Source organism: Mustela nigripes, chromosome 7 (genome assembly GCF_022355385.1).
Source record: "Mustela nigripes isolate SB6536 chromosome 7, MUSNIG.SB6536, whole genome shotgun sequence".
In the NCBI taxonomy this organism is placed as follows: Eukaryota; Metazoa; Chordata; class Mammalia; order Carnivora; family Mustelidae; genus Mustela; species Mustela nigripes.
Window position 1 is genome coordinate 68,137,315 of NC_081563.1, and position 72,089 is coordinate 68,209,403.

Consider the following 72,089-nt stretch of genomic DNA (forward strand, 5'->3'; position numbering starts at 1 on the left):
GATAGGGAACGTTTTTCTCTTTAAGTTGACTCTACATATGTCTACTTTGATCTGTTTTTTTAATTTATAGTTATAGCTTAGTTTTTAGGGAACGGTCTTATTTTTACCTACAATGGCTTGATTCTTGGATTTCATGAGTCAATTCATGAAGACATCTGTTTTCTTGGCTTTATGGATATGAGTCCCAAATTTCAGAAAAAGAAGAGAGAAAAGGATTATTGTCAATTATTATGCTCTGGTTAGAACAGTAGGGCTAAGAGTGAGAGGCAGAGGGATGCCTGGGTGGCTCAGTTGGTTGGATGACTGCCTTCGGCTCAGGTCATGATCCCGGAGTCTCGGGATCGAGTCCCGCATCAGGCTCCCAGCTTCATGGGGAGTCTGCTTCTCCCTCTGACCTTCTCCTCGCTCATGCTCTCTCTCACTGTCTCTCTCTCAAAAAAAAAAAAAAAAAAGAAAAAAAAGAGTGAGAGGCAGAAGTGATGCTCACCAATAAAAACAGATTGAAATGAACACAGGGAGGACTGCCCTCATGGGATTCCTGGCCAGTCTGTGCCCTTCACGCGTGCTTGTGTGCTTGTTGCATTCTCTAGACTGTGGTTCTCAAAGTATGGCAGTGTTCTGGGCTGAACTGTGTACTCTCCAAATTCCTATGTTGAAGTCCCAACTGCTGGTCCCTTGAAATGTAACTGTATTTGGAGACAGGGTCTTTAAAGAGGTAAGATGACACGAGATCATATGGGTAGACCTTAATCTATGTGACTACATTTGGAGAAAGGCCCTTCAAAGAGATGACTGAGTTAAACGTAGGCCCCTGGTGTGGCTCTAATACAATATGACTGGTGTCCTTATAAGAAGGGGGAGAGACACCAGGGATGCACACATAGAGAGGAAAGGCTTGTGAAGACATAGCAAGAAGGTGGGCATTTGCCTGCTGAAGATTGGCTCAGTAGAAGCCAAACCTGCCATCTTGATCTTGAACTTCCAGCCTCCAGAGCTATGAGAAAAAGAAATACCTGTGGTTTAAGCCACCCAGTCATGGGTGTTCTGATATGATAGTCCTAGCAGACCAATACAGCTTCCCTATGGCAGCAAAAGCAGCTCCTGGGAAGGTGTTAGAAACAAATTCTCAGGACCTGTCCGGTCAGAAACTCTGGGAGCAGGGGTCCACCTGTTTGAGTTTTATCAAGTCTTCCAGAGTATTCCGATTCTTCCCACAGTTTGAGAACTATTATCTTACCCTTTTATGTTTAAGTTACATGGAGAATGGACTGTAATATATTCTAACATGCTTCATATGTTCACAGCATAAACATGAATGTTATATTGTGTGTATAATCCCTTCTTGACCGTATATATGCACACATTTTACATTAGTAGTTGCTGTGAGAAGTAACTAGGACCTGTCCATGATGATCATGACCTTTTATCACACATAGGGAGAGCAGCTGGATTCAAGTCTGAACCATCTGTACTTGATTCACTTATGAGCTGTGTGATGTTAGGCAAGTTACTTAGTCTCTCTGTGCCAAATATCCTCAACTATAAAATGGAGATAATGAGAGTATCACTTAATAGGCTTGACAAGAGGAGTAACACACCTAAAACTCTGCTTCACACATAATAAGGACTATATAAGTGTCTATTAAATGAAAGAACTACATGAATCCATTAAGTCAAAGGAACAGGTTTTTGTTTGTTTGTTTGTTTTTTGTTAATGGTTTAGAGAGCAGCTGGGGAGTTTTGGTTCGGTTTTGGTGACTTTTCTTGGAGCCAGTTCATAACAGTATTTCCATGATTTCTACTTCACCATTTAAGGCTAGCTTGTTAGGGAACTACCAAAATGGAACTTGGTAGTTCCATTTAAAAAAAAATATATTCTATTTATTTATTTATTTTAGACGGAGACAGAGTGTGTGTGTGAGTGGGGGTGGGAGAGACGGAGGGAGAGGGAGAGAGAGAAGTTCAGGCAGACTCTGTGCTGAGCCTGGAGCCAAACTCAGGGCTCGATCCCATGATCCCGAGATTATGAACTGAGCTGAAATCAAGAGTCAGACGCTTTACCCAACTGGGCCACACAGGCACCCTGTGTACCTGGTAGTTACTGCCTGCCTAGGAAAGCCACTTTTCCAGTGTGTTCCTTAGAAGCACCTTTAGAGGTGACAGAACCCACCAACATCATTGATATAAAGTGTTACAGAGTGTTTCTATCAATTGTCGTTGGTTGCTGAGGGTTAAGAGTTGTAGACCTTCCTTCACAGAAGGAAGGTTTTTTTTTTTTCTTCTAGGGATACTTAAAAATGACCTCTTCTGGGGCGCCTGGGTGGCTCAGTGGGTTGGGCTTCTGCCTTGGGCTCAGGTCGTGATCTCAGGGTCCTGGGATCGAGCCCCACATTGGGCTCTCTGCTCAGCAGGGAGCCTGCTTCCCCCACCCCCCTCTGCCTGCCTCTCTGCCTACTTGTGATCTCTCTCTGTCAAATAAATAAATAAAATATTAAAAAAAAAAAAAAAAAAGACCTCTTCCAGGGAGAGGGCACTGACCAGTATATACACAACAGCTTCACTAATGCCTTCACAATCTACTTGGGCAAAAAGAAGGTAACATCTTATCAACTCTCACTTGGGGGAACTTTTAGAACCTGACTTTCAGGACATTCCAGTTTTGAAGTTCTTTCCTTTGCTATGCTTCCACTTATGTTTGTAACTGCATTTTTCATATCCAGGCAGATGGTGTATAAACACTCAGAAATTTTACACCCACAGTTTGCTTGGTGTGCTGGTAGAGCATCTCTTCAGAGTATAGATTTTCTTCTTTCTGCTTATGGTGTAACTGCAAGAGTTTCATCAACCAAATTGGAGGAATTTGAGGGTATGCTGCTGGGGTCTGCACTGTGAGTGGTAGTTCCCAGCACTATTTCTTACAAACTGATACGTATTTCTCTTCTTTTTTCAACCAAGTGTCGCAATTTTTTTCTATAGATGTTTTATTAAAGGGAAATAGATATTTAGGTTCTGAGTGTGTGAAGAATGAGCTTATGCCAAATTATACTCAAGGTCTTTGGGTGTTCATGTGTTCCGAATAATGAAATAGAGGTATTTTTATGATAAAGAATAATAAGATTGTGTGGTTTTAGGTAAGGTTTTTTGAATATAAGGATTTGACTCAGGACCCAGGTCCAAACTGCTCAAACTATTGATGAAACAGATTTGAATTTCTGCAGTTTAGTTTTTTTTTTTTTTTCACAAATGTGAACAGTTAACTTTGTACAATCCTTGCTCTTATGAATCCTCTTAAAGACAGACTTTATTAAATGTCATTATTTATGTAGCATTGTGTTTGCTTCTGTGAGGGATATAAGATGTGTAAAACGTGGATTTTATCCCGAAGAAGCTTAAAAATCCAGATAAAGGGACATAGCTAACATGTGTGCAGAAACTTGACACAACACTCTGTGCCTGAGGTGAAGAAATTTTTCTTGTCTCTGGCCTCTTCGAGGAGGAATTTTCCTGAACACACACCAGACTTTTGTCTCCCTTTTATTACCCCTATGGAGGGGAGGAGGGACCCATATGATTGGTGAAACATGCTTTAGGCAGTTCCATCCTTCTCCTCTTGGGGGCGAGCTTGTCCACATGGGTTCTCCTTGACGCTTCTCTTCCAAGTTGTATGTTGCTCCTGGACACTTAGCTATTGCTTGCCCTGGTCCAGGGCTGCCTAATATTGGGAGCAAGTCTGCCTAAATAAATCCAGGAGTGACCCTAACAAAACCACTTGGTAATAAAGTTGATATTTGATTCCCTTTATTTATTCTCTGTTTTAATTGTTTTTACAGAAACCAGGTTGAGGAGAGACCTGAACAATATATGATACTGCAGCTAACATTCAAGGAAAATCAGTGTGGACTGTGAAAAAGTGGTTGGGGAAGACTTGATTTTCATCATTTAGCCTCACTGGGGCTGGATCTTGAAGGATGATGAGGATTTAGAAAATAGAAAGTAGGGCATCTTTGTAGCTTCATTTACAATCTCTAATTTCTAGACTAACGTGATGGGGAGAAATAATGAGTTAACGTGTCTAAATGCAAAATGTTCTCTAAAGAGGTGGCATTTGCCCAAATCCACTAGTTAAACACCTCCGAGCGCTGGGAGCAATGGCTCAGCCAGCCAGAGGACGCTGATGCCTTGAGTGTCACTGGTTGAGAGCAGGAGGGGTTGGGGGCCACTTCCTAGAACCGCTCAGCATCTTCAGTGCTTCCCACTTCTTCAGGATCTTCAGGATGGACACTGGGAATGTCAACATGGAGCATGGCCTTCTCAAGGTATATTTGGAAGGGCCTGCTCTGTACCTTCATGTGACTGTGGGCAGTTCAAGCGAACGCTCTGGACCTTTCTCCTCCTGGATCAGATCCTGGGCTAAGTGTGGCCCTGGAGGCCACTGCCAGGTTCTGGACAGAGCTTTCCATTAGAAAATCTGTGGTCAACCAACAAATTTCTGGAGCTGTATAAAACCTTGGGGATTCGAACACAAACAAATAGAAAATGTCTATTATCTCCAAATTAGCCCTCCTGCTGTGTTTTCAAGTGGATCTGAAATGCCCATTTACATGCTGCAATGGTGAAAAGGCTCTCAAAGGTTATTTGAAATCTGAGCTGATTGCAAAAGGATTGATTTCCGGCAAATGTGGCAAATGACCAAGAGGGATTCAGGGCAGCATCTTACCTACCGTGATGCGCGATGGAAGGCCTTTGACTCGAGATGAAAATCAGGATTCCTTCGCAGCAGATCGCAAGCCATCTTGTGCCTCGCTGCTTCCTCCCCTTCCTCCCTGCCCCACTTCTCCCCTCTTTCTATGCCCAAACAAATTACCAAATGTTAGAAGAGGAACGTTGGAGTCCTGCTGTGTTTATTTTGCTTTATTTGTTCTGGATTTAGATTTAAAACCTTCCAGTGGATGAACTGTGTCGAGGGCTTTTCATCTCATATTGCGAAATGTGTTGTTATGCACAGTTCATTCTATTAAGAAACAAAACGTGTAAACCTAAATTAAAATGCATAGCGTGGATCCCTCAGAGGGGGCTTCTGAAACAAGCCGGGCATGAAATGTTGCATAGATTTCTTGTTAACCAGAAAATTATTTTAGCGAGCGACCCTTCCTGAGGCCTTGGGAAGGAGCTGGGGTGTCATAAGCCTCTGAAGCTGTGTGCGGGGCACTTGATATTACGCACATTTATCTCGGCTGCCAGGAACTCTACATTGCCATCTGTCTTAAGCTTCGCCAGAAGCTACCTGTGGTTTAAAAGGACGGAAAGGTCTGGACAACAAGGGGCTCAGGGAAATAATGTGGAAGTAAAATATTCGCGATTTTGTCATTCACTTTCCTCCTGACACACCACGTGAGGCATTTGCCCTTCTTTCTCAGGTTTCCCGCTGTGAGGATACTTCCGTGACGAATTTTTTAAAAAGGCATAAGTAACTTCCAATGGTGGCCACAGTAATAACACGTTGTCTAAAAATACGGCTCTGGGCCCTTCTGTCAGGGCTGTTTGCTAACAGGCCGGATGGAGCAGCCGGCTGCTGGGTGGAGAGTCCTCTGTGAGAGGAGACCCGAATGATTTGAGGGTCCTAGGTTCCTCTATAGCCAAAGGTGATAAGAGAACCAAGACAGCCATCAGGACTTAGAACAAATCCTCTTTCAGGCGGCATTTCCAGAAATTGTCTGGAGTGCAGTGGCATTAATGCTGACATCTGCCCCTTGTGCTTTCTGCAACTGCATTCTGCAGAAACAGCTTTGGGAATCAGATTTAACATTGCGACCAGGGGCCCCTGGGTAGCTTAGTCATTAAGCGTCTGCCTTAGACTCAGGTCATGATCTCAGGGTTGTGGGACCAGTCTGCTTCTCCCTCTCCAGCTACTCCTTGCTTGTGTTTCTTCTTTCCTCTCTTGCTATTTCTCTTTGTCAAATAAATAAATAAAATCTTTAAAACTGCAGCTCTCCGGTGAACTGTGGACCTCTGACTAAGGCTTTGCCTAGATTGAAGGGGGATCACAAATTGCCCAGATGAAGGAAAATGTCACAGGAAATATGTGGTGTGTTAATTTCAGCCTTATGCCCTATTTTCCAAATCCATGCAATATAATCCCCCAAAGGGCACCCGGGAGACTCAGTGGGTTAAGCCTTTGCCTTCAGCTCAGGTTGTAATCTCAGTGTCCTGGGATCGAGCCCCGCATTGGGCTCTCTGCTCAGTGGGGAGCCTGCTTCCCCCACTTTCTCTGCTTGCCTCTCTGCCTACTTGTGATCTCTCTCTCTGTCAAAGAAATAAATAAAATCTTTGAGAAAAATATAATCCCTGAAAATGAAGCAGTGAGTCTAAATGATAATTGGCCAGCCGTTCGAAAAGATCGAGCATGGTCCAACTACTTCATTACTTGCTCTGTGACCTTAGCCAGCTTAACTCCTGCTTCCTGATTTCTTTTTTTTTTTTTTTTAAAGATTTTATTTATTTATTTGACAGAGAGAAATTACAAGTACACTGAGAGGCAGGCAGAGAGAGAGAGAGAAGGAAGCAGGCTCCCCGCTGAGCAGAGAGCCCGATGCGGGACTCGATCCCAGGACCCTGAGATCATGACCTGAGCCGAAGGCAGCGGCTTAACCCACTGAGCCACCCAGGCGCCCTGCTTCCTGATTTCTAAAGCGAGGAATGATGAGGATCTCATGTCATACCTCATGGGACTCACCAAGCCCAGTGCCTGGCACATTGGAGGTTCAATGTTTCTACCTTTTCATTTCCATCCCTTTTCCCTATTTTATGTTGTTTTCAGTATGACAAGGTTAAACAGTTGAAGTAACAAAGTGACATCAGAAATCATGCTTTTCTGTTTACTTTTTTAAAAAGATTTTATTTTTTTGACTGAGAGAAAGAGTGTGTAAGTAGGGGGAACAGCAGAGGGAGAGAGAGAAAAGCAGGCCCTCACTGAGCAAGGAGCCCAATGCAGGGCTGGATCTCACAACCCTGAGGTCATGATCTGAGCCAAAGGCAGATGCTTAACTGACTGAGCCACCGAGGTGCCCCTCCTATCTACTTAAAAACAAAAACCACTTCTTTCCATAAGCAGCTGGAGGTGATAACTGAAAATGACTTTCTATTTACTTGACTCAGAGAACCTTACAAAGTCATGCCCATCAAGAGGTTCAGATCTTCATGTTCGCTTTAAGAGCACATGTGACCCTGTCCAGGCCCTATCAGTAGCAGATAAGAAAAGCCACCAAGTACCTGGAGTTTGTCACTCTGCAGAAGCCATGGGTGACATTCCATCACTACAATGGTGGAGCTGGTAGGTGTGCCCAGACCAAACCGTGGGCGGGCACACAGGATCCACCGCCCAAAAAGAGTGCTGGATTTTGACTGCACATGCTTCAGAATGCAGAGAGTGACGTTGAACTTAAAGGTTTAGAGGTAGATTCTCTGGTCATTGAGCTCATCCCTGTGAGAAAAGCTCCTGGGATGTGCTGTAGAACTTGTAGCTCATGGTTGGATTAACCCATACAGGATGTCTCCCTGCCACACTGAGATGATTCTTCCTGAAAAGGAGCAGATTATTCCTGTACTAGAAGAGGACGTTGCACAGAAAAAGAAAGAACATATCCCCGAAGAAACTGAAGAAACAAAAACTTAGGGTCTGAGAGTAAATTCTGCATAAAATAAATACAAATAAAAGTAAAAAACAGAAATGAAATCATAATATTAAAGACGTTTTCCTTGGTAATATGAAGTAAAGAAGCTGCCCAATTATGAAAGCTCATCACTATAAAAACAAAGATTTTGTTTGTTTTGTTTTGTTTGGACAGTTGCTTGATTTCAAGATGACCTGGTCTGACTCATGAAACCTTGCCTATCCTTCTGTACTTCCTCCATGATACTCCTTAGTCATCTCTTGCCTCCTTCATCAGTAAATGCTTGCAGAGCATCCAGTATGTTAGGGGTAAAGGTAGCTTTAGGATCTTTGGAAGAGCTGGGCCCTAGGAAATGGGGATACTGTGTCTTGGGTCTTGTCTCCCTCTGACTCCCTGTGATGTCTTGGGTAGCCTCAGGTGAGAAAATTAGATTTGTTAAGGCTGAGTTCTCTTCCTGCTCCTGTCTGCACCCTCCTTTCGGATGGAGACAACCTGAGCCCCTGTCCTTGAAGAGCTTCCAGTGTTCAATTTGGAGATAGCAGGAGAGTAATATTTCATGAGTTCTTTTTTTTTCTCCCCCTAAGACTTCCATTTATTTATTTATCTGAAGGAGAGAGAGAGAGAGGGTGAGAGTGAGAGAGAGCATGAACCCATGAGCAGAAGCGGGTGAGAGAATCTTAAATAGACTCCATACTGAGCACAGAGCCTGACCCTGGGCTTGACCCCACGACCCTGATGTCATGACCTGAGCCAAAAACCAAGAGTCGGATGTTCAACCTACTAAGCCACCCAGGGGCCTCTCATGAGTCCTTTTAATGAAAGTGCATAGTTCAGGAGTTCCCTGGGCCCATGGGGTTGGGGAAGTAAATGAATGAAGCTAGGAGTCAAAGAAGACTAGAAACGCGGGAGGAGACAGGTTGGTTGGAGAGCAGAGCCCGTGTAACTTTTTACGAAAATCTTCCCATCCTTATCTGAATGAGCACCTATAAAATGGCATCTGCAGCTGGGTTTGGCCTGTGGTTGCTGGTGGTTGAGATTCTAGTGTGGACAGTGGGTTGGAAGCTCAGGTGAACCTAAGAAAGGTGTTGACCAGCCTTTTCTAGGTGTTGTTCTTTTTGGAAGGGGTAGGCCCCAGTCTGACTTGCATTTATTTCCCCCCCCCCCCCCCTTTTTTTTTTTTTTTTAAGATTTTATTTATTTATTTGACAGACAGAGATCACAAGTAGGCAGAGAGGCAGGCAGAGAGAGAGAGGGAGAAGCAGGCTCCCCACTGAACAGAGAGCCCGATGCGGGGCTCGATCCTAGGACCCTGGGACCATGACCCGAGCCAAAGGCAGGGGCTTTAACCCACTGAGCCACCCAGGTGCCCCTCCTCCCACCCATTTCTAAAAGATTTGGCCTCATTAAAACCATTCATCCTGGAAAATCAGCAGGATTTTAACAGCCAAAATTTCCTTGAGTCAGCATGGAATGCTGATATGCTCTTAGTCACACCTTTGGTTTGTTTTGCAATTCAGAATTGGGTTTCCCTGCTGTGGCTAATGCAGTTGGCTTTGGTTATAGTGCAATATATTCAAATAAACATTTATGAGGGTAAGTAATCATATTTTATGCAAACAAATTATTCTTCCGTAAAAGTCACTTTTTAAAAATGCATGCTATTTCTTTTCTCAGTCAGCATATCAAGCTAATAAAAGTTATTGTACCATCAAAATTCCCTTCATGACTGTGTACTCTTCCATTTATGTCACGTTTGGAGGGTTGGTCTTTACTTTGTTTCTCCCCACCCATTAAAATTTTATACTTTCACCACTCATATAAGAAATCATAATTAGTTGATGTGTCACATAATTATGGCAAAACACTAGAGAAAGCTACTTCTGAGAGAGGAAAGTGTCCACTAAAAAATGTATGTAGGTTTCAAATCCAAGGAAACACATGAATTACTAGCTCATTAAAATTGGACTTCAATATTAAAACAAAGTGCTTTGTGACACCAAGTATCTTCTTGGCCAAATAATATGATACTTTTCTGGCCCGTTTTAGTTGACTCTTTTGCTCCCTTCTCAAGGAATGCCTGGTTGGTGCTGAGGAATCTGTGCAGGGTGGGATGGAAAACAGCCATCCTTAGCCACCTCCTCTCCTGGCCGAAGGAAGAACATACTGAGACTCGGGCGCGTCATCTTCATGCCCGTGTTTGAGCATGCGCGCTTGAATGCAGGAAAGTGCTTCTGTGCAAGACCCTGGGAGATGCTTTCAGTTCTAAGGGAGTCTGGAACAGAGATGAGGAAGAGGAAGTTATGGGAATGAAGGATTGGGGTAAGTGAGGTGAGTCACTGTAGACAATAACCATTCTGAAGTGTTCTGCTGGGGGAGACACTAGGCAGGTAATCAGTATTTGTGAAGTATCCCCAGGTGGGTGGCCCATTCCATGCTACATGAAATGGCCTCCAAGGAGCCAGCAGTCTTTTGCGGGGAAACATTCAAAGCCTCTGAAACCATGGACTGAACTGGGCCCCCCAGACATTGCTGTGGGGAAGGACGCTCCTGCTGAGGACGCTGTTCTTCGAAAAAGACACCCTCTGACACCCACATGAGTTTTGTTTCCATTCTTCCTGAGTCAGTAGAGAGTCTGGTTACTTCTTGGTGACAGATCCTAATTCTTTAGAGGAATTTTCTGATAGGTTCTGAAGATGATGGTGTTGGATCAGGCAAACCTCGAACCCAGAGGAAGCACCTGCATGTGAGCCCCCTAAAGACTGAGATGGAGGAAACAGGTAGGAATACAAAACAAAGACTCAAGCCAGGTGATACAGGTCTCCGTCTTCTTTGGCCACTTCCTAGCTGTGTGACCTTGGGTAGATAACTTGATCTTTCTGCACTTTTGTTTCCCCATCTACAAAATACTGTTAATGACACCTACTTCTTGGGGTTATTGTGGGTATTAAATAAGGGAATGGATATAAAACACCTCTCATAGTACTTGGAATAAAATAGATACTCAAAGAATAGTAGCTTATAACTTTTATGATGGTGATTTCCCAGGACTGTAACTCTAGCATAAAAGAGTTAAACTGATTTGCATGTACTACTTAGAGATGCAGTTCGCTCTGGTTATTTAAATCCATTTTTATTCTATATTCAGTTTGAAGTACAGCTCATGTCATGAATATTACTTTCAGTCTTTATACTAGACACATTCAGGAAATTATTGCCAGGAATGTATAATAATTATAATATTTTTGACTTCGTGTTTTAAAAAATAACCAGTCATACTTATAAAATATCTAAGTGTAATATTTCCTGTTCTACTGAAGGGAAAATATTTTTCATTTATTGCAGCTCTACCTCTGAAAATAAACACCACGGTATAAACATACCAGCAAGGCTGTCTTGAGCTTAAAAATCAGTGAAAATAAATTTAACTTCGGGGAACAATAATGAATGCACACCTCAAAAACCCCTGTTGGAGAAGATGTATGTCCTAGGAGTAAAGGTGCTGAAGAGTAACTAGCCAAAAATGGAATGCTGTCTCAAATCCAAATCAATTGCAACTCAAATGGAGCTGCATTCGTTTCCCCCAGGAGCACTTTGCCTGTGCAGTTTCCATCCCTTTTATCCCAGCCAGACTCTGTTCCTCGGGCCACGCTTCCCTCTGTGTTTGGCATCAACTACCCTTCTTCCTCTGTGTAGACCCTGACTCCCTAGGGTGTCCGATTTGTGATGGCGGTCTCATGATTCATTTGCCCAGCTGTATTCTCCCACCTTGCCTTTCTAGGTACCTCTTGAGCCACTGGCTTCTGGCTTCTGCCCCCAGAGGCCACTGCAGTCACATTCTGAGTTGCCTCTGATCTGGTCCTTGGCTTGCTTCCTCCACCTTTGGCTGAGCCTCAAGTCCCACCACCTGGCGGGAACTTCTTCACCCGAACTGGTCACCGTGGGAACTGATGCTCTATTTTGAGCCTCTCTATGGTCAAATGAGTTCATGCTGCACAGAAACCCAGAGTAAAGAAGAGTTGACTTTTTTTTATCTTTTCTGGCTCAGAAACCCATGCCATGGGCCAGATGATGTCTCAGCGGGCGTGTGTGTATATCGATGTAAGATGGATCTTTCTACCTGTGGTGGGAAGAACGTTTGGTCATTTTTAGATGTTGTGTATGTGAGTGTATGTGAGAGTGTATGTGAACTACAGTGAGATCCCTTAGTAGGTCATGAAATCAGTGTAACAGGTTGCAGCCAGGTATAAGCTTTTCTTTAAAAAATGAAGTGGAGGGGCACCTGGGTGGCTCAGTGGGTTAAGCCTCTGCCTTCGGCTCAGGTCATGATCTCAGGGTCATGGGATCAAGCCCCACATTGGGCTCTCTGCTCAGCAGGAAGCCTGCCCCCCCACCCCACTGCCTGCCTCTCTGCCTCCTTGTGATCTCTGTCTGTCAAATAAATAAATAAATAAAATCTTTTAAAAAAATAAAAATAAAAAATGAAGTGGCATTAAGAAAGGAAATAGCAACGAGTATTTTAGTGAGATGTCAGTATCTCTATAACTTTATCTACTCCTCACCTAGTATGTCTGTATGTACGGATATACTGGGTTACAGTGTAAATGTATTTCTCATTGAGATTCTCAACCAAGAAAATTTGTTGCTACACTTTAGTAGCATTAGAGCAGGATTTGGTGATTCTCCTGTTTGCCTCCGCCACCTCCAACTCTGCTGCTACGTGGTCTGCTCAGAACAGGATGTTCAAGAAAGAAAACTGACAAGTGTCACCACCGCTGCTTTCACCCTCCCACTTCTTTTCTGTAGTTGAGCCCAGGGCTGGGAGTCCCTGCAAACAGATGAGAGAGGAATTCGGGAGAGGTTGCTGGAGGGGGAGGTTTGGGGGATATAGAGGACAGAGGGACAGACGGATGGAAGGACAGAAAATATGGAACCAAAGGTGGCACCGTGGAGGTAAGGGAGCAAAGAGAACCCAGGCAGAAAGAAATTCCTTAGGAGGTGGGGGGCTGGAGGAGGGAGACTGTGGGAGGAAGTGTGAAGGGAGAACCTGAGAAACTTTTGCACACGGATGTTCATTAGTCAGTTTTCAGTTGCATGTTCTATGCTGCGCTCCATTACTTATAAATCCTCCCACAGATAACTTACTCTGCTCACAGTTTTGTGCTTAGAGTATTCTTTTCTTTCTTTCTTTTTTTTTTTTTTAAAGATTTTATTTATTTACTTGACACAGAGAGAGAAACAGAGAGAGAAGAAACACAAGCAGGGGGAGTGGGAGAGGGAGAAGCAGGCTGTCTGCTGAGCAGGCAATCTAATGCGGGGCTTGATCCCAGGGCACTGAGATCATGACCGGAACCGAAGGCAGATGCTTAACACCTGGGCCACCCAGGTGCCCCGTGTTTGTGGTATTCTTCAGAAAGAGGGTAAAAGATGGTGGTCTCAGAACTCCCATGATCGGCTAAGAGTGCTGGGTGGGGTCCAGAGAGCAACTGTGAAGCAGGATTGAGCCCTGTGGGATGCTAGATAAACCTCCTCCTCTAAATACATGGGAGGAGGGTGACCTTTGAAAAGGCAGGAAGGGTAAGTACTGCTATTTTGTGGGGTTGGCGTCTTCTAGCTAAAGACCACCAGGAACACATGCGTGGTTGAACAGGTTGAGGCTATTATGAGTTGGACCATGTGGCTTCGCAGTGAGAGGGTGTTTGGAAGCACAGGATTCAGGCTTGTGTCGGGGATTGTGGGGGAGGGCTTGACAGAGCGGGTCTTTTGCTCTGACGGATGCTGTCAGGAGATGGGGTGATTCTGTAGCTTAGCCATCTTCACTGTAGAGAGGGCAGGCTAGACGGAAGCCAAAGGTGTAACGGGCAAAGGAGAAATAGCTATCTGTATTACACTGCCAGAGTAGGGGGCGTTTGGGGGTTTTGTGTGTTGGGCAATGTTCATAGACACAGAGCAGTCTTGTTGCTCCATGATGACTGCAGAGTGGCCTTGCCTGATATTGTTGTTCCATAAAATTATTTAGGTTTGGCAGAACCCCCAGGCCTAGCTGGTGTGTGCCAGGCCAGCTCCTGGAAGTAGGGGCTGTGTTTCTTTCTCTCCAGTGTGGTTGTTTAAGTCATTTTACTTGAATATTAAGATAGACTGTTAAGATTGGGGACATGATGGTGACAAGCACAGATCTGTATGCTGACATATGTGATATAGTTCACATACACATAAAGGTTGCCTAGGTAGATGTTGACTGTTGACATGTATGTTAAGTACTAAGCTGCCTCCTCGAGAAGAAGGGAAATTCACATCCTCCTTGTTAACTGAAGGAAATTCCACAATCTCTTATGAATCCCATTCACCATCCTCAAACTTTCAGATTAATAAATTAGGAAATTGGCTCCCTGAATCAGAATTCTTTAGTATAATTTGAGTGACAAGGTCAGATGTCTTTAATGATGGATGGATTGATTACCTCCATCAATTATGGTGGGATCTTGTGGATGTGGAGTTGCAACATTCTTAGGTAAAATCCAGAAGCCCCATGCGTGGTCTGAAACAGGCAGCTTCGAGGCAGCTGGCTGGGCTGGGGAGTGATGCTGGAAACATAACATGTCTGTGCGGTGGAATTCAGCTGAGCTCCATTTGAGAGACAGCTGCCTGGGGTGCAAAGGAGAACTTAGAGCTATGATGAACCATTGCATACCAGAGTGGGTGAATACCATCCTATCACTGGGAGATTGTTCATACTGATGGCAAATTATATGGTGCAACAATATGCTGACTTTAATTCCTGTGCCATATGGCTTAAGGTTTTCTTTTCTGCCTTTGGGGGGTGGGATGTGATAGTTTAAGGCTTTTTGCATAGAGAAGATCATAAAAGCTTGATGTTATTTTATTAGGAGAATGGAAATTTCAGTAAAATATAGACTTAGGACAGAAAATGGAGATGGAGGAAGATATAACAAATGCAGAAGAACTTTTATTATTGTGTTGTCAATGAGAGCTGTGGGGGGGGAGGCGTAATTTTCATGCTTTTGGAGGCAGCGAGTGACTCCAGAATGCCCAGCCTCTGCTGTGAGGCTGTAGCGTTTAGTGCACACCTGTCTCAGGTACTTAGATTCAGGGTGGGCACAGAAACATATACGTCTGAGTTAAGAATTTTGCAAGGGCAATGGCCGGATTGAGTGGTGATCATTCTAGTAATAACTAAACAGTTTTAAGTACTTAAAATGTGTCAGGTTTTCATACATCATTTCAATTCATTCCACAACAAATCTGTAAAGTAGATAACACTCATGCTCCCATTTTAAAGGATGGGTGCGCCAAAACTTTGAAAAGTTTAATCAGGCATCCAGAGTCACACGGCTAATAAATACAAGCTTAAATTGATGTAGATAGAAGAGAAAAATGAAAATATGCAGTGTTCGGAATACCAAATGTTGTTTTAGGAGGAGGAACATCTGTTGAGATTTCTTAGTCCGAGTAAAGCAGCAAGTGTTCACTTAGCCTCTACCCTGCAGGGGGCTGGGACAGGCTCTGGATCCCCACTGTCCTGTGAACAAGTCACTTAGGAAAGGGGGAGTACGGAGGAGCCTCAGAGAGGAGCAGGGGATACCTGGGGGGTGGCAGGACAAGGGTCTGTGTCAGGAAAGTGATGGGCTCCAGTGAAGATCTCTGTCCAGCACATTCCATCCTTTTTGTATGTATCACCTGATTTAAAGTGCTGCCTACACATCCCTACAAAGAAGGTGATAGTCTCCCCATATTATAGAAGAGAACTTTGAGGTTGAGAGGCATCAACCAAGTGGTTTAAAGTACACAGGACTGGGGCGCTTGGCTGGCTCAATTGGTGGGGCATGGGATGCTTGATCTCAGGGTTGTGAGTTTGAGGTTATTTAAAAATAAAATTCTAAAAAAAAAAAAAAAAAAAAAGCGAAACAGTGACATGGGACTGAATGCTGTGCCTTCCAAATATTAAACTCATTTCAGATCACTACAGGTGCAGGTCAGCTGTCCCTGTGTTCACATAAACGACTTTACCAGTTGCCCTGGTCTGTATCCCTGTTCCCCATTCTAGCCAAACGCTCATTCCTGAATCACCTGTGAACCCTGCATCAGCCAGGTGCTGGGATCAGTGCCCTCAAAAGTTCTGTGATTGGCAGGATTCCTTGGTCAGCCGTACATCAGCTGGTGCCTGGCTGGTGACTCTGTCTCAATTCTTGGCCTGAGGTCCTACTTCTTCTTGTCTCCTTTCCTGAGCTCTGGACTGATTTACTCCAGTAACTCCTGCCTGCTGTTCTCCATCCCAGGTAATCTGCCTATCTATGACTTTTTATGTAGTCAGTGAGAGCCGATATTTTTCATGCTTCCTGAGGCAGCGGGTGGTTCCAGAATGCCCAGCCTCTGCTGTGGGGCTGTAGCGTTCAGTGCACACCTGTCTCAGGTACTTGGATTAGTGATCTAACCCAGGTTCTAGGACCTGTGCTTTGTTATCTTTTTTAGCCTTCTAGGCCTAAATCCTTCCATCATCATCATTGTTATCATCATTATTATTTGGTAGGGTTTTGTTTGATAGTTTTTATTTTTCAAATATAAAGTTATATTAAAATGTTGAATATGCTTTACAAATGCATCTATATTCCTGCCAGTAGATCCTGGGACATTGCTAATATGTCTCAGCTATGCCTTTCTGAGATTTTTATACTGAGTCATTACAATCCTCTAGCTTAGAGGTTCTGAAACCTGGTTGTCCACTAGAACACCCCAGGGAGCCTGAAAGAATGTCTGGGCCCCACTCCAGGGACTCTGATTTATTGCACTAAAGGGTAGGTTCGGGAAGCCACAGATAATTTTAATAAGTAGCCTGGATTGGGGACTATAGAGCTAGCACCACCAATATTTTTAGTTTTAGGTGAGGCATTAAGATCTGCCTGAAGAGGTAGGGTTGTCAGATTTAGCAAATAAACATACAGGACGCCACGCCAAGTTTGAATTTCAGATAAATGATGGACACATTTTTTGTGTAGGTATGTCCCATGTGATATCTGGGACACAGTTTTCCAAAAAGTCATTTGTTGTTTGTCCGAACTTCAAATTTAACTGGGCATCCTGCATTTTACTTGGCAACTCTGTTTTTAGGGGGAAGGCCCAAACTCTGGAGAATTTTTTTTCCCTTTTCTGATTTGAGTGACACTCAAACTAATACTATTTTTTGTACTCATGTCCTACTGAAAAGGCCCCGGACATCAAGCTTGCATATCTAAACTGTCCCAGGAATTTCTATAGGAGAAAGCCTTATATATGCAAAGAAGCAAATATTCAGCTAACAATGGATTTCTCACTGTCTAACCCCCTCTTACTTTTGAATGGTCTGGTTGGTGGCTTATCCTGGCAACTCGATTGTCATTTCTTGATGCTAGTTTCTTCACTGAAATAAACCAGTCTGTAAGTCAGTCTTCTTGGCTTGGGACAAGAGAAGATTCCAAAGAACTCATTTTTTAAGAACTAGGAGGGTCACGGTCACAGGGACAAAGCGTTGCTGCCGAAAGGGGAGGAACGTGTGGTGGGATGTGGAGAAAGCATGGGCAGCACTGGCTTTGTCAAATGAGAAGAAAGTGATTGTGAATCAAGATTCCATCAATAATGCATTATTATTTTGAAGACATTAGAGCTAACTAAGTGTTTACAAGCTTTATGATAGTTCTGACATTTTAATGGGCCCTTAAATGAAGTGAATTATTAAAAAGCATACTTTGGATGAGGTCATGGATTCTTTAAGTTTAGGAATCAATAGAAATAGCCTGTGTGTGCCAATATGGCTAAATCTATGCCAGTAATTTGTGTTGTCAGGTTATTCTATTATAATAGAATCTCCCCCCTCCGCCCCTTACTGCCCATTCCCCTCTAACACCCCTAAAAGCCAGATATAGAGTAAGCATTCAATTCTGAAAGCCTCATCTTTTTCCATTCTTGTATGGAAAATACACATGTATGTTGACCTTTCATTAAGTTCTTATACTCAAAATAACAAGAAGGGGCGCCTGGGTGGTTCAGTGGGTTAAAGCCTCTGCCTTCGGCTCAGGTCATGATCTTGGGGTCCTGGGATAGAGCCCCACATCGGGCTCTCTGCTCAGCAGGGATCCTCCTTCCTCCTCTCTCTCTCTCTCTCTGCGTGCCTCTCTGCCTTTTTGTGATCTCTGTCTGTCAAATAAATAAATAAAATCTTAAAAAAAAATAACAAGAAGAAAAAGAAAAATAACAAGAGGGTAGAGATGGTATCTTCTGTCTGTTTCTCCCATCATGGGTTGACTGCTTATTTTGCCTGACTGAAAACATCTGAAGGACTCCTAACATTAAGAGTGTTGACTAGTGATTTAAACTAAAAAGAAAAAGAAAAAAAAGGAAAAAAATTCTTTTCTTTAAATGGGATGTTCTGTACAAGACCAATATACATGTGATATAGACAGAAGCAACTTGCCAGTTGAAGAGAGGGCCAGAACTGAGCTCTATGCGCTCAAAGGCTCCTACCCTTTCCTGAGGGTTCACTTGGGTTCTACAGAGCTCTCTGTGAAAACCACTGGTGTAGACTAACCATCATTTTAACTTCAGGTTGTTTATTTGCAGTTGTTAATAGGTTGTTAATAGGGCCAACCCTTGTTTTTCTGTGGCAGGATCTGTAGAACCTGGCAGTTTGGGGCCCTTATTACCAAAATCTTGTCAGCAGAGTGCTCCTTTCATTGTTTTGTTAAAGATAAAAAGGTGGTGAAAATTTTGCATTTAATGACAAGGGAAAACAGCACTTGCCATTTGCTGCAACTCATCCTCTTGAAGGCTGTAAATACTTAGGGTTCTAGATTTGTAAATGAGAAAAGAACCCTGACCACAAAGGCATTTGGAACATGGGAGAGAAACTGTTTGCAAAGTCGTGGGGTAGAGAAGGTTCCAAGTGGCCTCTTCTAGACGTGCTGGCTTTTGACCTCACCCATGATTCAGGAATCCAGTTCATAAACCTGTAACATAATTTCTAAATGGTATGAGAAAAATAAATGTGCAAGGGGAAAAATATCAGAGGTCTTAAAATCTAGGATACCTTCAGCTGAGAATTAACAGAAAAGTCACCTGCAAGTGGCTTCAAATAGGAATATATATATATATATATATATATATATTCCTATGTGTTCTTAGGTAGGGCAATTCTAGAGTCCATTCATTCTGTGACTCGACAACATATCTAGGACCTGTGTCGTGCCATTTCGTCTGCTATCTCTAGCATTTATGCATTTATGTTCTCACTTGCAAGTTGCCTGCCAGGTTCCAGGCATTACAGGCCAGTGGCAACTTTGATGGCACAAGAGGGATCTCTCTTCTTGTGGACTTTCCTTCTTTTTGTTCAGTGGGAAAAACTATCCCCAGAGGCCCCCAGGGATTTCCCCTTCATACATCATTGGTCAACATGGTGAGATAAGCCTAAGCCTAAAATGACCAGAAAAAGGAAATACTTGGTTTGAGCTAATCAGGATGAGCATCTGGGGCTGGGGAGGAGCCCAGTACTTCAGAAGCGCTTGTTTCACTATCAGTAGGAACTAAAAAGGCAAGAAGTCTTGATCAGTGGTGTCTAGCTCTAGTCCCAGCTTTGTCACTCCTTACCATTTTGGTGGGACACTTCAGTGATCTCCAGTGAGCCCTTGCAATATTGTAAAAATTTTAAAGCCAACTGACTCTAAACTATTTTTAATAAAAAAATGAAAAAGCAGAAGAAGACTTTTATGAAATACTCTGCATTCTGGTGCACCTGGGTGGTTCAGTCGGTGAAGCACCTGTCTTAGGCTCAGGTCATGATCCCAAGGTCCTGTGATTGAGCTCCACGTTGGGCTACCCATGGCAGGCTCCTTGATCAGCAGGAAGTCTGCTTCTCCCTCACCCTCTCTCCCTTCCCACTGCTCCTGCGAACTTGAGCTCTCTCTCTCTCTCAAATAAATAAAATTTGTAAAAAAAATACTCTGCATTTTGTACTATACTCCAAACCACATAGATTTGACAATAAACAAAATACCTCTTCATTTATAAATTTTAGAGAAAATAGATGACAATAGTAGTTCATTTCAGGGGAAGAATGTGAGCTCTCGTAGCTCTGCAGCCATAGAAAGCCATAGAAGAAATCGCATAAACATATTGATATATTTATGGATTTTTGTATAATGAACAAGTAAACTAATAAAAATGGACAACTGGCTGGAAAAACGTTTTAATGAAAGGTTACAAAGTTTAATATTTCTAATATGCCGTTTTACATTCAAATTTATGAAAAAAGTACATTAAAAATAAATAAGCATAAAGTACAGGAAAAGATAATTCACAAGAGGGAAAAGAAATAGTAATTAAACATAATAAATACATTAGGATAGAGGAAATTCAAATAAAAGCAAACTTCAGATGCAATTTTTTATTTCTAGGGAAACTTTGAAAGATTATAATACAACCATGACAGTAGTATAACTAATACACTTACTCATTGCTGATAAATTGATATATTCTTTTGTAAAAGTCAATATGACAATATGTAATGAAAGCCACAAAGATGTTTGTACTTTATCAGTAAATCAAATATAGACTGTTTATTCTAACCAAATAAATCAACACAAGCAAGAAGCTATATATTCAAAAATATTCACTGCAGTAAAAGCTCTCTTGGAAGAAAAAAACTAGAAACCACCAAAGCATGCAATTTATGGAAATGGTTTAATAAATTATGGTAAAATACTATTTGAACACTTTAAATGTTAACTATGAAGACATTGCAACAACCAGGGAGGCGTTCATGATAAAACACAAGAAAATACAGAAATAAGAATTATATTTGCATTATGATAACAATTATATAAAGCATATCCATTTGGAAGTAATATCCAAAGATGGAAACCAATGTTAGGAGGATAAAGTATTGGTGATAGTTTAATTGAGCAAAGTATTTCTAGTATTTCTTTCTTTCTTTTTTCTTTTCTTTTCTTTTTTTTAAGATTTTATTTATTTATTTGAGAAGAGAGAGAGCATGAGAAGAGGGAGGGTCACAGGGAGAAGCAGACTCCCTGCTGAGCAGGGAGCCTCATGCAGGACTCCATCCTGGGACTCCAGGGTTATGACCTGAGCTGATGCCAGTCGCTTAACCATCTGAGCCACCCAGGCGCCTGAGCAAAATATTTCTTTAATATAGCTGTATTAGTTATCTATTCCTTCACATTATGCTATTTCCCAAATTAGTGGGTTAAAACAACAAACATTTGTTGTCTCACAGTTTCTGTGATCAGAAATTTGGGAGCAGTTGGGTTGGATGGTTCCAGTTTGCGTCCATCATGAGGCTGCAGGGCTCTGAGCCCCAGTTGAGCCCCCTTTTTTCCTCTGAGCTCTAAGCTTCCATGGCTGTTGGTGGCAGGAGGCTCAGCTCTACCTTCTGTGGGTCTCTTCATAGGGTGTCTTGGGTGTCCTCGTGGACATTTCTTTCAGAGTGAGCCACGAGAGAGAGAGAACAGGAACAAGAAAGAGGAGGAGGAGGAAGAGATTAGAAATTGCAGTGTCTTTTATGACCTAGTCAGTCAGTTCTACACCATCATTGCCATTTTATTCAGTCAGAAGTCAGTCACTAGGTGTAGTCCACATTCAAAGAGAAGGGAATTGGGCTTCACTTTCTTTCTTTCTTTTTTTTTTTTTAGATTTATTTATTTATAAGCGGGGTGTGTGAGTGGAGGGAGGGCAGAGGGAGAGTGAGACAGAGAATCCCAAGCAGATTCTCCACTGAGCATGGAGCCTGACTGGGGCTTGATCCCATGACCCTGAGATCACGGCCTGAGCTGAAATCCGGAGTTGGCTGCTTAGCCAATGGAGCCACCCAGGTGCCCTGGGCTTCACCTTTTAAAAGGAGACATATGGCATATTTGTGTACATGTTTTAAATCACCACAGTATTTAATATTACTTTTCATGCTGAAATGGGGGGACCTGGGTGGCTCAGTGGGTTAAGCCCCTGCCTTTGGCTCAGGTCATGATCTCAGGGTTCTGGGATTGAGCCCTGCATCGGGCTCTCTGCTGGGTGGGGAGAGCTCTTTCTCTGCCTGCCTCTCTGCCTACTTGTGATCTCTCTCTCTGTCAAATAAATAAATAAAATCTTTAAAAAAAATATGCTGAAACAGAAATGTAGATGACCCATGTCGCATGTGTGAGGCATGGCTGGGGAGAGGAAGTATGAAAAAAAAGTGAGAGGAAGTGGTCTATCATGACCAAATTAAAATGCCAAAGAGAACTTACACTGTGTTCGCAGGTGAAGGTAATTATTTCTGTGACTGTGGTGGCCAGAGCAGTGGTACTGATGGTTTGTTTCTCACACAGATCCAGAGGGAGTAGGTGGAGGAATGGCATCTAGCTGACAGACGACAAGAAGTTTTTTTATTTCTAGCAATACTGCCCAGGTTAAGCATAACATTTTCCTCCACCATCTCTCAGGGACTTGAGTACTTGAAACCTCTGGTTGTTATCTAAAGAAACACAATACATTTTGAGCTCAACTGTCTTAAGAAAAATCATAGAATTTGAGCTATGGTCTGTAAATACTAAACACATATAGAAAAGTGAAAAGCAAACACCATTTAGTGCTGGAACCACAATGAGGTACCCAGAGCATACTGCTTATTCTGAAATATTTTCCTTAGTATATTTAGCTTTCAATTTTCATGGAGAATAGGGACTGGGCATCCTGTTCTGCTATTTTTTAGGCTGTCTTCCTCTTGCCAAGATTCTGGTGACTCTAGAAGTTTCTGGGTCCAAAATTAGAGAGCAAGGGAAAATTGTGATGAGGATGATGATGGTGACAGTAGAACTCTGAGATATCTCTGAGGGGAGGTTGGATGATTTTTTATGGATTTTTTAAAAATATTTTTTTACTCCCAGAAGTCAGTGCTATATAGAGAATGGAACATGGGCTTTGGAATTAGATCGATCTGAGTTTGATTCCTTGCTTTGTTGCTTTTTTCATTGAATAAAGGTTTATTGCACCAGACATTGTGATTGATGCCAGGGACATAGTGAAGATGTGGCTCTACCTTCAAAACTTCAGTCTAGTGGAGAAAACAAAGAAACAGTTAAGTCCCAGATGCTAAGAGAACAAGCAAGATGACTGTTACCTACTCTTGGGAGTGGTGGGTGTTGGGAGGTGTCCAGTTTAGGAAGATAAAGAAGAGGAAACTTTTACATTTAGCTGAAGGGAGAACAGGTACGTTAATAAGAATGAGCTTTGACACATTGTACCTTTGAAAGTAGCTCTGGAAGACTGAGCGGCAGACATTGCTGTTGACAGACCTGAGAACCATTCCTGTCTTCTTTTTTCCTTTCCACCTTCCATCATGGAGGCCCCCCTCTCTCTGTCTATTTCTCTCTTTCTCAAGTAAACTCTACACCCAATGTGGGGCTTGAACTCACCACCCTAAGATCAAGAGTGTTTATGCCCTACAAACTGAGCCTATCAGGTGCCCCACGGAGGCCTCTCTTGTGGATAATAACAGCCATGTGATACAGCTCTGGACACTGAAATATTAGCATGGTTTGCTGGAAAGATTCCGGGAAAGTTTTGTTTCTCATGATTAAGAAGGGAAATTTGGCTGGCACAGACTTTTTTGGCTTCCTCCTCCCCCGGCTTTGAGTGTTGATAGGATGCTTATGGAAACAGCTGCTATTTTGTGTCCATGAACAACATAGTGTACGAGAACAGTGTGGAGAGGAAAAATAGAAGGACCTTGGGTTCTCGCTGATGTCATGAAGCCATTGTAGTGGCCCTGCATTTCTCAACTACAGACTTCTTTGTAGGAAAACAGTAAATTCTGTTTAAGCTACTAACAGCACTTTTCTAACTGATAGAAGGTGCAGTGTTAGAATGGAGATGGAGCCAAGAAAAAAGATGAGGTTGGAGTTATAAACCATATTAGGAAATTTAAGTCCTATCCCAAGGGCAGTCGGAAACCTTTAGAAATAACTTCTCTAAGTTTCTGTTTCCTTATCTGTAAGGCAAGAATGACGTCTGTGGTGTGGCTTCTGATTAAGTGAGATTATAAAATGTCCAATAGTGTTTGCACTGAATAGGCAATATAATGTACAACTCTTTTTATGATGAGAACAATGATAAAAAAAAGTTTCCACTGTGTGTGCAACCCTGAATTGGTAGACATAGTATAAACCTTCTCTGTGTTCTGTAATTCCTTTATTCATTTGTCCATCCATCAATCTACCTACCCACCCACCCATCCATCCATCAGGCAAATACATATTAAGCAGCTATTGTGTGTCAGGCACTTTGTTAGGCCAGGACAGAAATGATCCTTCCTCTCATAGTATTTAACATTCCATTGGGAAGAGACAAAAACAAACCAACAAACGGGAAACAAGATCATTTTGGCTGTGACTGACCCGTTGTCTAGGTATGTATTAACTTGGTGACAGGAAGCCACAGAAGAATTCCTGATGAATCCTGATGCACACCAAGGGAAGTGCAGGTGGTAGAATGAATGTGCTTCCTTAGCAGTATTAGAAGGTACATGGTGTAGCCTGGGTAGAAGGGAGGCATAGAGAGGGAGAAAGAGCAGAGGTGTCCTGACCAGCCCTCTCATTAGACGATGTCTCCAGTGCTCAGTGAGTTTCCTTCTGTGTCCTACACACAGAGCACAGCCGAGGGGCGCTCTCTGGCCAGGGAGCCCAACTATACCTTAACCTTCAGGAAGCCTTAGATAAGCCTTAGATAAGCATTTAGTAGGAAAATAGGGCTAATTTTCCTGCGTGTGGTGCAGGCTCTGGAATTAGACTGTCTGGGTTCAAACTAGACCCCACCCCTTCACAACTAACTGTGTGATCTTAGGGAAGTCCCTTAACCTTGCTAAGTCTCCATTTTCTGAACTGTACACTGAGGAACAGTAATAGTAATCGCCACGCAATGTCATTTTGATGCTCGAGTGAACTGGTCCCTGTGAAGCGCTCGCTTGCTGTGCTCTCACGGTAATCACTCAATAAATATTAGCGCTCTTGTTGCCTGCCATCAGCTTTCCCAGTGACAGAATCTCACCTCTCATCTCGCCTATCGAGCTCACCCATCAATTCTGGAGCGTTCACAATCTTTCTCTCTTTTTAGGACTATGAATATGAATTATTTTTAAAAGAACATTTTCTTTTTAGTATGAAGGATTTTATCCTCTCAGATCTTATGAGGAGGCATCTGAAGATGACCGGCCGTGGTCTGGTGCTCTCAGAAGGCAGTTCTCTAAGAAAGCTGTAAGCAAGCCATTCAGCCCCAGAGACTTGGGTTTATAAAGCTGGTGGGCTTCGCTTCAGCCCTCCACTGGGGTGTTCATCAGAAACCGGCCATCCCCACCATGGTCTGTGTGAACGGTCATTTCCCTGTGCTCGTATGTTTCTTCAGTCTAAGCCTGAATATGGGCAGGATGGCTTGGCAGAAGCTAGGGGTCTTCTCTCCCTTCAAAGTCAGAAAGTGTTCATTCATGAAACAAGTATCTGCTGAGCACTTATCACACGCCAGCAGGGTTTTTCAGAGCACACAGTGCTTTGCTCTCCTGGTACCTCTCTTAGGGAGACCCCGAGTTTGTGTGGCTGCTTGATGGCTGTTAGTTGTCTATGGTTGATGAAAAACCATCTGTAACCAGGTGAACAACTTGTTTGCCTATAGATGATCACTGGGTCCTGGGCGTCTGAATATCTTTCCTGGAGCTGGTCCATTGTTGAACGATACCAGCCTCTCATTCAGTCAGGAAGCGTTTTCTTCCCTCTCTGAGAGAACACTCCTGCACAGATTCTCGTGGTGACACCATGATTTTAAGATCCAGCTTCTCCTTATGGGCAGCTCTTTGAATCTTTATTTTCACTGGGCTTCGTTTTTCCCTCTTGTACCTGAGCCTCCCAGCACAGCAGGGTGTTAGCTGGCTGTGAAAACCTTTTCTGTGTGCCCAGAGCAGACCTCAGACCTCGGCCCACGAACCGAGCCGATTTTCTTTGTCTTGACTAAGAGAGTTTTGAGCAGAGTGTGAAGCACTGTTGTCATCTCTGTGCGGGTTGGTCCTTCACCAGGACAGAGTTGGAGGTACTTGATGTACATATGAATGGTGAAGCTGAATGAATAATGGATGATAAAGGGAAATCCCAAATAAACACAAAGACATTTTAAGCACTAATGTTGTTCAAGAGAAACCTCCTCATTTTAAATCCTTCTACCAAAGCCATAGAAGGTAAACACATATTTGAATTAACACGGTCTTATTTCTACTGTGAACAACAGAAACCCCAACTACAGGCTTATTTTTCTCACGTAACAAGCTGGCGTTATTAGTTCAGTGGCTCAGCGATACGAGACCTGGTATAACTGAGTCCAAGCTCATTCTGGTGGCCACAGGACAGCCCAATAAGTTGAAGGTTACGGAAGGAGACTTTACTTGGAAAGCCCAGTTCTAAAGAAGCATTTCTCCCAGTGAGTACAGGACAGCTGGGGTAGGTAGAGAGGGATAGATCGGAGGCTGTGTGATCAGGCTCACAGAAATCCCCCACAGGCAGAAGTGTAAGGAAACCAGAGATAAGGGAGCAAACTAGACCACCATGCCTTCGGTGTTACAGGTGAGGTCTTGCTACAACTGTCCCTGTGACCAACAAAGAATTACCAGACTCAAAAACGAAGCCATTAAAGGTGTTAACGCTATCATCAGAAATGTTAAAAGAATTTCAATTCCCTGGTTAGCCTTCAATAAGGACCAACCATCAAAGCCCTCAGCGGCAATCCTGGCAGGACCCCTCTCACTCCAGAGACCTTTTTCTGTATCCTCACTTAATAAAACTCTGTATCACTTTTCTCACTCTCCTTTGTCCGCAAGATTCATTCCCTGCCTCTGTGAGGCAAAAACCTTGTTTTTCCACTTCACCAGCATTAAGAATTGACCCTTTATTTCATGTTAGGAAGAGGGGGAAGCAGGAAGGGGTTGGAGTCAAAAGGTGACTTGTCTGTAGACATCCGAGGAAGGTCGTATTAACTAACTTCTTTGTTCTTGGTCAGTTGATCTTTGAGTACAGGAATCTGGTCATGTTGTTCCTGTAAATCTTAAATGTGGCATAGTTATTTCTGTACATATTTCCTTATCTCCTTGGATGAGGCAAATTTCAGGTAGAAAGCAGTTTTTGCAAATCTTAGCTGTCACATGCCTATGTGTGGGGGTAAGCAGAAGTTTCTAAGCTATAGATCACAACAACAAGGGAAATAAAAGCAATATGGAGTCAGACATGCTATGTTTCTCCCGGTTGCACTGGCATCTCTGATTCTCTTGGCCTTCCCCCACACCCCCCTGCCCCCATGATAGCAAGATGTCCCAGTTCCTGACATCACATCTGTGTGTTCAAGGCAGGAAGAAAAGGAGAAGAAAAACATAGTGCCAAACAGATCTTTCACTTTTATTAGGAAACTAAAGCTTCCCTCCCAGGCTCCTGCCTGACATCTCTTGGCAGGTTACCACAAAGACTGGGTCACATGGCGTTAATGCACGAGTGTCTGGGTAAGTGGGCAGCGGGGTGGTCAGGATTGATTTATACTAATCAAAATTCGTTCCCTGAGATGGGATATATTTTCACCTCAGTCAAAATTAAAATCTTATTAACAAGAAGGAGGAATGGATACTGCTGAGGCAGCTAATCCAGTGTGCCCCCTAGACTGTTTTCCCCCTTTTTGCCATCAGGAGCCCCACGGAGCCAGCTGTTAGACAGCACTTACGAGGACCACGGTCTCAACATCATCCTCACTGTGACTCAGAGCACAGCAGGAACCATGGACGCCCACTTTGTAGGCGGGGGAATGTTCTCAAGTAGTCGTCGTTCGTGTCTTTTCGGGGGCACTACCTCCTCCGGTTCACTCCTACATGGAGACCAGTTGGCCTCCTTCATTCCCCAACCTCCCTCTAAGCTTGGTTCCAAAACCTTCTGATGGCTGCTGAGCCAACAGCAGAGTTTTTGTGCTCATCACACCCATGCACACCTTTTTGGGCTGATAATAGAGGGGGAAATGGGATGTCAGTAGTAGATGACTATTTCAGCCAACAGAGCCTCTTCGTATTTCAAATGAAAAGCAAAACAAATCTCCAAGCCCTGAACATTAGAGATCCAGAGATAATGTATGATGAAAGAATTTAAAGTTAGCATCACAGCTCTACCCAGCAGAGAGGAAACAGTTTCATCATTTGTGGCAGATAACTTGAGTGTCTACAGGTTGACTTGTTATTTCAGCCTTGTCTTACATCCTGTGTCTTGTCCTAGAATGTCCTGCACATCATACCAATAACCAGTTGGTCTGGAGAACTGTTTTGGGGAGTGGATCCTAGACATCATTGCAGGGAGGTGGGGTAAGATAGATAGGGAATACTGAAGGCAGTTTGTCCCCATGCCTTTCCAAGCAGCATCTCTTCACCAGGACCACACTTGCATTAGTGTAGACAAGAGCTGCGATCTAAGTAACTTGACTTAGTGTTTGTATTACCTTTCTAGAGCAGAGGTGGGCCACACATTCGGTATAAAGAAAAGCTTTCTCACCACCCATGTGGGATTGCTAATCTTGACGCCTCTCATAGGTAATTTCTCACTCCAGTTTATGGGTGCAGCCATAGTGAACTCAGCCAAAGAACTCAGCCAAGGACTTGTATGCAACGAGTCCTTTATTTTTCCAACTACTGGATAAAGAATTTTATTGGCTTCTGACTGAAGTTTGCAATTAGATTCCAAATGTCCAAGTGGTCCCATTATTGACATCCCGAGAGGGGGACGGACAGTTTGATCGTGCGGCTCTCTTTAGAGTCAGTTGTAAGGCTGTGAAGGAATAGCCGCGAACAGTATGTGAGGCTGGGGCTGCACTTCTCAGGACAGAAGCACATTCATCTAAATTGAAATCTAAGGTGAGTTGTCAGCCTTATATTCAGTGACAAAGACCCAGACTCTACAGTTAAATTAAAAATGTGGGAGGATTTGGGAGAATTCCCCAGGCAAGCCATCCGTTCCCAGGTTTAACATCATAGAGGAAGTTTTCCTTCAGCATTTATGCTTTACCGGATATGCCAATGAGTGGAAATGCGGACTCAGGATTTTTAGAAAGAAGTCTAGATTATTGTTATGTCTTTTATACTTTTAATGGAAAGCATTAAGAAACATGGAATTCATGCATTGCTTTGGCAGCAGGTAATTTTAAATGGAAAATGAAGTTGGTGCTGTTTCCTTCCTTCCCTCCTCCTATGCTTTCAGGTTTAAGAGTTTTTACCGCCTGGGTGGCTCTGTGGGTTTAGCCTCTGCCTTTGGCTCAGGTCATGGTCTCAGGTCCTGGTATCGAGCCCAGCATCGGCTCTCTGCTTAGCAGTGAGCGTGCATCCCCCCCCCCCCCTCTGCCTGCCTCTCTGTCTGCTTGCGATCTCTCTGTCAAAAAATAAATAAAAACTCTTTTTTTTTTTTTTAAAAGAGTATTTCATTTAATGTGAAGGAAATAATTGAAACAAAATGACTAAATGATAAAAAAAAACAACAATAAAAACAAAATCCCAAACAAACAAAAACCCCAGTTTCTTCTTGACTTTCCTGTCTCTCAGTTCCTTCAGTTAACTTTTCCTTTATCTGCCTGGCAGGTGAAAACCCTAAAATGACAAAAGGAAGAAATCTTTCTGTAATTCCAGAATAAAGAAGTGTTTCCATCTCCAAGATAACTGACTTCTTTGCCCCGGGGAACCTTTGTTTCTTCTGATTCAGCCTCCCTTCAGTTCCCAGCAGGGTGGGTTTACCAGCCCTGACCCGCCCGCTGAGCCCACTTGGGGAGGGCAGGCCTCTTCAGCTTTCACGGGAAGGTCTGCCCCGGGGGCTTTGCGGGAAAGGATGTTGTGGGTGGAAATTGTCAGTTTTAACCTTTCTAAACTCGATTATCTTGTTTCTATTGTATGTTATTTCCTGAAATGAGCTTTTGCAAGTGTGGTTTCCAGAATCATTTTAACTTGACCTTTTCGTGGATAATCACTTTCTCAGGAAGCTTCTATGGGGAAGTGTCTTCAGCTGCCTTGTGGTTTTGTTGTTACGGCATCCCAGTTCACAGATGAAGACACCGAGGCAGTTCTTTGGGGGAGAATTTCTCTACAATGGAAGGGCCGACACGCAGCAAATGTGAGGTGAGGAGATACGTGTGTCTTCTGCTTTAGCTTATTATTGCTCCGCCTGATGTGGCCGTGAATAATATACCATTTTCTCAGGGATCTTTTCTACGGAGCTGATTTGGGCGGAATTAAAAATTCTTTTCAAATTTCATCTTGCAAAGTAGGAACGTTGCAAGTGTTGGGGAAATGTAATTAAAAACCAAATTATCTCCCAACCCAGAATCCTCTCCACAAAACTAGTAGAGAAAGGGAAGAGTTTTATTAGCGAATAAGCATTGACTTGGAATGTGATACATATCATAGGTGGTTGTTAAGAGACTTCGGGGACAGAACGGAATCTCATTCCTGGATTGGGCCAAGCACATACAACCCAGCATATACATGTTTCAAGATGAACAACAACTGGTCCTCCAGTAGGAGGACTCGATGGTTCCATTTGTCGCTCTTAGTTTATCCTAACTTTACATGGTGGTTGGGGTGACCATCTGTGTTAGCTTTTTGGCTTCATTCAGAGGCAAAGGAACCTTGTGTCTTTATGACGGTAAATAGTTTTGCAAATTGGAGCAAGGCCTCCGGGGAAGTTAGGCTCCTACCTTCCCACAGAAACTGGGTGATGAGGTGCTATTCCCCTAGATTATTCTTTTCAAAGAAATGGTTCCCAAGTCCAGGAGGAAGACATTCCTGGTTCCCAAACCTATCTGGTTTTCAAAAGGATCTTGCACATTTAAAGGGGAGAGAAAATGCTTACAATTTTAAATTTTCTTTTTAAAAGAGATTTTATTTATTTATCAGTGGGAGAGAGAGCACAAGCAGGGGGAGCAGTAGGCAGAGGGAGAAGCAGGTTCTCTATTGAGCAAGAAGCCTGATTCCGGACTTGATCTCAAGACTTTGGGATCATGACCTGAGCCAAAGGCAGACGCTTAACTGACTGAGCCACCCAGGTGTCCCCCAATTTTAAGTTTTCTAAAGCAAATAAAGAAAAGGAGATGGGAGAAGTCACCTCTATTATTTCCACAGGGAGAATTAAGCTTCTTATTTTTAATTTTTAAAAATATTTTATTTATTTATTTGACAGAGACACAGTGGGAGAGGGAACACAAGCAGAGGGAGAGGAAGACGCAGGTTCCTGGATGAGCAGGGAGCCCTTGGGATCATGACCTGAGGTGAAGGTAGACGCCCAACAACTGCCCACTTATTTTTAATTTTTATTTGTCCTTATGATACCACTGACTCCAGTGAAAAAGGTGGGCAGGCACTAACCATGGGAAAGCTAACCACGCTAACCCTAGCTAGAGCCTTTAAGAAGAGAGACTGTGCCTTTCAGGCTTTAGCATGCATTACTGGAGGTCATCAGAGGACTGACCTCCAGTTGACCTGTGACTCAGACCTGGGCAATGGGAGGCTTCTCACCCCTCTCCTGTCCTTGGGTTGTTCGGTCCACCTATCATTGTCACAGCTGGAGCCATTTCAAGGACACAACCTTGAGGGAGTAAGGCGGTGTTGAAACCATCTGGATGACAGTACCTGTTGCTGAGGCCCATTATGGACTCCATATAAACTCTCATGATTCTAGTGGACAGTGCAGGGAGCTACTTGTCCTGCAGCCTCCAAGACAAGCCTTGTTGGTAGGTTCTCTTGCTCATTAACACCTGCCCGGCCTCACTCCCCACCCACCCTGCTTTGCCTTCTGTGGATAGGGGCTAGTTGCAGATTTCAACCAGGAAGTGCCTGAGGTTTCCAACTAACAGCCTGGGGAAGAATTACCCAAGCAACTTGTTTAAACTGCAAATTCCTGACCTCTAACCTTTAATCACAACCCCAGAGAGCTTAATTCAGTCCATCTGAAAAAGGACTCAGGAATCGGAACTTTCAGCAAGTGATTTTAATACAGATGGCTCTCAGATCACACTTGGAAAAATACTGAGCTCTGGAGTCAGAACAACCAATCCAGTTTTGGATCGTTACCAGCTGCACAGTCTCAGGAAAGTTACTTGTCTGATGGTCAATGTCTTTATGTACTAGGAACATTTACTTGTCAGGACTGGGTGTGGATGACAAGAATGAATGTAAATGCCCCAAAAAGAGCCTGCAGTGTAGCATGTGCTCAATAAATAGCATTTGCCATTCCTATTATTATTGTGTAGGCCATCAGTATGTATATTTATGTATAAATGTTTGGAACTGGGCCTCCAACATGAAGGCCGTGTAGCCTCTGAAGTGTCTATGATTGAACAGGTGAATCTGTCCTCATAAATGCATTAGACCGGACTTTTTCTTTTTTAATTTTGCAAGTGATAGAAATGAGCTTGAGCTAGCATAAACAAGACGAAAGAGAAGAAAACACATTTATTATGGGATACTGGGCATTGCCAGGAAAGTGTGGCTAGGAATTTAGCTGCTGAATATTTGGGAGATTCAGGAGGCTGAGAATCTGTGCTGGGGGGCTCCCCTTTGGTCTCTGCTCTTCTTCTTCTTCTTCTTCTTTTTTTTTTTAGAGGCTGCTTTATTCTCTCTTGTCTCTGTGGACGACTTCCATCTTGACTGAAAACCCGAGGCCTGAGGTAGGTGGTTGCCCTTGCTGGCAACCAGTAAGGTGTAGGCAGGAAGTTGAAAGTCAAGAAGCTTAGAAAACAGAAAGATCCAGTGTCCCTGGCAGCATCATGGAGCCCCTGTATCCACCCTGACCTGCCTACCCAGATTCCTTGTCAGGGGAGGCAAATAAATCCCTCTGTTTGAGCTTCCAAAAAATTGGCTTTTCTGCTGCTGATGTCCAAGCACTCTCCCTACTGAAGGGGGAGTCTGGAGAGTTAGAATCATGGAACAATCATTCCCAACTGGCATGGGAACAGTTGCATTTGTTCTCCTCTGGCCACTTGTTGTGGGGAAATTGTGCCAGATTCTGACTTGATTCGAGTGCAGTGTTTGACTGGAGTATCCCTTCCCTTGGGGGAATGCATGCAGTCTGGTCTCTTTTATGTATTTATTTATTTATTTAAAAGATTTTGTTTATTTATTTGACACAGAGAGAGACAGCGAGAAAGAGCACAAGCAGGGTTAGTGGGAGAGGGAGAAGCAGGCTTCCTGTGGAGCAGGGAGCCCGATGCAGGGCTTGATCCCAGAACCCTGGGATCATGACCTGAGCTGAAGGCAGAAGCTTAACCGACGGAACCACCCAGGTGCCCTCTTTTATTTTATTTTATAAAGATTTAACTTATTTATTTGAGAAAGAGAGAGTAGGAGCAGTGGGGAGGGGCAGAGAGAGAGAGAAAAGAGAAGCAGACTCCCAGCTGAGCAGGGAGCCGGAAGCTCCCTCACGACCTGAACTGAAAGCAGATGCTTAGCAGTTTAATCCACTGAGCCTCCAGGTGCCCCCCTCGCCTGATTTCTTTGAACTAAGTCTCTATATTGGGAAGCAGCCTGCTTCCAAAGGAGGGCCTGCCTCTCTTCCCAGACATGACAAGAAGTGGCAGAGAGTTTTGCCAAAAGCTCTGGGTGCCCATTGTCCTGAATCTATGCCCTTTCCTCTCTCCCCTTCCCATGGGCTTCCTGAGCCCTTTGCCAAATCTGGTTTCAGTAAGGAATGATACTCTCCCAGGCAGCCATTTTTGCTCTACCTGGTTAAGTTTTCCTGTATTATACTCTAGGGTGTGTCTAAGTGAGGTAACCCGTACACTGTGTAGGCGGTGTGCTGGGGAGATGGCACCAGCTTTCTTGCAGAACTTACTAGAGTGTCTTGTAACTTATCAGTTGCACGCCCATCTTCCCAGCTCATCCCTGAGTCTGTGTGTCTGCATTCCCAGTATTCACTTCAGGGTTGGGCCCTGGGTCAGTGCTCAGTAAGTATCATTTGAATAGATGAATCAGCAGATTGACTACGCACCCCGCGTGTGTTAGATTTAATTTTCTTGCAAGCTGTTTTCAGGTTTGCCGCAATAAAATATTTGTCTAACTGTGGCATTAGTTAGCACTGACGCTGGTGCCCATGTTGAGTGGTCTAAAACAGAACTAACCTTTGCTGACCTCTCAGAGTGATAACCACTCATTTCAAGGGATGACATCTGAAGGGGTATTCTTGCTCCTGAGCTGAAACATTAAAATTTAATGCAACAGCTTCATGCTTTGTTAAGGGTTATCTGATCAGGCAGGGATAAGAGAAGGAGGAGAGATGATAGATTGCTTTTCACCCACTCTTTTTCCAATGCTACGGCAGGATTGGTAGGGGAGTTAAAACAAGGAAGAATACCTATGCTGCATCTGTTGACAAAGTGGTAAAAAATAGTTGGGAAATTTCATTTGTATTTAAGTTTCCATTCCATTCCATTTGTATTTAAGTACATTTCCAACCCCTCCCTCTGGTCACCCAGGCCACTTGACATTTTTCTCCTCTGACCGCTTGGAGATAGGAATTTTGTAAATGTCTCTCTTAGAGTTAGTTTTAAAGAAAAGGAGTACATGCTAAGTGCAATGGCTAAATTAGAAACTTAATCAAACCTGTGATTTAAATAAGCCCCAAATAATAATAGGCTGAGAGCCTGTCAGGCTGTGTTGGATCTGGTTTGTTTTACGCGGAGATGACAAAGGAACCACAAAGCGTAGCCCTTTAAGTGCTTCTACCCATTAGCTTCATCAAGTAATTGCAGGCTTGTGGGCATCAATAACAATGAAGGTTGACACCTTGGGAAGGAGAAGTGAATCTTCCCCCTCACAGCCCTGGCAGGAAAGAAAAGTGCCCTGTGATGAATGGGCTGTGGGTGTGAGGATGCTTAGGTCCCCGGGGGAGGCAGGAAGGTGAGTGGGGGACAGAGGAGCTCTGCCTTGCTCTCAGGGCCACCTCAGTTCTTTCCAGCATGGTCCGCTTGGCTCATCGTGCATGCGGTAGGAGCTCAGAGGCCGACTGCCCGTCGGCTCAGCATGAATATTCCTCAGAAAATGCTGTTTCTGAAAAAAATATAAATTAAAAAAAAGAGCAAAACCTGATGTTGAGAGTGGGGAGGCAAATAGCAAGAAATCTCTCCCTTACTCCAGGTTAAGCGGGGAGAGAAACACAGAACAATGAGAAAGCACAGGAGAAAAAAGCTCTATCTGAGCCAAGAATTTTTTCCTCCAAATAATTTGTGAAAATTTCGTATTCTTGGTTGATATTCATCTTGAAAAGGTCACAGTTTTCTCCAGTTAGAAATATTTATTAGTATTCCTGGAATGAACAACATGAAAATCTTTGGCTCTAAGACAAGTTTCAGGTCACTAAAACAGTCAAATATATATCTAAATTAACTTTATATTAAAGAAATGTTGACTTTAGAGATTGAATTGCCAGATACTGTTTCTTTTGGGTAAAATAAATTATTGAGAGCTTTCTCACTGTTATTAAAACATGCATTTTTACTGTCAATTCAAAATCTACAGAGAGAACCACAAGTTTGAGTTACCTCTTGAAATTAGTTTGGGATTGTTTGGAGGGGACATATTTTGGAGGAAGGAAATCATACCTGAAGTCATTTCGAATATTTCTTCTTGTATTTAGCCACATATACCATTCCCTAAGGGTGTGAAGGGCCATTGACACTGGCTACATATGGGAATCACCTGAGGATGTCCAGGATTTCCCTAGATATTTGAATTTAATTTATTGTGGTGGAGAGAATGGGAGGGGCATTGATGTTTTCTTTCCTCTCCTTTTCTTCTTCTCCCCCTCTGCTTTCCTCCTCTCCCCTTCCCTTCCCCCTCCTTCTCCTCCCCCCACCTGCTGCTACTGCTTCTTCTTCTTCTTCTTCTTCTTCTTCAAAGGGGTGGAGGCGGAAAGGGGCAGAAGGGGAGAAAGAAAATCTTAAGCAGGCTCCATGTCCAGTGCAGAGCTCAGTGTGGGGCTTGAGCTTACAAACCTGAGATCATGGCCTGAGCTGAAATCAAGAGTCAGATACTTACCCAATTGAGCCACCCAGGTGCCCCCTTTTTTCTTTTTTAACCCCCACCCCATGATTCTCATGCATGTTCAGAGTTGAGACTCGCTGGAATCCTGAAGATGGGTTTGGCCCACTATTATGGGTTAAATTGTGTTCCCTAAAAAGATATGCTGAAGCCCTAATCCCTGGTGTTTGCGAATGTGGTCTTATTTGAAAATAGGGTCTTTGCAGATGCAATCAGTTAGAATGAAGTCCTGCTGGATCAGGATGGGCCCCAAATCCAGTATGACTGGTATCTTTATGAGGTAGGGAGAGACACAGAAAGATATAGACACACAAAGAAGACAGCCCTATGCAGACAGACACAGACACTGGAGTTACGCTTCTGTGTGCTGGGGATGTCAAGGATTGCTGGCCACCCCCAGAAGGTGGAAGAGACAAGGAAGAATAATACCCTAGAATCTTTGGAGGGAAAGTGACCCTACTCACACCGTAATTTCAAACTCTGGCCTCCAGAACTGTGAGAGAGTACATTTCTGCTTGTTTTAAGCCACCCAGTCTGTGGTCATTTGCTATGGCAGTCCTAGGAAGTGAATTTATTTACCTGTTGATCCCCATCCGTTAGAAGTATGGTGCAAACTCACAGGAAAGATACTAATAGGAGATTGCTCTTAATAAGATTTGTTAGAGCTGAAGAGAGGTTCCGGGAGATTCTGGACTCTTGGCTGTTAAGATGATTCGACAATGCCAGATGGATGCCTGTCAGATTAGACCATCAGGGAGTCCTAGACTAGAGTAGCTACACTGATGGGCTTCCCTAAATTTGGACAGAACTTAATTAAAAGCAAGTTAAATATAAATGGTTCTGAGCTACTCTTGGGTTTGGGGTTTTATTTCCAGGGTTGGACTTGTGCGTTTAAGGCCAGCATGCTTTTTTGAACTTTTGAAACAAGAAGATCATCAAGTAGCAATAGTATCAATCTCTTTCACTAAATGGACCTGTTAAAGGTGAACAATTCTTTTGTTTCCTGCCTAGAATGGAAATCAGAAATTGGATAAAGATTCAGAAGAAGTATGGTGACCAGTCTGGCCAGCTGAGCTCCTTTCAAAAGACACCAGGTCATCTCAGATGAGGCAGGATTTCTAGTCCATGAGAAGTGGTGAAAGTCAGGACCCAAGGTGAGTGAGAACGCTGCTTAGAGAATTGTGGAGATGAGCCATTTCCTTTTCCGTTTTTCCTTTTTGTTTATTTATTTATTTATTTGACAGAGGGAGAGAAAGCGAGAGAGATGGGGAGAGAGAGAGAGAGACATTGCACAAGCAGGGGAGCGGCAGACTCAGGGAGAGGGAGGAACAGGCTCCCCACCAAGCAGGGACCCTAAAGTGGGGCTCAATCCCAGAACCCTGGGATCATGACTTGAACCAAAGGCAGAGGCTTAACCAGCTGAGCTGAAGGCAGATGCTTTAACTGACTGAGCCACGTAGGTGCTCCAAGATGAGCCATTTCCTGGTAAGTATCACAGAAGAGCCACTCTTATGCCTTTTAGGTAAAACTGCTTTATGTTAGATTCATTATGTCTCAGGAGCCAGACCTTTGCCTGAGCTCTAAGATCCATTCTCCTCATGCTGAACTTAATTATAGGATGAGTTATGTTATACTTATGTTTTCTAGTGTCTATCATTCATGAGAGTACTTCTAAAAATGTGCTTGGTTGAAACTGTGGTTCTTGAAAGAAAACAAATATGACTGGGGTGTCTGGAAATTATTGGCCGTCCTTCTCTTTGGTGGGAAGTATAAACTTTAGCTAGAAAGTATTTTCTAATAACAAGGGGCCTATGCATCCTGGAAGAAATTCTAATTAAGTATCTAGTCCAAGTGTATTATTGCCAAGAGGTAAAATTTTGCTCCCTAGGACACTCACATTTCAAATACTGCATTAGGGAAAATAGTGATGTTGTGCTTCAACATACATTGTGGGGACCAGAAAAGACCAAAATCCATCTTATTTAAGAAAAAATTTAAACTTTTAATTAAAAAGTTTAATTAATTAAAAAATTGAAATATATCCAAAACACAATCTTATGTAAAGTGTACAACATGTTCATGGGATACGTATGTACATGGCGGTATGATTGCCAATGTAGAAATAATTAGCACTACTATCACGTCCCACGATTATCCTTTTTTAGAGTCTAGAATAATTAAGTTGTAGTCTCTTAGCAAGTTTGATAATTAGAATATTGTTGTCTATATTCGCTAGACTGTGCATAGATCTCTAGGTTTTATTTACCACTCATTACAAGTTTGTACTCTTCAGAGGCATCTGTCCTATCCCCTGGTGACCACCGTTTGACTCTCCATTTTTGCAAGTTTGGTTTGTTTAGGTTGCACATATAAGTGATCTTGTATTGTGCTTGTTGTTTCTCTGTCTCACTTATTTCACTCAGCATAAAGTGCTCGTCTATCCGTGTTGCCGCAAATGGCAGGTCATTCTTCTTTCTTAGGGCTCAGTAATATTTCATTATGTACATACCACATCTTCCTTATCCATTCATCTGTCAAGGGGCACTAAGGGTTGTTTCAGTATCTTGGCTGTTGTGCTTAATGCTGCAGGAAACATGAGAGTGTGTATTTCTTTTTGATAATCTGTTTTCACTTTCTTTGGGTTTAGATCAGGAAACAGAATTAGTGTGTCATATGGTAATTCTAGCTTAATTTTTTTGAGGGAGTTCCATATTGTTTTCCATAGTGGTTGGACCAGTTTACATTCACACCAACAGTATACAACTGTTCTCTTCTCTGTACATCCTCACCAATACTTATCTCTTGTCTTCTGGATGATTGCCATTCTAACAGGCATAAGGTGAAATCTCACTGTGGCTTTGATTTGCATTCTCTGATGATTAGTGATAATTGTGCATCTTTTCAGATACCTATTGGCCATTTGGATGTCTTCTTTGGAAAAATGTTTATTTAATTCTTTTGCCCATTTTGGAATCATATTGTTTTTGTTTTGTTTTGTTTTGTTTTATTGAGTTGTGTGTGTTCTTTATATATTTTGTAGCTTAACCTCTTATCCAATGTATGGTTTGCAAAAATTTTCTCCTGTTCTGTGGGCTGCCTTTTGATTTTGCTAATTGTTTCTCTTTCTTGCAAAAGCTTTTAAGTTTGTTATAGTCCCCTGTGTTGATTTTTTCTTTTGGTGTCATATCCAGAAAATTATTGCCAACATCAGTATCAAGGAGCTTCTTCCTTCCTTTTCTTCTAAAATTTTATGGTATCATGTATTTTCTAAAAAATTTTTATTTATTTATTTGACAGAGATCACAAGTAGGCAGAAAGGCAGGCAGAGAGAGAAGGGGAAGCAGGCTCCTCACTGAGCAGAGAGCCTGATGTGGGGCTTTATCCCTGGACCCTGGGATCATGACCTGAGCTGAAGGCAGACACTTTAACCCACTGAGCCACCTAGGCACCCTATATGGTATCATGTCTTATGTTTAAGTATTTAATCCATTTTGAGTTAATTTTTGTGAGTGGCATAAGATGGGGTCCAATTCTATTGTTCAGCATGTATTTGTCCAGTTTTGCCAGCACTATTTGTTGAAGAGACTATCCTTTGCCCATTGGGTGTTCTTGGTTCCCTTTTTAGATATTAGTTGACTGTATGTGCAGGGCTTTAATTCTAGGCTCTCAATTCTATTCCACCAGTTTTTATGCCTATTTTATGCTAGTACCATACTGTTTTTGTTTGTTTGTTTTTTGTTGTTGTTTTGGTAAAGATTTTATTTATTTGTCAGAGAGAGAGAGAGATAGAGCACGAGCGAGCGCATAAGCAGGGGGAGCAGAGGCAGAGGGAGAAGGAGGCTCCCCACCGAGCAAGGAGACTGATGAAGGACTCAATTCCAGGAGCCTGGGATGATGACCTGAGCCAAAGGCAGACACTTAACCAACTGAGCCTCCCAGGCGTCCCCCATACCATGCTGTTTTTAATGCTGTAGCTTTATAGTATAGTTTGAAATTGGGAAATGTTATGCTTCTATTTTTATTCTTTTGCCTCAGGATTTCTTTGCCTCTTTGGGGTCTTTTGTGGCTCTATACATGTTTGGGGAAAACTATTATTATTTTTAATATTCCATATTCCTTTTTTTTTTTGGTTCAGAATGAACACTCATTTAGTAATGTCATATTGAAGTGCTGTCATAAGGCATTTCAAAAACTCTGTAGAGACTCATATTTTTGATTGGAAGTAGTAAATTTCATTAGGATTGGGAGCAGGCATTCTTGAAGACCAATATTTGTTTTTATTCTCTGTGTGACTTTTTTGTACCTGATCATCTTCCTTTTCTCAAATAAAATAAAAATAATAAATTGTCTTAGCCTCTGAGGAATATCCTGAGAACTGACTAGTCGTTATAGGGCATTTTTCAATTTAAAAACCATAATTAATGCATTATTAATTATTAACTGGCAGCTTATAACTTCAAGATACCAAGCCATAGGTATTCCATTGAATGAATGAGACTGCTCTTGCATTTGAACTGGACTGGAACCTGTACTGATAGTCATAATTCTGTAACTTGTGATTCCAGATTTTGAATCTCTTCCTCCCATGACAAAGACATCTCTACCTTGAGTTTATTTTTCCCCACAGTGGTTTGGCTACAGTGGTAAATGGGACATACTGTCTACCAGCCTCATTAGGCAGCATTCAGGACTCTAGACACCTTCATCGATGTTCCACTGGCCTCTGTGTCTCAGAAGGAATAATTGGATGGTATGTCAAAAGGAAACAGAATGTTCTTCAAAGCTTTTCCTTTTTCTGGGCAAGGGATGGTGAGAGAGCAAGTGTTTGTGTCTTAGATTTTCTGATCTCTGTGTCATGGCCAAAGCAGTCAAAGTTACTGAGTTTTAGAGTCCATTTGAATTTGGCTTTGTGCAATGGAAAAAAAAAACCCAAAAAACTAAAAACAAATTCTCTATATTTAAAACCAGTGCCACAAAGTAATAGATAAGTCTGAGGCAGATAATCCTCCCATAGCACACAACCTAATAAATAAGCCATGCAACTCTCTGCATACTCATACTGATTTTTCCTGAGAAATCCATTCTATTCAGTCTTTTAATTTCCCCAGTGTTCACAACCATGCTGGCATTTTCAAGAGATAAGCCCACACACTTTTTCCTTAGGAAAAAAAAAAAGGTTTGACTAAAGCAAAATGTGTTCTGTGGTAAATCATTTTCAAGCAGTGCCTTTTGTTTCCTTGTTTTCCTATTATCAAAGGAATGACTCTTTATCCTGTGCAGAGCATGGCTGCTGAAGTTGGCCCAAGTGGAGCTGTCTTAATGGGAATAACTACTTTCCTCTCCCTAATGCCAGCTTCTGCCTGACTGGCCCCCAAGAGGATTTGGGGGGCTCCAAATCTCCAAAATAGAAACAAAGGGAAAGCCTTGTCGAAGATTGCCTTAGTAACAAGGCAATCTTGATTATAATATTAATTTGCATGACACCCTCCCTTTTAGAGGCAATTATAGCGCTAAAACCGAATGGTATTATGAAAATAAATGTTACCAGTGGCTTGAACACAGAGGCTACCCCAAGAATTGATGCCCTTGCAACATGGAGCAGATGTTATTGACAGAGCCTCTGAAAGGCCTGGTTTGGGCAGTTACCCCTTCTTTCAGGTACTTTTTAAAATTTTCAGTGGTTAAAATCAAACCGTTAAAATTGCTTCTACCAATGACAACCAGGGTTACCTGCCAGAGCAGAGAGAAACACAAGGAAAATAAAATCTTCAACTATCCAGTCATTTTCTTCTTTAGAATAAACCTGTGGTGGGAGGTTGGCATAGAGGCATCAGAGGAAGCAACTGGAGAAGGTAGAAGGGTTCATGTGAAAGAGAAAAAAGACTCAGCAATTTCTCATTGAATTAAGCCCTGTAACTGCCTTATGACTCAGCAAGTCTACTCCTAGGTATTTACGTATGAGAAATGAAGCATGTGTTCGCCAAAAGATGTGTATAAGAATGCACAGAGAAGCTTATTTATGATGGCCTCAAACTGGAAACAACCCAAAGGTTCCTTACCAGGAGGGTGGAAAAACAAACTGTGGCGTATTTACATAATAATATAGAGATCCACACAACAAGGATGAGCTTTGAAAACATTATGTTGACCAAAGGCATCAGATGCAAAATAGTAGTTAAGGTATGGTTCTGTTTCACTGAAACTCTCGAACAGACTAACGTGTGGTAATGGAAATTAGAACCGTGGTTAGTTACTTCTAGGCAGTGACTAGGAAGGACATGAAGGAACTTTCTCTGGTGATTGGAAATATTTTGCATATCTTGACCACTGTTAAGTTTATACAGGTAAATACATTTGTCAAAACTCACCAAATGTATAGCTAAAGCCTGTGCATTTGATTATATGTAGATTATCTCAAGTCTACAAGAGGAAAAATAAATAAATAAAACATAGTTCTGATTTTCTATTGTTCACGTTTCTGAGTGATTAATGTGGCAGCAGTCGGCTCATTAGAGGATTGTTGCAGCGTGGAAAATTTTTGTTCTCAATCTAATGGTTTGTTTAACTATGCTCACCAGGAACTCTTAATCCATCAAAAAGATTTTAAGACCCTAATAATTAGTTTTAGCACTGCAAGAGGACACACAGACACAATTCATCTTTCTGCTAGGATTGACGGATGCTGTTTCAGTGAAGCACGGGAACCACCAGTTCAAGTAACCAGCTGTTTGACCAAAGTAGGGTTTAGGTGAGTGCCATTTTCTTGTTGGGAGTTGACAGGCTGACAGTGGTTTACATTTTTTCCCTTTTACTCTTCATCTGCACTATTTCTATATTTAAAATTATGGAAGAGTTAGATGTACCTCTACTGTACGTTGCATTTAGCTTCTGAGAGTCATGTCTGAAAACTCTCCTACAGGTGCTCAGGCTGGTGGGAATGATCCACGGCGTCTGGCTTTACTTTGAGCAGTTGTGGTCAGCCAGTGTCCTCGTAAAGTCATGAGAGTTAGGGAATTCCAGGAATATAAAACCAGAGGTGCTTCAGCTGTGTTTGAATTCCAGGTTTGGGAATCCAGGAGTCCCAGGAACGCAAGAGGAGACCTGAAGATACATGCGTGTGCTGTGGGCATGACCTGGAACAAACACCAGGGCTTTCTCTTTAGCATTTAAAGAGGTTTCAATTCCTTAATTACTACTTGGCTACATTTGTCACTGAAATAAAGTTATGTACTTGGGGACTCTCTTGGGCTCTGGAAGATTTGCTAGGTTATTTTATTTCCTGTTTATTTCATAAAGCCTTTCATTAGTCTGCTCAGGAGTTTTATTTGGAATTGCAGGTGTGAGTTGAAAGCCAGACATAAACGGAATTACGGCATATGCAAAGCAGGCCCCTTACAAATGGAAAATGCATGTTTTCAGCTGACCTGCTCCTCGGGTAATAGTATGTGGGAGCAAAATATTTATTGTAGGCTAGGTCATTGCCATCTTATTACTGTTTTTTTAAAGCTCCCAAATTGTAATCAAACAGCATTGATGGGATGGAGTAGCAGAGAAAGAGGAAAGGAAAGGAAAAGTTGACCCAGAAAGCAGTTCATTGAGAAACAAGTGGGAGGCTCTCTGGAGCCGGGTTGAGCTCTCCTTGCTGGGTGGAAAGGGAGGGTGGGGAGAGAAGTGTAGATAAAGGCCATGACAGCAGCTTGAAGACACAGAGGTGCTGTTGGTGGGGTAGGCAGAGGCCAGGCTACAGCCTCAGGAAGACCAGCAGGGTCCTAATATTTATACAACTGGAATCCATTTTAGTGATTGGTTGCATGACCAGCCTGCAATTTCAGGCCATTCCCTATTTTTAAACAATAATAACCTCAGCAGTGTTTCTTGGAGACTAAGGGAATTACACTTAGGAAAGCGATTCTTTAAAACATTGCAACAAATAAATTCTAAAACTTAAAAATAATTGAAAATATCACACCTTTACAATTATTCACAATAGGGGTGCCTGGGTGGCTCAGTCACTTGAGTGTCTGACTCTTGGTTTCAGCCCAGGTTGTGATTTCGGGGTTGTGGGATTGAGCCCCACGACCGGCTTGTGCTCAGTGTGGAGTCTACTTGAGATCCTCCCCCTTGCTCTCTTCCTCTGTTCCTCCCCCTGCTTGAATGTGTGCTCTCTCTCTCTCTTTAAAATAAGTAAGTAGGGGTGCCTGGGTGGCTCAGTGGGTTAAGCTTCTGCCTTCAGCTCAGGTCATGATTCCAGGGGCCTGGGATAGAGCCCCGCATCGGGCTCTCTGCTCAGCAGGGAGCCTGCTTCCCCATCTCTCTGCCTCTCTGCCTACTTGGGATCTCTGTCTATCAAATAAATAAATAAAATCTTTAAAAAGAAAAAAAAAACCTTTAAAAAATAAAATAAGTAAGTATATTTAAAAAAATAATTTGCAGTAGAGTTAAAAGGGGTGTGATTTTCCTGAGGGGAGCTGGTCTGCCTTTGGTTATACACCAACACTTTTTATTTTTTAAAATTTTTCTTATTTTATTTTTTAAAATTTTATTTATTTGACATAGAGAGAGAGAGAGAGAGAGAGAGAGATCACAAGTAGGCAGAGAGACAGGCAGAGAGAAAGGGGAAGCAGGCTCCCTGCCGAGCAAAAAGCCTGATGCAGGGCTCGATCCCAGGACCCTGAGATCATGACCTGAGCCAAAGGCAGAGGCTTAATCTGCTGAGCCACCCAGGCGCGCCACTAACACTTTTTATTACATGACCTGGTAAGAAATAATGAAATACTTGTTAGGAATTTTAACACTTTGAAAACAAGGCAAATAACACAATTTAGTGAATTCAACAGACTTAACATCGCATAGCTTATCTTATCTAGGTACAAGTTTTCTGAGACTAACTTAGCGTTTAGCATGACAGCCAGTAGGTGGGTGGCAGAATGAGTTTGTGTGTATGTGTGTGTTTGTGTGTCTTAAACATTATTTTTAAAGCAAAATATTTAGTGGAAAGGATTCACCAAACCCTTAAAGAATAGATAGTCATCTTATTTACAAAGTTTCTTTAAGAATAAATATGAAAAGACGGGGCGCCTGGGTGGCTCAGTGGGTTAAGCCTCTACCTTCGGTTCAGGTCATGATCTCAGGGTCCTGGGATCAAGCCCCACATCAGGTTCTTTTCTCAGCAGGGATCCTGCTTCCCCCTTTCTCTCTGCCTGCCTCTCTGCCTACTTGTGATCTCTCTCTGTCAAATAAATAAATAAAATCTTAAAAAAAAAGAATAAATATGAAAAGAGAATTTATACACAGGAAAATGCACTAATGTGAAGTATATAGTTTGATGAAGGTTTTGCATGCATGACAATTTATATATTCATCGCCTCAGAAAGTCCCCTCCTCTCCCTGTATAATTAAAGCCACTTTATAGTCAAAAGTTACCACTATTCTGATTTCTGTCACGATAGATTAATTCTGTGTTTACTTGAACTTCTTAAAAATGGAATCACTCAGTTTGTACTGTTTTGAGACAGACTTGTTTTGTTCAATATGAGGCTTGCAAAATTCATCTCTTTTTTTGCAAGAACCAGTGGTTTCTTCTTCTTTATTGCTGTGTGTTATTTCATTCTTTTGAAACTTGGTTATCCATTCTCCTGTTGAAAAGTTGGCTTGTTTACAGTTGGGGCTATGCAGGATGCAGCGGCTATGAGTGTAGGGGATTGACCTTTTTGGGGACAGATCCACTTGTTTCCTGGTCCCAGCCTAGGGGGGTGATTCTGTGGTTCTCGAGCCTTTTCTCCAAGCCTCCCTCACTCTGTGTCATCTTTTGTCTTTCATTCCGGTTGTTGGTCAAGTTTAGGAAGTTCCACTCAAGATGTCAGGTGCCAAACGTAGGATATGAGCCAGGGAACCAAATTATGATCTTGAAAAGTCCCTACAATTTGATTCTGCAAGCTGAGAAGTGGTATTTTACTTAATGACCCCAGGTGATAGCTCTTTGAACAGTTGTCCTGAAGTGGATTCATGTGCCCTTTGCCTTGTGTTGCGCACCCCTAATCTGGGTTCTGAAGGTTCAATCTTTCAAAACAAAGAAGGGAGATTTGTTTTACTTCCTGCTGGGAATGGGAGTGCCCTGAGAAGGACGCTTTGTTATTCTTCTTTCCTAAGCATAGCATCAGATGACTCTTTGGGCTTTGGTAAAAAGCCACTGACACTTGGTACTGAGGTAACTACAGATGGAGGTGGCTTCTGTTCCTCTTGAAGGTGCTCACAGTTTGTGTCATGTTGGTTTTCTCAAAAAGTGGCCTCCTATGATAAACCTTTGAGGCCCTTTTGTCCCCAGTCACGTGGGTAAAACTTCAGGCCTTATCTCTGGAACTTCTCCAGGGCACTTTCTTTTACAAGATTTTATGTATTTATTTGACAGAGAGAAAGATCACAAGTAGGCAGGGAGGCAATCAGCGAGAGAGAGAGAGAGAGAGAGAGAGAGAGCGAGCGCATGCTCATGCTCGAGGGCGAGGGCAGCAGGCTCCCCGCTGAGCAGAGAGCCAGATGCAGGGCTCAATCCAAGGACCCTGGGACCATGAGCTGAGCTGAAAGCAGAGGCTTTAACCCACTGAGCCACTCAGGTGCCCCTCCAGGGCACTTTCTAATGCTGTAGCTCCGTCATCACCAAGACTCCTGCAGGACCTGGGGTAAACAGTGCTCATCAGAATGGGTTGGAGGGTGCAGGGCACAGGACAGCTGAGTGGCTCAATCAATTAAGCGTCTGCTTTCAGCTCAGGTCATGATCCTAAGGCCCTGGGATCGAGTCCGACATCCAGTTCCTTGTTTCTCCTGCCTGCCACTCCTCCTGCTTGTGCTCACTCTCACTCTCTCTCTCTCTCTCTCTCTCACACACACACACACACACACACAAATAAGTAAAAAAAATCTTGAAAAAAAAATACTGAGGGGGCAGGCAGACCGGATGACCCTTAAATCAAGCCTTGTTCGGAGGAGCTCAGTGAGCACTGCACCTGGAGTTACTTCCCAATTGCCCTTTACTTTGATAAACCTCAGATATTTAAATAGCTGTTTTGTTTTGTTTTGTTTTCCCTGCTCAGAGAACTACTTTCTGTCTCTCAGAATATATTTCTTTGTCATCAGCATCTTTTGGATTGTAGAAAACAATTTGTCTCCTTCAGTTAAGGAAATAAATTGAACTTTCTAGGTTTTTCTAATTTTCTTTTACCTACTCAGTCACTGTTCTGGGGAATTACAGTCTTATTTTGATGAAATGTTAAAATTTCTCTTAAGATATTTTTGCTTCCTAGTATGATTTTCAAATAGATGGACATATTCCGCTTCCTCTTGTGCAGATGGCCCCATTCCAAGCAGCAATGTCATCCTTCTTACAGATAAAATAGAAGGTTCTCGTAAGTGAAGTGGTTCCATAACTAGAAGTGGTCCTTTTCAATCAACTGCATCAGTAGCCACAGCTTGAGGCTTGACTGAGGTAAAATTATAAAGTGGCTGGTGTCCACTGCTTTTTGATTCAGTGTGTATTCTTCCTCCTTGAAAAGGTCATGCATGACCACAAAAAGATCTGGCCCTTATTAACATTAAGGTGTAAATGTCTGTGAACTTTAGCATACAGTTTTTGTGGAGTGTTTTGCATTTTAACCTCCATAATACCAGAAGATCAGAAGTAGGATGTTGGTTATTAGCCAACAGGAATATTCTTAGTGTTGTGTCCCTTAATATGTGTAGCTGTTGGGGCCGTGAGGCTTCTTGAGCTATATCTGTATAGGACTCCGCAGAATATTCCATGTGTCCTGGAGTTTGAGGACTCTGAGGCAAATATTCTATTTGTGACCTTTGGGGAGAGAACTTATTTTGAGAGTCTGTTGTTTTCCTTGATGTTCATTGTTCATCTTTTGCAAATGACTGGCAAATGTAATATTTTTCTAGACATAGAAGAAAATCTAGTCCTGAGTTTCTAATGGACCCCAGTGTAGGTAAGTGAGAAAAAAGAATGGGCCTCTTGCCAGACTTGGGTTTTGATCCTTTTTCCTTATTTGGGGAGCTGACAGTTGTAATGAATGGTAAGAGAACAAGGTAATATCTGAGGAGCCAATTCTAGTTTCATTTTGTGCTTTATTGCTCACCTTAATTCTGCACTGACAGAAGTGTGTTGCCTTAATATCTCTTCCACATGGGCCTTTCATTTTGTTTTCCATTTCTACAGAATCTGTCCCTTTAAGGAGCTTTACCCCCCTCATTTCACACATCAGGCCAGTGTTAGAGAAAACTCATTAGTATCCCTCATTTGTGGTTGGGGCACTGAAGATATTCTGGTTTTGGAGTCTAGTATATATCCTTCCACCTTCCACTATGTGCTCCTTCTCTAATTAGAGTATAAAATTGTTAATTATTATTGCTTTAGTGGTTAACATGGTATAGTACTTTGAACTGTCCAAATCACTTCCATACTAATTGTCTGTTGATCCCTCAAGATGGGGAAAATTACGTGGAACAATGTTAGATATCCAGCCCAACGGAACACAAGTAACAATGGCAGGGTTGCCCTCAAATGTGGGTCTTCTCTCCTGGCACTGCCTCTTCACTGTAGACCAGCATGTATTATAATCTAGGCACATGTTATCATCTAATTCTGTGTTATCATCTAGGTTTTGTTTTTCATGAGTTTGCCCAAGGATCATAATGTCAGGAGATGCTATCTGGGTGTTGAAGAAAATAAAACAATGAAAGGAGAGAAAGAGAGGTTGATTTTTTCCAGAGGTCGCTGACCATAGTGAAACGAAAACTGGACTGGGGCTTAACTATTAACAATGAGAGCTTTTGTATATTGACTGGTTTCTATGTATTAGGCACAGTGTGAAGCCCTTGTAGACTTTTTCCATTAATCTTAACAACCGTGTGATGAAGATCCTGTCATTAGCCTTGTTGTATGAGGAGCTAAGGCTTAGAGGAGTGAAAGTAGTCCCCAAGGTTACTCAGTTAAGCGCTAAACAAGGATCAAAAGCCGAAATTCTTATCCATCATGCTCTCCTGCTCCTCATTATTTGAATCCTGTAACAAAGTCTATTTGGTCTTGGTCCACGTATATCAAACAGAGACTAGACTAGCTAAATTTTATGAATATAACTTTCTTGGGTAACTTATATTTGTCATTATAAATTACTCTTCTGATTTAATTTAAAAAAAGATAGTTAACCTTTATTGAGTGCTTACTACAGGCTGGGCTTTGTTCCAAACATTTTGTATGTATTAATTTATTCAATCATCATGACAATCTTTGAGGGTGTTACTGCTAATATCTCCATTTCACAAACAAGAAAATATAGCCCAGAGAGGTTCAGTACTTGGTGTTAAATTGCACAGCCAGAAGGGGGTAGATTTGGAGTCTGAATCTAGGTCTGACCTAGGTGTCCAAACTCAGCACTCTCCTGTACTGGCTCCGAGCAAGTGGGACTTAAGAACTTGGGTCATATAAACCCTTCCTAGGAAACAGTCTGCTATGATGGCATATTTGGTGTCCAAGCCTCCAAGTCCAGGAGACAAATCCTGGACCAGAAATATTCATGAAGCTAAAGAATGTCACCCTGTGAGACTTCTTACAAGACAGCTATGTTGATAACCCTGGGCCTACAGCTGTCCATATTTTTTTTTTTTCAGTTGTCTATATTTTAAAACACTCCACACATGCTCTGTGGGATACAACAAGTGCAAACTTTAGACCACAACTGTGGTATACAAGGTCCCAGAAGGAATCAGCCTCGGGAAGGCTAGGGACAGCTTCACTTAAGTGAAGGTGTTTGAAAGGAAAGGAACGGGATGAAGCCAAGGTAGGTGGGGATGGAGGCAATGGGCGTGGAGAGAGAGCTCACCTCTAGCAGAGATCTCCCCTTGGGAACAGGAGAACCAGTGAACAGGTAAGGAGAGGCCAGAGCACAGAGAGAACTGAGGGTGAACAACTCATGGGATCATAGAGCGCTGTGGTTTAGTTGAAAGGGCTCTTGGAGGGAGGTGCTCCTAGTAGAAGGGTCCGAGCCTGTGTTTGGGAGGACAGATCATTTGCTTTTAGGGATGCTTAAGAGAGTAAGTTTAGAAACTTGAGAATAGAAATGCAGAGGTCAAGGTGCTGAAATTGGCTTCATTTCATTTTATTTTCTCTTTGTCACAGGGCGATGAATTTTCTGAGGTTAAACAGGGGTGGAAGAGAAAGGTGCAATGTAGGAAAAGAGGCATCCTGAATGCTGAGCCAACAACCACTTTCCTCACCTCCTTGTGGGGGGAGATCCCTTGGTCTCTGTCCCAGTGAGTTGGCACCAAACCTTGCATTTCTGTGACAAATGAGTATTTGTAGTTGGACACTAATTTAGTTCTACTGGGCCACTGACCCCTCACTTGTGACTCTTTTGAAACACTCCCAGGATTGCCCTGAGAGCTGTCTGTATTGGAATCAACATTCTCTGCCTCAGGGCCTCTGAAGGTCTGGGACAATATGCACTTGTACTGTGGAGGAGGGGACCGTGTCATTTTGTTTCTGAAACATCCTAGGAAAAAGACAGTGAGCTTCTGTCTCATCTTCTCAGCCTCTGTGGCTGGAGGGCTGAGATGTGGAGGCAGGACCTACTTCTGCCCTTTTCCTTCCTGTTCCTTGAGGCTCATGGGCAGAGAATCAGAATCTTTCTGAAGAGAATGTATAGATCCGCTATATGTATAGAACAACCATCTCCTGATTTTATGGTGTCTTTTTGCTTCTTGACTGCCCCTTTGCAGTCACTTTTTTTTTCTGGCATCTCTAGGTCTATGCACTCTTTGACTGCTGGCACTGACGTGTCCAGGGTTCTAGCTCAGCCATCTCCTCCCATATCAACCCACATCTTCCTCCACCACCCATGTGTCCAGATTCTACAGCTATTTCTCTAGTCCAGACTGCTTTCCCAAAGCATTGCCAAGTAGGCACCAGGGGTCAAAAAACCTGGCCCAAAATACCACAGGGATCAGCTACCTTTTTCTCATTTAGGGACAAAGATTGCAGGCCCGTCTTTCCCGAGCACTATAAAATAAATGGCCATGATTATGGGTGGGTGGGTGGTGGGGTGGAAGATAAGAAAGTAGCGTTGAATTGGTGTGAATCCATTACCGACTCTGGAAAGATAGCAACTAATTTCTGGCCTGCTGTTTGCAAAGGGGGCACATTGATTTGGCTCAGGTGGAACATATCTGAAAGTTCCCATCATATGTCCCCTCATAGAAAGTAAGTCAGTTGGCCCTCTTGCTGATTCTGCCTCCTCCTGAAGAAGAGCTGCTGTGACACTGGCCAACAAATCAAAAAGATGTTAGCTCTCAAAATTTTTCAGCGAGCACTTAATCTGCATTCCCACAGCATTTTCCAAGGTAAACATTTTTTATGACATATAACATACACGCACACATATATACGAACACACACATATATATATGTATGTTTGATATAGTGGCATGATGAATTTTTACCAAATAGACATACCAATGTTATCATCACTCAAGTAAAACAAACAAACAAACAAACAAACAAACAAAACACAACCCCAAAACAAAAAAACAGCAACACTGGTACCACCCCATAAACTTCCCTTTTGCTCTCTCTCAGTCATTACCCTTTCCCAAAAGGTAATCTGAATATTTCACAATTTGTATATCCTGTTTACTCTTCATGGACATTTGTATTGTTTTTAGCTCTGGCTATTTCAAATAATGTGCCATGAACATCCTTGCAAGAATCTGGTGTTCATAAGCATGCATTTCTCTTAGCTATAGAACTTGAAGTGGAAACGTTGTGTCAAAGGATATGAGTATTTTCAGATTCAGTACATAATGATAAATTGGTTTCCAAAATGGTTGCACCAATTTACATCTATACGAACAATGTTGGAGAGTTTCCATTCTAATTCTTCTTCTTCTCTTTTTTTAAAGATTTCAATTATTTATTTGATAGAGAGATCACAAGTAGGCAGAGCAGGAGGCAGAGAGAGTAGGGGAAGCAGACTCCCTACCAAGAAGAGAGCCCGATGCAGGGCTTGATCCCAGGACCCTAAGATCACTACCCAAGCAAAGGCAGAGGCCCAACCCACTGAGCCACCTAGGCGCCCCTCTCCACCAACACTTGATACAGTCTGCTTTGAAAAAAAAACAAAACAAAAAAAAAAAACCCAATCTGGTTTTGTAATATCATTCCATTGTGATTTTAAAGTAGATTTTCCTAATTACTAATGATGGTGAATAGTATTTCCCAAGTTTATTAGTTATATGGGTGTTCTCTTTTACCCATTCTGTAAAACTTGTTGGTTTTCCTTTATTGATTTACAGTGGTTCTTTACATATTTGAAATATAAGTCCTTTGTTGAATATATATATATAGTAAATATCTTCTACTTTTTATTGTCCTTAAATTGTCTTTTGATAATCTCTATGCTTAGTGATTTCTGTGTTATGTTTATAGAAGTTTGTCAAGATATTTTCTTTTGTTATCATCTAGGTGCTTTACTGTTTTACATTCCACATTTGGAGCTGATCTATCTGGAATTGATATATGTATGTGTATGTGTGTATATACTGTGTGGCAGGATTGAAATTCATCTTTAATGAGCTATGAAATACAGATATCTTGTTTACTCAAAAGCCATTTATTGTAAAGATCATCATTTTCTACCACACTGCTATTGGGGAGGAGGAATTTCCTTTACCATTCAGAGTTCTTGCTGGACTAGGAATCAAATTGATAAGAAAAAGATGAACAGGAGAAAATAAAATTTAATAGTGTACATAGGAAGTGGGTGCCTGGCTGGCTCAATTGGATAAGTGTGAGAATCTTGATCTTGGGGTTGTGAGTTCAAGCCTCATGTTGGGTGTAGAGGTTACTTAAAATAAGTAAATAAATAAAATTAAAAAAGACTGTACATATGGGAAATTCATACAGACATGGAAATTCCAAGGACAGTGAGGCAACATGATCCTTATGGGAGCTATGGAGGGGGTAGGGGTCTGAGGATACAAAGGCGAGAAAGACCATTAGCAGGAAGGTCAAAGGACATGTTTGGAAAACAAAGATTGCCCTATTATGCCGCTAAGTTTCTTAGGTAAAGAAACTCTCTATTAATAACTATTTTCCTGGTACAAGCAGGCAGTTGGGGTCAGGTAAAGAGCTTTTCCTGAATCTGGGGGTTTTGATTGCTTTTAACTCAAAATAATGTTCATGCCAAAGTGCCCCATCTTGGGGAGGCCTGCCCTTGTTCCCACACTGCCAATGTTCTTCTATAAGATTTCTGTGGCTGTTGTAGGCCCCTTGAATTTTCACATCAATTTTAGAGTCACCTTGTTATTTTCCAATAAAAAAATTTCAGGAAGGACTTTTTTTTTTTTTTCAAAGATTTTATTTATTTATTTGACAGAGAGAAATTACAAGTACACTGAGAGGCAGGCAGAGAGAGAGAGAAGGAAGCAGGCCCCCTGCTGAGCAGAGAGCCCAATGCGGGACTCGATCCCAGGACCCTGAGATCATGACCTGAGCCGAAGGCAGCGGCTTAACCCACTGAGCCACCCAGGCGCCCTCAGGAACGACTTTTGATTGGGATTGCATATATCTGTAGCAACATAGAGGAAAACTGTTGCCTTTGCAATGTTGAGTCTTCCCTTACTTAATTAGGAAATTTCTATATCTAAGTCTTCTTTGTTTCTGCCAGTAATGTTTTATTGTTTTCTGTATTGAGTTTTGAACATCTTTTATTAGATTTATTTCTTGGTATTCATTTTTTTTTGAATAAAAATATCAATTTAAAATAATATGTTAAAAAGTTTTACCTTTGGGATGCCTGGGTAGCTCAGCCAGTTAAGCATCTGCCTTCAGCTCAGGTCATGATCCCAGGGTCCTGGGATGGAATCCCATATTGGGCTCCCTGCTCAGTGGGGAGCCCGTTTCTCCCCCACCTGCCATTCCCTCTGCTTATGCTCCCTGTCTGAGAAATAAATGAATAAAATCTTTAAAAAAAAAAAAAAGGTTTTACTTTTAACTTCTTTTTGGCTAGTATGTACATATACAATCTAATCTGTTTTTAGACCTGTATCAGTGACTTTGCTAAATTCACATATTAATTCTAATAGATTATAGATATTCTTCTAGATTTCTATATGATTTTATGTCATTTGTGAATATGGACAATTTTACTTTTTCTTTCCATTTCTTATACCATTTGTTTCTTTTTCTTGTTCTGTTTCATGGACTAGTTCAAGGTTGAATCAAGGTGGTAATGACTGTCATTCTTGTACATTCCAGATCTGATGAATCAAACTTTCACTATTTCATCAAGTATAGTATTTATTGTAGGTTTTAAAAAATATATCATTCATTAAATTAGGGAATTTCCTTTCTCTTCCTAGTTTTACTGAACTTTAAAAATTCTGAATCCATGTTCAATTTCATCAGATGTTTTTTTCTGCATCTACTGAGGTAAAAATGTGAGTTTTCCCTTTTATTCTGTGATTGTGGTAGAATTCATAGATTAATTAAATTAGTTTTAAAATTTTAAGTCAACTTAAAATTTTTGGAATAAACTCAGTTTGGTTGTGATGAACTGCACTTTTCATTATTTCTGAATTGTACTGGCTTGGAATTTTTCTATCTGTATTCAGAAAAGAGATCGGTGTATGTTTTTTTTCTTTTAACATCCTTATTGGGTTTTGGTATTAAAGTTATACTACCCATGTAAAAGGAGATGGGAAGTGTTCCCTCTTTTTCTGTTCTCTAGAAAAGCTTGTGTAATGCTGGCATAATTTCTTCCCTAGTAATTTGGGTGAATTCACTGGTGAAGCCTCTGGACCTGGAATTTGCTTTGTGGGAAGGTTTTAAATTATGGGCTTTTTCATAGATTTTAGTTCTCTGCTGAAATTTTTTCCACATCTCAATCTATTTTCAGGAACATATTAAGTAATTCCTTTAGTATCTAAAATTTCAATATCTTGATTGTTGATGGGTCTGTTTCTATTATATTTTCACGTTTTATGATTATTTACTCCTTCCTCTTGACATGCCTGCTAAGTTTCAGTTTAACATGAGATTTTGTGTATCAGAATTTACACATAATCTGGATGATTCCTTGTTGGAAGAGGTTATCAAGACGATGTGACTGCTGGTTGACCTGAAACTTGGACCTAGGCAATTAGAGGCTCTCATCCCCTCCTCAGTCCTTGGATTTTATGTTTTGCCCATTGCTGGAGCTATTTCAAGGCTGCAGCCTTAAGAGAACAATATATTGTTGAGACCATCTGGACAGTATATGTGACTGAACCCTGGTTAGGCCTCTATAGAAACTTTTAATATTCTAGTGGTCAGGTGTGGAGATCGACTTGTCTTACAGACACCCAAGACAAACCTTGTATGTAAGTTCCCTGGATTATTAAGCCTTTCATTTCCCAATTTGGAGTGATCTGCCTCTTTCTTCTGTCTCTTCTTGCTTTTTGTGTATAGGGGCAAGTTTCAAATTCTCCCAGGCAGCTCCAAGGTTGTGAACCAACATTCCTCCAGAGAAGATGTAATTTTCTTTCAGCCAGCAGTTTGACTCAGGAGGGGCAGATCACCTTGATTTAGTTAGTGGTGAACATGATTTAAGGATGGCTTTCAGTGCCCATGACAGTTGGTTTATTTTTTGCTTCTAGAGTATAGCCTTTCAGGGATTTCATCTGAGAATCTGGGGTGTTAACAAGGGCCGTTCATCCTTGAGGGTCCTGAAACTACAAATTTTGTCTGCTCTGAGCAATGCTTAGATTTTTAGTTTCTTAGCTCCAGTTTTCTGCTTTGCTTCTTAGTTCATTGTCCTGTATGCTTAGAAATTGACAAATGCCTTCAGGAAGAAGAAGCACAGCTTGTTGGGGGATCTTGATTTTGTGGTTTTATTTTCTCTGGTGCCTGGTCTGCTCAAACCCTTGTTGCAAGCTTTAGGTTACTGTCTTCTGCTTTAGGATCCATTGACACTAAACATTGTAAAATGCCAGGAGGAAAAAAAGCGTGTCAGGAGAATGTCAGGATGTTTACCACCTCCCAGGGATCTCGTTTTGATACGAGTAACTTTGACACCACTTAAGTAATATTACCTCCCTCCTCTAGTATTTTATTATTTGTCTGAATTAACACGTACTGATTAAAAAACAAAAAACCATTATCTATATGTTAGACTATGAACTTCTGGCAGGTAGGTGACTGCTCATTTTATGTTTTAGAAAAACAGCTTTATTGAGATCAAATTTATTCTCCATAAATGCACCTATTGTAAGCGTACGGTTGAAAAGTCAGTGATTTTTGTTGAATTTACAGATTGGTAATCATCGCCACTATCAAGTTTTAGAACATTTCCATGACCCCAAGGAATTCCCTCATGCCCTAGCCCTATGCAATCATTGATCTGTTTTCTATCTCTTTTTTTACCTCACCTTTTTCTAGGTGAGGTCCAATATATTGATTTCTTTTCTTTATGAATAATGCTTTTGGTGCTATATCTAAGACTCTTCGCCTAATTTAATGTCACAAACATTTTCTTTTATATTTTCTTCTAAGAGTTTTATATACTTGGTTCTTCTGTTTAGGTCCATTATTCATTTTCAGTTAATTTTTATATATTTATGATATAAGGATCTAAGTTTATTTTTATTATTTTTTTGCATGTGCTTATCCCATGGTCTCAACACCATCTGTTGAGAAGACTATCCCTTTATCCTGTTACCCTATTATCGTTTTTGTCAAAACATGATTTTATTTCTCTGAATCTTTAATTCTATTCCATTGATCTATATGTTTGTCCTTCTGTCGACACTGCAGTCTTGATTACTTTGGCTTTTGAGTATGTTGTGAAATTGGATAGTGTACAAGATTCAACTCTGCTCTTTTTCAAAATTGTTTTGGGTGTTATAGGTTCTTTACTTTTCCATATACATTTTGGGATCAGCTTGTAAATTTCTACAAAAAAATCCTGCTGAGGGATGCCTAGGTGGCTCAGATGGTTAAATTTCTGCCTTTGGCTTGTGTCATGATCCCAGGGTTCTGGGACCAGCCCGCATTGGGTTCCTTGCTCAGCGGGGAGCCTGCTTCTCCCTCTGCCTGCTGCTTCCCCTGCTAGTGTGCTCGCTCTTTGACAAATAAAAAAGTAAAATCTTAAAAAAATGCTGCTGAGATTTTGGTAAGAATTGGATTGAATTTATAGATCAGTCTGACAATATTGAGTCTAACAGCCAGGAACATGGGAAGTTTTCCCACTTATTTAGGCCTTCTTTACTTCCTTTCAGCAAGTACAGATTTCTGGGGAGGGGCTTAATCATAGTTTTGAGTATGTAAATGTTACACTTCTTTTGTTAAAGTGAAAATTTTTTGATTTTTAAAAATTTTGTTAGAATTCCTAAATATTTTATTCTTTTTTAATGGCATTGTAAAAGAATTGTTTTCTTAATTTCACTTTTAGATTCTTTGATGGCTAAATATAGGAATATAATTGTATATTGATTTTGTATCCTGTGACTTTGTTATTAATTCTAGTAGAGTTTTATGATTTCTTAGGACTATGTACATGTATGATCATGATATCTGCAAATAAAGACAGTTTTATGTCTTTATTTTTAATCAAGATGCTTTTAATTTGTCTTCTTACAGTGACTAAAATTTGTAGTACATTGTTTAAAGAAGTGGAGAGAATAGATAACCTTCCTTTGTACCAGTTTTGGGGGAAATAATTAAGCTTTTTATCTTGTATGCTGTTAGCTATAGGGTATTTTGGGGATGTTCTTTGTCAGTTTCCATTCCTAGTTTGTTCAGAGGTCTTTGTTTTTGTTTTTTAAATTAAGAATGATGTTAGATTTTGTCTATTGCTGCATTGGTTGAAATTATCATGTGACTTTGTCATTTATTCTATTGATATGGTATATTATAATAATTGATTTTCATTTATTAAACTAGCTATATTCTTGGGATAAATCCTACTTGGTCATGGTATATAATCTTTTTAATATGTTATTAGATTCAGTTTGCTAGTATTTTGTTAAGAATATTTTTATCTGTGTTTATGAGGAATGTTGGTAGTATTTTTTTCTTATAATGTCTTTGGATTTGTTCTTAGGATAATAATGTCCATATAGAATGAAATGAGAAGTGTTTCTTTTGTTTTTATTATTTGAAAGAATGGGTAAGGGATTGGTATTTTTTCCTTTTCAAGTATTTTGTAGAATCTACTAGTGAAGCCCTTAGGGCCTGGGCTCATCTTTATGAGAGAATTTTTCATTCTTAGTTTTTTTTCTTGTTATAAGACTATTCAAATTTTTTCTTCTGTATCGATTCAATTTTGGTAATTTTTGTTTTTCTAGGTGTTTATAGGATTTATCAAAGCTTTCTAATTTCATGGCATAAGATTATTTATTTATGTATTTGAGAGAGTAAGTTTAGAGAGAGAACACAAGATGGGGGTGGCAGAAGAAGAAGACGAATCCCTGCTGAGGGGGAATGATACTGATTTGGTGCTCCATTCCTACACTCCAGGATCATGACCTGAGCCAACGGCAGATGCTTAACCGGCTGAGCCACCCAGGTGCCTCTGCGTAAGGTTATTTATAATATTTTCTTTTTAGTATTTTAATTTCTGTAAGGTCAGTAGCAATCCTCCTTCTTTTGTTTCTGAGTTTGGTGTAGTTTGTATCTTTTTTTTTTTTTTTTTTTTTGGTCTGATATTGGTTTCCTGTGGCTACTATAATGAAGGACCACAAACTTAATAATATTTTATGTTGTTTACATGTTGAAATGACAATTAGTGTATGCAAAAAATGAAATGACAATTTGTGTATCCTATATTTTTAAAAGGGGAGGGGCAGAAGGAGAGAGAGAATCTTAGGTGGGTTTCATACTGGGCACAGGACCCAATGTGGGGTTCAATCTCACAACCTTCAGATCATGTCCTGAGCCAAAAATCAAGACTTAGACACTTAATGGACTGAGCTACCCAGGTACTCTGCAAAATATATTATTGAAATTAATTTCATTTTTAAATGTGGCTTCTAGAAAATTTAATACAGTATATGTGGCTCACATTATATTTCTATTGGACAGCATTACATTAGAGGGTTTGTTTCTTGAGAGTCTAAAGGAGTCTGTGACCAGATATGGTTAAGAGCCACTATAGGTGGGTTAAATGTGACCTCGGATCAAGCTGCCTCACTAGACATGTACATAATAGAACCAAATTTCTGGTCCAGTGGAATTACTTCGCAAAGGGAAGCTGTTATACCCCATAATAATATTGAGAACTTTGTCATTTGTTCAATCATTTAATAAATTTGCCAGAAACTATGGGCTCTGGGACATAGTAATGAACAAAACAAACATTCTGATATCGTGGACTTTCCTCCTAGTTGGTGATGGGCCTAGAGGTATAGACAATAGACAGAATGAATGTGTTTTATGGTACATGGGAAGATGGTACATGCTATGAAGAAAAATGAACTGGAGAGAATGACAGTGCAGGGTTAAGAGTGGAGGTCTGCAGGCTTAAGCAGGGAGGCTGAGAAGGCCTCCCTGAGCCCATGTTGTTTGGGGTAAGATTGGAGGCGGTGGGAGACTGAAGCATGTGACTAATGGGGCTGGAGAGTGAAGAAGGGCATCAAGAGAACAGAAGAGTGACTACCAAGGTCTGAGGCAGGAGCAGATCTGTCCTGTTTGTGTACCAGCGGGTAAGGACACACCCTCTATGAAACTGTAGGGAACGTTGGTTTTCATACAGAAGCTAACTTAGAACTTCCCTTTCTCTAAAGACTTGAGATGTTTGATCCTTTCTAGTAACAAAAATATTGTGTTGCCCACAGAAGTCTACCCTTCTCTTTCCTTTGGCTCTCAGGAAGTTTGGCAGAAACTTGATAGGGACTTTATGAACTCCAAACAATGCCTTTGCATTTTTGTCTTCACTTTGTTTTGTCTTTTGATTTCCGTTCATGTTTTCCTGGATTTTCATGCTTTGTCCTCCGATTTATATGTTATCATTTGTTTTTGGTGTGTGTTTTTTGAAGAAGCCACCTCAACCGGTTGGAAGAAGGAGGCAGTGAACACTTAGGGAAGCAAGAGAGATCAGTAGCTAGATCCACAATTTTTCAGTGTTAAGTCACCCATGCCTGCAAAGTAGTTAGCAGATGCCTACTGTGTGCTACTCACTGTGGAATGAAGGAAGATGCCACATGTAAAAACAAATCTACTTTTAGATCATTGTAACTTAAAAAATGTGTTTAATTGTTGGCTGGCTCACCCATAAGTTTGTGTCTTCATACTATGATATTATTGTGGGTGTTTGAAAGGTCATAATCTGATCTTAAATCATGATGTGAAAATACTCTGTAATACCTCCTTTCCCCGTTTATGCTTTCCCTGTTGCTACATGTAAAGTTTGTAGGAATTGCCTCTAGCTTTACAGTTTGGTGCTGGCCATCCCTCTAGATGGTGATCCGATGAACACAAGCCAAATTTCTTTTTCCAAAGCTATTTTGAAATCTTCCTTAGAGATCCCGGGGACTCCTTATCATGTGCTAACATGTGAAAACTTTTGGATTTGGTAGTTTTTCTTTGGTAAGTGGAGCAGATGGGTTGCTAAAGAGGGAGGAACATTTGTGACTGTGGGTGGATATTTTCTGTGTGGACATTCTGCATCTCTCTGAGATTCATTTGTTTCTTTTGCTCTTGTCATCCATGCAGTCTCTCCTCCTCCTCCTCCGTGGCTTGGGCATATTTTTTTTTGTGGATGGAAGGAGAAGAAATAATGACAGGTTTGGGTTTGCAGAATCTCTGAGGTCATTCGTACCCAGAGAGATAAGAAAGTTTATTAAGTGTGCACCTGCTGAGGTACTAAAGAGAGGCAGAAAGTGTTTGTCCTTCATCTTTATTCATGAAGCCCTTGAGGGTGACGGGAAAGGAGACTGGCGATTAGGAGACCAGGCACATTGCAGACAGTCAGCCTGTGCAGACACATTCAGGCTGGCGAGTCCCGGCTGCCTGGGCTGATGTGCATTCAGGGCCGTGCCAAGCTGTCTACCTTGGTGTGCTCTGCATTGTTAATGTTTTCATAAGGGCGCTCATTTGTATGCTGTGGGGGAGATCAGGTTGGCACAGTCTCATCCCCACTGAGCCTTGCCTGTTCACGGCTGTGACACCAGGGCTCCCAGAATGATGCCGAATTGAGCAAGCACAGCTGGAAGACAGCAGATTGTCTGGAGCTGGGAAAAACATGCGTTTAGTCAATTTTAAATTAAGAGGCTTTGTTTACGTTTTCTCGGCTCCTCTTACAGAGTTAGTAGAATTTTAGATTCCCTCCAAAATTAAACAAGTGTCAGGAACAGATGGTGGGTTTATTTTACTTCATTCAACCAGCTCGGGGAGTGTGAACTCAGGGACTGATCAGTGTGACACAACTTTTCATGTGACATTGTCAAAAGAAAGCTTGATGCGGGGCTCCCTTGAAAAGAACAAGTCCTGTGCACAGGAAGCGGTGGCCTGGGGTTAGCCAGGTCTGTCCCCGGTTCTGTCCCAAGCTTCATCATCTCGTCTTGGGAAGCCCAGCTAGTGAGAAGGCTGCTAGGTAGGACGGTAGAAAGACAGGTCTGGACTTGTGTTTCTGGTTCACAGCCTATTAGGTTTCATTTGGGGGAAAGATTTAGCAAATCTGGGTGGCAAGACTGAGAGAAAATGCTTTGATGATGTCAATGATCTCCGTATGAATGATTCCAGCATCTGTTTTCAAACCAGTTTTGGGTTGTCTTGCTGCCTTAACTTTTGTGTTTCTTTACCCACCATGATCTCATGGAAGGCAGCCAGGGAGGAAAAGCTGCTTCACTGGCATTTCAAACACATTGAAGATGTTGTTTTGTTGGTTCTCATTTCAGCTTGCCTTTGGCAAGGCTGACCTTGTAAGAAAACCTCAATAATGTAGACAAAATTTTTACTTGTGATTCCATAGACAGAGTTTCTCTCTTTTTACAGATGTGAATCATTATTTTTCAAGTGCTTTGAAAAACAATCAGACATAATCACTTTGAAGTATTTTCTATGCTTTGGAAATTCTTGTCACCTAAATGAGGCATTTCATTTGGAAACTAATAGTGGTTAAAAGCGAGGCAACAATTTTTTAATGGATAATTTGAATCTACATTCCCTACTTCCCATTCTTTCCTTAATAGCATATCATGAGTTTTTTAATTATCCAAATAATTACTTCAATGCTCCATTTAATATTGCATTTGTGGGAACAGCATTTATCAGCCTTTTTAGGTAAATGTCGGTATATCCCAAATCTCCCCACTTGTTTTAATCTGTAGCTAATGTAAAATGACCGCAGAAGTCAATTTCTCTAATTAAAAATAAAAAAAAAAAACCCAGCCAGATCAATAGATGCTCAGTTGGGGTTCACCTCAGACTTCTGTCAAACTTACTCATTTCTTACTGAATCTGAAATAACTGATGTTCTTAGCTACTCAGCAGGGCTTCACTCATAATTTAATTTAATGAATTGCCTGATAATTCTTATATGAGGTAAGCAATTATCCAGATAACTCAAAGCTTTTCTTAATCTTGTTAGTGTTTGTGAGCCTGTGACAAGCACCAAAAATGTGATAGCCAATGTGAAAGAAATATATTCATTAGTAATCATAAAAGGAAAATACTGACTGATGTTTTAAACATATGCCCAGGGAAGTGTTCTCATAAGTCATTTTTGCAGATTTGTGGAGAGATGTATGCATAACATAAAAAGATGTAGGACAAATGGCTTGTGAGGGGTATTCAAATTGTCTATGGAAAGATCACCAGAAAATGTTAATGAGTAATTGTCATAGAAGGATGATGGTGGTATGTGCTCCCAGCTACAACCAGTAAATAGTGTGTGGTCTGCCCTCAGTCTGAGACTCACCAAGATAAGAAGAAGTAAACTCCTGATTTCTTTTAAGAAAGGAAAAACAAAAAAGTTCAGAGGTCATTAAAAGCTTTGTACTTTGGGGAAGCCCAAGATATGGTGTCTAAGGAGAGTAGGTGTTCCTAATTATTTGCATGCCTAATTATGAATCTGGAGTCCAATCATCATTAAACGTAGTTTGATGTTCAATCATGAATGTAAATACGCTATACTATGTGTTCATAAGTGACATTTCATATATTTTAAGCATTTACTCTGAACAAAAGAGTTAATGGTAATAGCTACTCTTTTCCAAATTGCTTATTCTGCACCAGATGCTGTTTCAAGTGTCTATTAGATCCTCTCGGTGACACTAGAGCTGATCCTGTTACAAGTGAGGAAATCAAGGCTCAGAGCAGTAAAGATGGTTCCCCCAGGCCACTGCTGGTAGGCAAATTTGAACTCAGATCTACTTGACTGCATTATGCTACATTGATGGGAAAATAACCTATGATTGAAAACTTAAGGAGTTTTACTTTTCTTTCTTCTTTTTTAATTGCCATATAATGAACATGCAGTGTTATATTAGTTTCAGGGATATAATATAAGGATTTAACAATTCTATACATTACTCAGTTCTCATTATGATAAGTATATTCCTAGTCCCTTTTTACCTATATCCCCAACCCTTCATTCACATTTTCTGCTTTTCTTATAGCTAGAAATATTTAGAATCTTACTGCCTGTTCCCTTTAACTTTTTCTGAAGATGGCAGCCTGTTTTAAGCTTTAAAACATTCAGAGACTCTTCTTCGCTGGTGGCAAGGAATTGAAGGAGAAGCCAAACCTTTTTTTTTCATTTCATTTTATTTTATTTCTTTTCAGTGTTCCAGAATTCATTGTTTATGTGCCATGCCCAGGGCTCCATGCAATACGTGCCTCCTTAATACCTACTACCAGGCTCACCTAGCCCCCCTCAGGAGGAAGACCTCCTTCCCTCCAGAACTCTCAGTTTGTTTCTCAGAGTCCACAGTATTTCATAATTTATCTCCCCCTCCAAGTCCCCTAACGCACTTCTCCTTTCCATCCCCCAATGTCTTCCGTGTTATTCCTTATGCTCCCCAAGTAAGTAAAACCATATGATAATTGACTCTCTCTGCTTGACATATTTCACTAAGCATAATCTTCTCCAGTCCCAACCATGTTGATACAAAAGTTGGGTATTCATCCTTTCTGATGGAGGCATAACATTCCATTGTATATATGGACCATATCTTCTTTATCCATTTGTCTGTTGAAGGGCATCTTGGCTCTTTCCACAGTTTGGTGACCATGGCCATTGCTGAGAAGCCAAATTTCTAACAGGAGACTGAAGAATCTAATGACCACAAATATCTAAAAATCCTTAGTAAAAGTAGCAAACTGAGTTCTAAGTTAAAAAAAAAAAAAAACCCACAAAAACCCCAGTGAAGTTAATTGAAGTATGAGGAATTAACAATATATTAAAACCAAATTATTTTTATTAGCAAACAGTTTAAAGTGTAGATGCATTCTCCTGACAAATGAAAATCCAGACATTTAGAAGTGGTTATTAAAATCGCGATTTAATAAATGACCCCACACGTTTAAAAATCTTAACTTCCTTGTGTGGTTGGGCAGGCTTCATATGACAGTTTACAACTGGGTTTAGATTTTTTCCCTAAGGGTCTTATTATACATTTGTAGCAAGTTTGTTAGAGAAAGAAAGGGACAGGCAAATAGCTTTACACATTGTTATTGTCTAGAGATCATTTTCTTTACTTTAAAATCATCATTCAAAGTGTTGGAAAAGTAGGAGGTGAGAAATAAACAAAAATCAAGCATGCATAGTTACAACTTTTGGAGGAAGTTCAGTTTTACTAAAGATGTTCATCATCATTATTACTATGCTGTTAAAATTATGAGCAACCAGAGATATTTGAATGTTCTCATTGATGAGATCCAAGGGTGAGAGAGATGGATTTCTCTCAACATTTCAGGGGTAGCCTGAAGAAAGGAATGATAATTTAGGCAACAGAGAAATTTATTAATTATTTCAAGGAAAGCCTGGGCAGTTCTTTCACGAAAAGTCATCATAAATAGGGAAGTAGTCACTTTCAACTGGCTCCAGAATGTGGAAGATCCCAGAGGTCAGACTGAATCCCATTTTGATTCCCCAAGTCTGTTTTTTGAACATCTACCATGTAAGTTGATGTTGTTTTAGGAGATACTGGGATACAATAGTAAGGACAAGATGCAAATTGTACCCTCATGGGTATCTTAACCCAGAAGGATATGTCAAGAGAAATATTGAAAAATTGGGGTATACATATGCTTTCCTCATCTGCATAGAAGTGACGACTAGGAATATATTGAAGACTACACATACAGGCAGGGAGAAAGAAGAAGCTGAATGACCTAACTAGACAGTGGTAGACTCTGTGCCTTCAGCTCTCTTTGGAAATAGCATCAACTAAATGCCTCACTCAAACTCATGCCTCCTTCCAGATGTACTCCACATCTGATCGACACCAGGCTGTGAACACCTGGCTCCCTTGTTCCAACTTCAAACAACTCAGAAGGACCTTCCCAGCTCCAGAGCTCCTTGTGGGGGTGGGGTGTGTGTGTGGAAGCCTTTGCTGGTCTTTGCATTGCATCTTAACTCCTTTCTCTGTCCACTCCAACGTCCTTCCTCATCTTTCTACAGTTATCGATCCCCCAAATCCTCCCCATTAAACATTCTTCATTCCAACCTCCATCTCTCCATCTCCCTTCTGAGAAACCCAATGTTTGATAGCTTCTTGGGTCCATTCATGGCCCCTCCCTTCTTTCCAGCTACTTTGCTTCTCTCCAACTTTCTTCCCATCTGCCATTCTCTGTTTATCTGTCCTTGTCCTGCTTATTCACCCTTCTGTTTTTCTCATGCCCTTTCTTTCACCAAAATATGATCTAAAATAGGCTTATTTATTATATTTGTTAAGTAGTGTTATCTGTACTCTATTATTATTTTTTTAAATTAAAAATTTTTTTTTATTTTTAAAGATTTTATTTATTTATTTGACAGAGAGAGAGATCACAAATAGGCAGAGCAGCAAGCAGAGAGAGAGGGGGAAGCAGGCTCCCCGCTGAGCAGAGAACCCAATGCGGGGCTCGATTCCAGGACCCTGGGATCATGACTTGAGCCGAAGGCAGAGGCTTAACTCACTGAGCCACCCAGGCGTCCCATGCACTCTATCATTTTTTTTTTTTCAAGATTTATTTATTTATTTATCAGAATGTGAGAGAGAGAGAGAAAGAGAGAGTACACACAAGCAAGGGGAGCAGCAGGAAGAGATGAAGGCCCTGAACAGAGAGCCCGATGTGGACTTGATCTCAGGATCCTAAAATCATGACCTGAGCTGAAGGTAGATGCCAAACCATCTGAGCTACCCAGGCGCCCATCTGCACTCTTTTCTTAAAAAATAATTATTTTCAAGGCACCTGGGTGGCTCAGTTAGTTAAGTGTCTGCCTTTGGCTCAGGTCATGATCCCAGGGTCCTGGGATTAAGCCCCTTGTGGGGCCCCCTGCTCGGCTGGGTGTCCGCTTCTTCCTCTCCCTCTGTCCCTCCCCCTGTTCATGCTCTCGCTCTCCTCTTTATCTCTAATAAATAAATAAGATTTTAAAAAAATCCTTTAAAAGATAATTATTTTCTATTTTGGTTTCTTTCATATTGTGCTCTTTGCATTCCTTCCTGTTTCTCTTAAAAAAAAAATCAATAATCCAACTCACTCTTCCATCAAAAATAAACAAAAAATTAGCCCAAACAACTGCATCTCATTTTAAAAATTACCTATAAAGCCTTTAACTAGGATGACAGTATATCCTAGTTTATGTTGTGGTCTCAGCATCATTATTAATAGTGCCCCCCTTCACTCACAGTGTCCTGTTTTAGATTAAAACTTATTTGGTCATTTCATCCTCAACGGAGTTTTGTGGGTTTTCTTGATCTATTAGAAAAATGTTCTTTTCTAGTAGAGGCAGACATATATCTAATAGAAGTCTAGTTTAAAAATAAAATTGAGGTTCACTTGTGATTATATCAAGACAAAACAAAACATAGCATTGAATGGGTTCAGAAAAAGCCCTTTTAAACTAAATATTTGATTTTATTTGATTTATTTAATTTTATTTTTAAGAGATTTTACTTATTAATTGAGAAAGAGCAAGTCAGAGCACAAGCAAGGGGAGACTCAGAGCAGGAAGGATAATCAGACTTCCTGCTGAGGAGGAAGACTGATGGGCTCAATTCCAGGACCCTGAGAACATGACCTGAAATGAAGTCAGACACTTAACTGAATGAGCCACCCAAGTGCCCCTATTTTATTTTTTAAGTTTATTTATTTATTTTTAGTAATATCTGTACCCAATGTGGGTCTCAAACCCACAACCATAAAATTAAGAGTCACCTGCTCTTCTGACTGAGCCAGCCAGGCACCGCAGAATTAAACTAAATACTTTAAATGGTTGGAAAAAATTTTATTTTTTAAAGATTTATTTATTTATTTACTTATTTTATCTTTCAAAGATTTGTTTATTTATTTATTTTAGAGAGTGAGAGTTGGGAGGAGAGGCAGAGGGAGAGAAACTCAAGCAGACTCTGTGCTGAGCATGGAACCCCATGTGGGGCTTGATCTCATGAGCCTGAGATTGTGACCTGAGTTGAAATCAAGAGTCGGGTGCTCAGCTGACTGAGCCACCCAGGCATCCTGGAAGAAATTTTATTTAAAGCAGTAACCCAAGTAAGGACTTCCAATAGTCTTTACAACAGTTTGCTACCTTCTCTGAAGATTCATAGATGTTAGCACAGGGGGGATTCATTGAAGAATTGCTTCACACATGGAATCTGAGGGAAAAATTTATTTATTCAGTAAAAATTCATTGAGTGCTATGGCCCAGCCCTATGCTAGATAGTTTAAGAGTAAAGTGGTACCCCTGCTCAAGCAAATAAGTTACTTAAGAGAATTTTGACTTATGCATAGAACTAAGGAAAAAATAAAAAATGATGATAGAGAATAACTTGCTGGTGGGATTGATAATTAGGGAAGGCCTTATTGAGGAGGAAGTATTTGAATGGTCACTCAAATGACAAGATCTGATTGTAGTGTGTAAGGACCTATTTAGCCAGAGTGACTCAATCTTGGTTAAAAGCCATTTTGTTGTTTGTGCAGTAAAACTTAAACTGACCCTGCCCCCCTCCCCCACCCCCACCGAGAAACTTACTTAGAAGCAAGTCTGGGAAACTGGTAAAATATGGTCGGCTAGTTCCTAATAACAGAGCCCAAAATACAAGGCCAGGTTGGCCAGTTCCTGATAACAGAGCCCAGAATACAAGGATGAGTCAGGCCAGGTTGAGACATCCAATCAGTAAAAAAACATATGTCTCCCTAACCATCAAAGAATGTAAACCCTGCCTTTTGGATGCCAAACTTGAGTGCCAGTTCTGACCAGAGTAATAGGTTAGTTCAAACAGCTATCAAAGGGTAAATTGTAATTCAGTTGGCCACCTGCGTGTGGCCTAACAGGACTATGCAATGTTACAATCTCATTGGCCACCTATGTGTGGCCAGACTTTTGCTCTATAAAAGTTAGTCTGTGAGACTGGGAGGGGTCGTCCTCTTTGGAGGCGGCACTGAGCGGTCAGTCAGTCAATTCTTAAGCCTGTAAGCTGGGGGTGGTTGCTCTCTTCGGAGATGGCCCTGGCTGGTCAGTCTGACTTCTAATGCTTAGCATAGAATAGAACTTTGCATAACTTTCACCTCATCTCAACCTCATTCCCCTGGCCGATCAGTCTCACTTCTAATACTTATCATAAAATAAAGCTTTAAGTTACTTTCACTTTGTCTCAGTCTCGTTACATTTAATAACAGACCTAACACTGGGGGCTCGTCCATGATTAAACGACGAGAACTGAACCAGCATCAGAATTTCTGGAAGAAGCCTCTGGAGGTAAGATCCTGTCTGTCTGTCTGGCTGCGGAGCTCCAGGGCAAGGTTGCTGGCCCACGGGGAGAAACTGGATGCAGTATTGCTCCCCAGGGCTGGAGTGAATGCGGGGACCTGGAGGATTTTATTCCAAGCAGATTAGAAAGCACTGGGGTTGTTTCCAACAGAGTGTCACATAAATTGACTTCTGTGTGGTTTTTTTTTTTTTTTAAGATTTTATTTATTTATTTATTTGACAGAAAGAGCAAAAGGTCACAAACAGGCAGAGCAGCAGGGGGAGAGGGAGAAGCAGGCTCCCCACTGAACAGGGAGCCCGATGTGGGGCCTGATTCCAGAACCCTGGGATCATGACCCAAGGAGAAGGAAGTTGCTTAACCAACTGAGCTGCCCAGGCACCCCTTGACTTCTGTGTTTAGAAAGTTGCCCCAGCTGGCTGCTGGGTGGATGGAATATAGCCGGGCAAGAGTAAAAGCTGAGACTAGTTAGGCCATTGTAGGAATATCAGTGAGTGATGATGATGGCTTGGTTCCATGCTGGAACATGTGGAGTCAGGAAAGCTTGCTGATGGCTTAGGAGTGAGGGAGAAGAGACACTGAGACTGTGTTCTAGGTTTCTGGCTTGAGAAGTAGGTAGATTGGTTATTAGCATCACAATGAGTTGAGGAAGACCAAGTTTTTATTTGTTGGTGAGAAGATGGTCAAAGAAAAGGCTCTCTTTGGGCTGTATAAAATTTATTATGTATTTGACAAGAGGTTCAGTGGGACTTTTACTGTTGTCTTGGACTTATAGCTGAAGCTCAAAGCTGGGAACCACAGGGGCATCACCCCCATTTTCTTAAGAGATACTAGACCCACCTTCACAGGACATCTTAAGAGGTGGCCAAAGCTCAGTCTGCAATCTGTTTCTAGAGTCTAACAGAGAAAAGCAATCTTTAAAGGTGGTCCATGGAAGTAGAATGCCATGGCATTCGTATTCTTTGATGGAGGAGAGATAAATGCATTTTCTCCCTACAAACGGAGAGAGAGGACCCACAAGTCTCTCAAAGAGATTGGAGTTGCTTGCTAACCATTAGTTGGTTAGACAACCATTAGACATTAGTTGCCTCCTTGACCATCAGTAAATCAGTAAATCAACTTTTCAAGTACTGTATTCCTTTGCCCACATCTCCTAGGCTGCAGAAGTGAGGGAGGAGTGGGAGTGTTGATGTGTTTGAGCATCTAGCGTCCTAGGTTTGTGAATACCTGCATTGTGAGATAAAGCTTCCACTGACCCTACTAGAAATTTTAGATTGCGTAGGTGAGACAGAGATTCAGATGGGTAGATTTTCTTACATAAAATCAATATTGGAATCTTAGCATTGATAATTGATGCAACATCCTTACCTTTTAGGCAAGTAAGCCCCAAATGCATTTGACATGCCCTACGTTACAGTCAGTGAAAGGTCAAGCCAGGGCTGGAACTCAGCTAATCCTGCCTTTAGAGGATGGTTCTTGCCTTAACCTCCTGTTGTCACACCAGAGTGGGGGAAGCAAAAGAGATTCTCACTGTTTTGGGGAGCTATTTATATGAGTTCCTTTAGAAGCTGGTAGGTAATGGTGGTAAAAAAAACAAATCTTTTTTTCTCTTTTCTCTGTTGTTTGGGGGAGACTCATTCTCTCTCTCAGAAATCTCTAAGTGTGGCAATTCTTTGAGATTTTGGTTTAAGTAGAAAAAAATAAATGAAATACTGTTGATCATTCATCGCATCTTTTCCTTCTTCCTTATATTTCTCTTCTATGTTTTCTCCTCTCTCTTATCTCCTATCTTTTTTTTTTTTCTTTATCTTGCTGGCAAACTGCTGAACCTCACCATGTTAAATACTTTCTTTCTAAACCATACCTTAGTTGCCCCTTGCATAGAAGGGAGAAGGAAATAACATGTGTGTTTCACCTTCACAGTGACATATTTCCCTTGGCATTGCATTTAATTAGATTATAGTGAATGTCATGCTGTGCGGTGCTGTGTTTTATTAAGGCCAAATGCAGTTCCATGATAAAACATGCTGTAAGTCCTGCCGTGCAGTGCAACACGAAATTTGTAGCAACACCTGTGTCTGCTGCATCCTAGATGGTAAATACTAAACAAAATGGCTACGTAAGGGAGAGAAAAGCCAGAGGAGACCCTATTATCCAAATAAAAACACCCTCAGCTTGAAGCATAAAAGCTAAGTTTATGATAGAAAATTTCCACTTTTACAGTAATTTGCAAATGGAATAGTTCATTGTGGTTAGAGCTTTGTAAGGGAGAGCAGGCACCGTGGCAGGGCTGAGGTCAGTGAAGGACCTGGGTGTTCATCTCTTAGCTCATCTGTTTGTTCAATAAGTATTTGTTGATCACCTGCCTTTTACACAGCATTGAGGGAGTATATAGAATAGTTCCTTCCTCGTTGAGCTGGCCCTGCTGATCCACGAGTGAACCTTAGTTACCCTATTATTGAAATGGACTCTGGCTATAATGATACATCAAGAAAGACTCCATTCCAAGCAATGTTTCTTTGTCACTGACCAACTATGTAGAAAGAATTAGACCGAAAAGAATTATTTATATGTCCCATTCAGAGCCTTGGCTACTTTTTCAAGTCAGTATTCCTTTTTCCTCTTATTTTCACATATTCTTCTTTTGCCAAATAGAGAAACCTATTTTTTTTAAATTAATTAATTTTTTTTTTTGCTGTGATTCGTGCTAAAGGGTATGTGAACATTTTCTGTCTGATGTTACCTTATCCTCTGGCTCTGCTTTATCTCTTTCTTCCATGGCCTAATCGGGTACACATATGGAAATAAGCCAGGAGATGACAAAATGGCCTGGGAAGAAGCCACATGCTTGAAATGTGACTGCCCTTAGTCCAAGGAGATGGTGCTGGTCGTTGGTAGCCACCGAGCACACTCTGATTTTATGCAGCCTATTTTCAGTCCTGGGCTGAGCCAGCCATTCACAAGTCAGATTTATTTTGATTCTGAAGCCATTAAGACGTCAGGACGAGTGCTGATTATTGGCGAGGGTGAGTTTTCACTTTAAGAGCCAAGCCCGGTTAGTCCAGAGGACAGACTTCCCAGGAGATTTAAAAAGCAGCCCTGAAATGAACATAAATGAAGGCACTGTTTGGGGCCTTCCCCTCTATTTGAGTACCGTGAAATGGGGCTGTATTGTTGGCTGGCGCTTGCGCTCCCATGTACTCTGGAAAGAAAAGCTTTCATGAGCGGAGGATTTTCCCAAATGAGACCGAACGCAGCTTCCTTAGAAGGCTGTGGGTCTACTTTCCAAAAATGATTCTGGGAAGGCAGTCAGTAGCTCTCTTCAGTGGGAATTACAGAGACTAGATGGTTGTCACGTGACTATTTAGTGATGA